This window comes from Triticum urartu, chromosome 2A, assembly GCF_056163025.1.
Source record: "Triticum urartu cultivar PI428250 chromosome 2A, HENAU_Tu73, whole genome shotgun sequence".
Taxonomy (NCBI): Eukaryota; Viridiplantae; Streptophyta; class Magnoliopsida; order Poales; family Poaceae; genus Triticum; species Triticum urartu.
Genome location: NC_141874.1, coordinates 696,981,288 through 697,053,021, shown reverse-complemented (window position 1 = coordinate 697,053,021; position 71,734 = coordinate 696,981,288). Strand labels below are relative to the sequence as shown.

The 71,734-nt window shown below is 47.8% G+C and overlaps 2 protein-coding genes and 1 long non-coding RNA gene across 15 annotated transcripts; 2 read left to right on the top strand and 1 right to left on the bottom strand.

Annotated features, from left to right (window-relative positions):
* Positions 1 to 22,826: 22,826 nt before the first annotated feature.
* Positions 22,827 to 29,640, bottom strand: LOC147986880 (uncharacterized). Of its 13 annotated transcripts, XR_015617434.1 has the most exons (14): positions 29,192 to 29,640; positions 28,491 to 28,603; positions 27,896 to 28,138; positions 27,717 to 27,803; positions 27,364 to 27,559; positions 26,665 to 26,871; positions 26,381 to 26,502; positions 25,914 to 26,170; positions 25,464 to 25,738; positions 25,241 to 25,339; positions 24,836 to 24,938; positions 24,062 to 24,555; positions 23,727 to 23,968; positions 22,829 to 23,271 (listed from the first exon to the last, which is right to left on the bottom strand). It is a non-coding gene; the product is annotated as an uncharacterized LOC147986880 (long non-coding RNA). The 13 variants fall into 13 exon arrangements; XR_015617438.1 differs by having other exon boundaries at positions 22,827 to 23,264; positions 26,665 to 27,559; XR_015617433.1 differs by having other exon boundaries at positions 22,828 to 23,271; positions 25,464 to 25,743; positions 26,665 to 27,559.
* Positions 29,641 to 46,512: 16,872 nt separating this feature from the next.
* On the top strand, positions 46,513 to 47,591 carry LOC125534177 (uncharacterized protein Os04g0629400). The gene has a single exon (XM_048697458.2). It carries the CDS (start codon positions 46,756 to 46,758, stop codon positions 47,326 to 47,328), a length of 573 nt encoding a protein of 190 aa, XP_048553415.2. The 5' UTR covers positions 46,513 to 46,755; the 3' UTR covers positions 47,329 to 47,591.
* Positions 47,592 to 56,439: 8,848 nt separating this feature from the next.
* On the top strand, positions 56,440 to 63,030 carry LOC125539820 (helicase-like transcription factor CHR28). The gene is made up of 13 exons (XM_048703338.2): positions 56,440 to 56,674; positions 57,245 to 57,659; positions 57,778 to 57,972; positions 58,074 to 58,255; positions 58,361 to 58,432; positions 58,524 to 58,598; positions 58,688 to 59,660; positions 60,438 to 60,568; positions 61,099 to 61,323; positions 61,426 to 61,467; positions 61,555 to 62,160; positions 62,281 to 62,490; positions 62,599 to 63,030. Exons 2-13 carry the CDS (start codon positions 57,332 to 57,334, stop codon positions 62,701 to 62,703), a joined length of 3,144 nt encoding a protein of 1,047 aa, XP_048559295.1. The 5' UTR covers positions 56,440 to 56,674; positions 57,245 to 57,331; the 3' UTR covers positions 62,704 to 63,030.
* Positions 63,031 to 71,734: the final 8,704 nt, after the last annotated feature.

Below are 71,734 nucleotides of genomic sequence, written 5' to 3'. Positions count from 1 at the left end.
GCTCAACAGTCGGCCCGAATCTCGAGGGCTACACCCAGTGGGTGCGCTGGCGCGCCCCCACAGAAGATTGCAGACAAGAGAAGAGTTTTGTCCAGCTCCCAGTAGCCGGCAAAAAAAAGAATAAAGGGCATTGCAAGACGCCTCGCCGCCTGGCCGGTCGAGCCTGACCGGCCGGGACCCCCCCCCCTTCGAGCACCCGGGGGCTCGAAGGCTACACCCAGCGGGTGCGCCGACACGCTCCGCGAGCGCCGAGTCGCGCCGGCTGTTTTCGACGACCGTGACTACACAAAAATCAATGTGAGCTCCTCGCCCGCATATTTTTTGCATCACGCAAGCACGGATAACCCCGAGCGATGCTCAGGTGCTATCTCCACATTTTTTTTATTACAGTTGCATCACTATTTGCCCCGGTGCCAGCCAGAGTTGGCCCGGGGGCTGGCCGCTTGGCCTGAGACGTCAGTTCCCGCAGACGGCTTAGTAGTGTGCACGGTACCAAAGGCCCACTCTTAGTCACAGATCGCAGAGCGGCTGTCCGACTAGCAAGAGTGAACGCTGGAGGCCACCCACGCGAAAAACGTCCAGGAAGGAAAACGGTTCGGGCGACCCGGTCGTTTCCTTTACAAGTATTTACTCGGTTGAATCTGCTCCTAGACTCTGAGTACTGTACACTCCACTTCGCGGCTCACTCTTAGCCACAGACCGCAGAGCGGCTATTCGGCAAGCAAGAGCACAAGCCAAAAAGCGGAGGGAACACGAAAAAGATTAAGGGGGCTCGGACGAAACCGAGTCGCCACCCTCCGCATAAAACTTGCAATGCTAAAAGCAAACATGTGATATATCTGCATGGACTAACTTTGTCTTTTTTTGACAATTTCCATGAACACTCGCCAAAAAACCTCCGCCCAACTTTGCCAAGTTGCCCGGAGGCTTGGGGGCTACTGTCGAAGTAATCGACCACGGGTACCCCGAGGACGGCAAGACGATATTTCAAGACATCGGGGCTAGCAAAGCCCCTCAGTCCGACTGTCCGGCCGCTCCTGTCGGCTCCCCGTCCGACTGCTCTGCCCAGCCGGCTGCCGGCTGCCGACTACGCCAACCAGCCGGCTGCCGACTGCAGCCCGAAGCGACATCGACAAGACACCAACGAGACGGCCATACCTTGGACGAGACAACCGTACAGCGACGATATCATCTATAGTGTATCTGTCCCTGGGCACTGTTTTATAAAGTGCACCAGGGACAAAGAGGCATGCACATCATGTACATGGGCATGGTGCCCCATGCCCACTTGTCCCCCACGCCACTACCTAGCTTAGGTAGTAAGCTACCACCATGCCTATATAAGGCACCCATCCATCCATTCACCAAGGAGGCCACACCACATGCACGAGGCCGGCCACAATGGCTCCCTGGGCATTCTCACACACTCCACGCATGCATGCATACTAGCTAGCAAGCAAGCTAGCTAGCGCACACATATCCATTCAGCCTAGCACACACTTGTGCTCATATGCATATACGGGATCAGATGCACCTAGCACTGATCCCAGATACAGCTCCAGGAGCACTTTGTACTGCCCGATGTACACCCCAGATAGATACACTCAGACATGCAGCAGTAGGAGTATTATCTCTCCGGAGAGCTCCGAAGCTGGGTAAACCACCGCGTGCTACTCGCATACCCGCTCCCGGGCCTATCAGCAGCAGTCTTACCCTCACACTAAGCCCTTGTGGCATCTGTCGACTCGCAAGCCCCCCGTGAGAAACACCACGACAAGATCCATATTGGGTAATTTGATTATGGATCTTTTTATCTAGATTTTCAATTAATTCAATGGTAGCAACTTTATTTTCAATAATTTCAAGTCTTTGCATAACATGCTCCAAAGTTAACATAGTTCCATTAACCAAAAGAGGTGGTGAGCCAAATAAATCTAACATAGAATTATAAGAATAAAAAGTATGGCTACCCAAGAAATTCCCTCTGGTAATGGTATCGAGGATATATCTATACCAAGGACTAGCACCTACATAAAAATTGCGGAGAAGAACTGAAGTAGATTGCTTCCTCGTAGATCTATTTTGAGCATTGCAAATTCTATACCAAGCATCTTTTAGATTTTCTCCCTCCCTTTGTTTAAAATTTAGAACTTCATTCTCGGGAGAAAATAGAGAAGATATGAGACTAGCCATAACGACAAGCAAACAAACTAACACACAAGCAAACAAAAAGGCAAACGGGCAAAAGAGACAAATAGAGAGGGAGGATCGAGAGAGGGGGCGAATAAAACGGCAAGGGTGAATTGGGGGGAGAAGAAAACGAGAGGAAAATGGCAAATAATGTAATGCGGGAGATAGGGATTGTGATGGGTACTTGGTATGTTGACTTTTGCGCAGACTCCCCGGCAACGGCGCCAGAAATTCTTCTTGCTACCTCTTGAGCACTGCGTTGGAATTCCCCGAAGAGGACAGGATGATGCAGCAAAGTAGCGTAAGTATTTCCCTCAGTTTTGAGAACCAAGGTATGAATCCAGTAGGCGGCCACGCACAAGTCCCTCATACCTACACAAAAACAATAGCTCGATGCAACCAAGGCGCTTAGGGGTTGTCAATTCCTTCACAGTCACTTACGAAAGTGAGATCTGATAGAGGTGATAAATAATATTTTTTTGGTACTTTTGGTATAGAGATGCAAAGTAAAAAGTAAAAGCAAAGTAAAAGCAAAGCAATAATAAAGTGATGGAGATTGATATGATGATAAAGAGACCCCGGGGCCATAGGTTTCACTAGTGGCTTCTCTCAGGAGCATAAGTATTCTACGGTGGGTGAACAAATTACTGTTGAGCAATTGACAGAATTGAGCATAGTTATGAGAATATCTAGGTATGATCATGTATATAGGCATCATGTCCAAGACAAGTAGACCGAAACGATTCTGCATCTACTACTATTAGTCCACTCATCGACCGCTATCCAGCATGCATCTAGAGTATTAAGTTAAAAACAGAGTAACGCCTTAAGCAACATGACATGATGTAGAGGGATAGTTTCATGCAATATGATAAAAAAACATCTTGTTATCCTCGATGGCAACGATACAATACGTGCCTTGCTGCCCCTTCTTTCACTGGGAAAGGATACCGCAAGATCGAACCCAAAGCTAAGCACTTCTCCCATGGCAAGAAAAACCAATCTAGTTGTCGGGGGTTGGGTGCGACATATGCCAAAGGATGGCTTATCATGGTGGGGGCGAGTAGAATGTCGCCGGTGCCTGGAAACGGGGTGAGGTGTAGACATGCACGCCGGCGAATCTTACCTAGCTTCAGGGCTCTCCGGGGAGATAATACGCCTACTGCTGCTCTGCGGGGTCTCCGCATGATCACTATGGCAAAGTGTTTACATGATTGCTCCTTCAGTTGTTTCCTAGAGGTAGGAGAGGGCAAGGCTAGCTCTCTCCCCCCTATATGATCTGGTCTAGATCTAATAGGTTCCAACCCTTTGCATGGGTGCCCTGGGGGGTTTATATAGGCCTACCCCCAAGGGGTACAATGGAAATTCAGCTAGACATGGGCCCAGCTGTCAGTGCCTCCGGCCTTTGTCTTCTCCGCCGACTGCTGGGGCCCACCGACTGGTGGGCCCCGCTGACTGGCTAGGTACGGAGCCGACAGGTCGCGTCCGCCGCGGGCGGGTCTTGCCGGCTGCTGATTACTGTAGTCCTGCTTCTAATGACACGGGCTTCGTCATGGAGTCGTGGCAACAGCCCCGCCGCCTGGCGGGCGATCACTATTGCCACTCTCCGTCACATCTGGTTAATGGCACGTGGGCCCCGGGGGAGGAGCTGGCCGACTCCCGGGGGCCAACTTCCAACGAGTCCGGCTGGTGGCGCACTTGCTGTCTTCTGGGGTCCCACTGGCTGGTGGGACCCACTGCCCCAAGGCCGTGCGGACAAGCCGTCGTGGGCACAAGATTTGGTCCACCGGTGCTGATGGCAGGGCTGGCATGGCAACAGTGCCACGCCGCACGGAGATCTCCGCGAGTACGGCGTACTGTAGCCATGCCTGCCTTGGGAAAGGGGTGGGGCAGTCTTCACTGTAGCCACTTCCCTATCCTGTCCCTCTTGATGAGGACATGGGGTTTTGCTGGAGTCGTAGGACGACTCCCCAAGGCCGACTTCTCTGGAAGTCACCAGTCAGGAGTCGGCTTACCCTGAAGTCGTCCCCGGGACTCGGCCGCGAGTGGGCAGTCGGCCGCCTTGTCGCCTTCTTCTCAGAAGGCGGCTCTTTGCCCTGTGATCTTGAGGGGCGCAGCCTGCCCCGATGTCTTGAAAGGTTCTGGGGCTCGGGTTAGCCTACCCGTGGCCCATTACTCTGACAGTAGTCCCTGAAGCTGGTGAGGCGCCACGGACGATCGACCGAGAAGCCTCAGCAGTTTCTCTTTCCGGGTACTCGACACATGGCTCTTGGTTGACTTCTGCAGGGCCGGCTAGAAGGAGTCAGACTCGCCCAACTCTGACTCGCACAATATTTCGAACTTCGCGGCGGGATCCAAGTAGCGTGCTGGCTAAGCCTCCAGGCTGCCGCCCGCTCCAGGCCTGTCACGTGAAAACACGTGGCCGGGTCATTCTGCCAGCCTACGCACGCGATAGGACAGGCCCAGAGGCGGGGCCCGCCACTACCGCGCCTCGGCGCCCGAGCGGATCCACTGTGGCCCAGCGGACGGTTGGGATTGCCGTGGAGTTACTGCGCGCAGTAACTTTGTCATGGAAACGTGGGGGTCGTGGGGTCGTGGGCGCAGTAAATCCCACGACCGCCCCTCGGCTTCGCAGCCCATGAGGCTATAAGTAGGGGGAGGAGGGGCGCGGCAGAGCACGCGCGCCCCTCCTTCTCACTACTCCTTGCTCTTCTCCTTCTTCTTCTTCTTTGCTCCACCGCGCGCCCAAGCTTCGACGAACGCCGCGGGGATCGGCTCGCGATGAGCTCTTCTTCTGACACCGCGCCTCCCCCGGTGCGCTCCGGCACCTGGGATAACTCAGAAGTTCACGACGACCACATCGAGTTCCTCCGCAAGACTCGTCGGCTCCCCGGCGAATATTACGTGCGGGTGCATCTTGCACCGAGGGGGGAGATTTCCCCCGCGCCGCAGGAGGGCGAGCGGGTCATCTTCCGCTCGCACTGCCTGCGCGGGTTGGGGCTGCCGGCGAGCAGCTTCTTCCGCTCTTTTCTGGAGTTCTACGGCCTCCAGCCGCACCACCTCACGCCCAACATGGTGGTGCTGTTGTCCGCCTTCGTGGCCTTGTGCGAAGGCTTCCTCGGAGTCCTCCCCACCCTCGAGCTCTGTGGGAGTTCTTCTTCTCCAAGCTCGGCACCCAGGCTGCAGGCGTGCCGGCTCAATGCGGCACTTTCATCGTCGTGCGAAGGTTGGGAGCCGACAACCCCTTCCCCACCATCTCACTGATAAAGTCGGTGAAGATGTGGCAGCGCTCGTACTTCTCCGTCAGGAGCGTCTCCGCGAGGGGTGACTGGGTCAACCTGCTGGCTTTCGAAGCCGGCCCATCGGCTGGGAGACTGCCCAACTGGTCGTACTGGGCCAAGTCGCTGACGCCTGCGGGAGCCGGCGCTGTCACGCGACTCCGAGTGCTGACGCAGTCGGAGGGCTTGACTGGTCCAGACCTGCTGGCCGCCTTCGTGGCGCGCCGAGTTCTCCCGCTCCATGGTCGCCCCCACATGATATGCCAGATGAGCGGGCACCATGACCCGAGTCGGATGTGCACCAAGGACATGCCTCACGAGGAGGTGGCCTACATGGTGAACTACCTCTCGGACAGCAAGCTCCTGGAGGACTGGCGGTTCGGTAAGGAGCCGTACTCCCGCGCCAACCCCCCGCCCGTAGTGAGTTGCCTTTTCTTTCTTTCTTTGGATTGTCTTCTTTCTTGCCGAGTTTGTTTTGTGCGACCTAACCAGTCGGCCTTGGTCAGAATCCCCTCCTCCATCCACCAGCCATCACCTCGGGGCCGGCCTGCGAGTTCCTTGCCGACCGAGCAGAGAGCGACGTCGACGACCCCGATCTGGGAGCGGCGGCTTTGGAAGACGACGCGGAGGGAGGAGGAGGAGCAGCAGGCGGCTCCAGGCCTTCGGCCACTTTCGCCGACTGGCCTGACGACGAGGCCGAGGGAGAAGTCGCCCCCCGCCAACGGCCAGGAGCCAGCCAGCCTGGCGCAGGCTCTTCTGCCGCGCCGGGTGCTCCAGGCGGCGGGAAGAAGCGTAGGGCCGTGCCGACCTTGTTCGGCAGTCGGCCGAAGAAGCCCAAGGGTTCGGCTGCGGCGACCCGGCGGGACAAGGCGGCTGCGAAGGCCATCCACTTCCGTAAGGAAGTGAAGAAGCCGCCACTGGTCTCCGCATGAGTATTCCGTCCCAACGCTTTATTCTTTCTCTATAGCTTTGTCTGAGTCTTTTACTTTCTTCCTTTGCTTCAGGGCTCCCCTTACTCTTGAGAGGGTTGCCGCCGCCTCCGTCATGGGGTCAGCGGAGACGTCCGCCACCACTCGGCGGATTGACCCCGCTGCTGACCTCCGGGAGGCGACGGAGCGGAATGCGCAGGAGAAGCGCAACGAGGAAGAGGCCGCCCGCCTGGAGAAGGCGGAGGCCGATAAGGCGGAGGCCTCCGCCAAGAAGAAACTGGCGGAGGCCGAAGCCGTCGCCGCGATGAAGCGGCAGGCTGAGGAGGCCGCACGCCGCCAATCGATGGTGTTTGTCCCCCTGCTGAACTCTGCGCCGCCGCCTCCGGAGTTCACGGGGCAGACTGGGGGAGCAGGCGGCGAGAACCCCATCATGGAGAGGGAAGGCGGCGACTCCTCTACGCCGGACGTGATCGTTCTGCCGCCGCCTCCGCCGCCGTTTGGGAGCGCGCAGGGCAAACAGCCAGCGGACCCTCCGGTGCCGCCGACTGAAGATGAGGCCGTGGCGAGGCTACTCCTTCAAGTCGGCTCGCCAATGCGCCGCCGTCTTGAGAAGGCGACCTCGGCACCCCGCCCCCTGGAGTCCTGCACCGCCAGCTCGGCGATCCTAGACGCCGAAGCGACGAGCGCCGCGCCCATTGGGTGGGTGCGAGGAGGCGGCACAGGGCCGCTGAACCAGGCGCTTCTGGACGTCCAGGCGAAGCTTCGAGCTGAGGGCGACGCCCTCCAGAACTGCACCAAGGCGTACCTGGCATCGCGGGCAGCCGTCCGGGTATGTTTTTTCTTTGGTCCTTGTTTTCTTGTTCCTCTCTGTGGGGGCGCGCCAGCGCACCCACTGGGTGTAGTCCCTGAGTTTTGGGTCGGCTGCTGAGCAGGCGGCCCGGAACTCCAATTGGTGAGCTCCGGGTACTAATTTTTGTCTGAAACACTTGTCGCAGGACTACCACAACCTCCGTGTTACTGCCTTCAACCGTAACATTGAAGAGCTTGGCAAGCGGACCGCCAACTTGTTGGAGAGCCGGAGTAAGTCCTATTTCTTCTTTGCGGGGGCGCGCTGGCGCACCCGCGGGCTGTAGTCCCCAAGATTCGGGCCGACTGCTGAGCAGTCGGGCTGGATCTCCCTGGCGACCTTCTTTATTGATGACTTAACGCCTTCTTTCTTCCTTCTCTTCAGGAGCCAACGCTGCTCTTCAACAGCAGCTGAGCGAAGCCAACTCCGCATTGCGCGCCAAGGGGGAGGAGTGCAGCAAGCTCTCCATAGAGCGCGATCTGCTGGCCACTCAATTGGCAGAGTAGGGAGAGCTGCTTGCGAAGATGCAGAAGGAGGCGGAGGAGACGGAAACCGCCCTCCTGGCCGAGTTCGCGAGCAAGCGCTCCTCCTAGACTAATAAGGAGGCAATGCTGGCCTCCGGCTTCCATGAGATTGAAGACATCGTTGATGGTGAGTTTCTTTACTTTCTTTCTTCGAACTGCCGATTATAAGTCGTGCCGACTCCTGGTTTTTGACTTGCTTCTTCGTTTTTTCCATCTTGGCAGACTTCTTTCCTGGGTACTCGCATGCCACCATCCAAGCCATCGAGGCTGACCGTGAAGGTCGGAGGGCGGAAGGTGCAGAGATCGCCGCCGACGCCCCCGAACCCTTGATGAGCATATCCTGAGCATCGAGGCTCGCCTTCGGCCGACTCACCAGATGTTGCGCCGGCTTCAACGTGTCGGCGCCCAGGCGATTGCCGCCCTGTGGCCAGACATGCAGGCTCCGCGCACCCCTAGCCTGACTGCCGACTGGCTAGAGGTCGCGGCTGGTCGTCTTGAGGCCTGGAAGGGTTCCTCGGCCCGAGCTGGAGTGCGTCGGGCCTTGGAGTTCGTCAAGGCGTGGTATCCGGGGCTGGATCTAGACCGGCTGGCCACCCTCCGGTCAGAGGCCCAGCCGGAGCTGGCAGCCACGGAAGACGCCCTCGTCAAGCGTGCCGCGGCGATCGCTGAGTACACCGACACCAGCATCTTCGTCCCTGAGCGGTCTGAAGACGGTGAGGAGGTACCACCGGAGTGGTTTGGGATGAACCCAGACTACGGCGAGGACTCGGCGGAGGTGATCGGCTCTAGCGTCGAGGAGGAAGGCGAGGCGGAGGACGGAGGCGAGACGGAGGCACCAGAAGACGGAGCAGACGGCCAGCCTCAGCTCGACCGCGCCTCCAGCAACGAGCCGCGTGCGACCGAGCCGTCTGCCGCTGGAGGCGATCAAGCCGAGACTACCCAGCCGGCGGCCCCAACGCCTGACGCTGCCGCCTCCTCCGACCCTCCGAATCCGTCTGCTACTTCCTAAGCTGCCGCCTTATCTTATTCTATCTGCTTTAGTAGTCTTTGAAGAACTTGTTAATTTGCACAATTCCACCCGCGGGGTGTATTTTGAACTTCTGCATGAAGATTCGGCCAAGGGCCTATGTTATGTAAATATTTATCCAAATTCTATCTTTTCTTGCTCATTACTCTTTTGGCTTTTTTCCTTTGCCGCTTTCCCTTAATTGCCTGCTTTGCCAATCGGACAGCCGCTCTGCGGACTGCCGTTGGATCAAATGTTTGGCTACTTTGGGAAGGCAAGTACTTAGCCGTTTTTAAGAGTTGTTGAGCAAGTTGAATAGAAGGCGGCAATCCGACTACTCAAGAGTCGGTTTGCGAAAAAAGGCTGGAAGCCGTCTTGAGCTATGTTTTATGCTTTGAGTCCTTAGCCATTTTTCATGCGAACGCCCATTCTACCTTACTCCTGCCCACCATACAGTCGCTCTGCGAGCTGCGGCTTTTGACAGGAGACGGCTTAGGCATTACACACTACTTGTCCGGCTGCAGGAAGCATTTCATAGTACAAGGCGGCAAGTCCCCGAGCCGACTTGTCGAGCCCAGTGCCAAGTGGCATAACAAAGAGTAACATACTTGTAGGCATAATTTTTATCATACAGACAAAAGAGGGCAGTCCCCGAGCTCGTCTCGGGGGGGCAAAGTCTTTATACTTTAATACAAAAGGTAACATGGTACATACTGCATCAACTGTAAAATCTTCGGAGGAGATTTGCATTCCATGGCCGCTCTGTCTCTTTGCCGGAGTCGTCCCTCTTGCGTGCTCGGGGCTTCTGAGCGTCAATCAGGTAGTAGGAGTCGTTGCCCAGCACTTTGCTGATGATGAAAGGGCCTTCCCAAGGTGCCGACAGCTTGTGTTGGCCGGCTGTTCGCTGGATCAGCCGGAGCACAAGGTCGCCTTCTTGGAAAGATCTTGGCTTAACCTTCCTGTTGTGGTATCGGCGCAGGTTCTGCTGGTAGATGCTGGACCGGCTGAGTGCCAACAGTCGGCCCTCTTCCAGCAGATCGACGCCGTCTTGACGTGCTTCTTCTGCTTCCTCCTCGGTGTACATGGTGACTCGTGGGGAGTCGAACTCTATGTCCGTTAGGATGACGGCTTCGGCACCGTAGACGAGGAAGAAAGGCGTGAAGCCGGTTGACTTGTTTGGAGTCATGCGTGGACTCCAGAGGACGGCTGGCAACTCGTCAAGCCAGCAGCTAGCCGACCGCTCCAGAGGCTCGACCAGTCGAGGCTTGATGCCGGACAGGATGAGGCCGTTTGCTCGCTCCACCAGGCCGTTTGACTGTGGATGGGCGACGGACGCTAGGTCCAATCGGATGCCCTGTGTTGCGCAGAAACGGGCCAAGGCGCCTTTGGCAAAATTTGTGCCGTTGTCGGTGATGATGCTGTGTGGTATGCCGTACCGAATTGTGATATCAGAGATGAAAGTCACGGCAGTCAGACCGTTCCGTTTCTTGATTAGCTTCGCTTCTATCCACTTGGTGAACTTGTCCACTGCGACAAGTAAGTGAGTTAAGCCACCTCATGTTGTCTTGAATGATCCCACCATGTCTAGACCCCAAACTGCGAAAGGCCAGGAAATGGGGATGGTCTTGAGTGCAGAAGCCGGCTGGTGCGGCTTGGAGCTGAACTTCTGGCACCCTTTGCATTTTTGGACCAATTCCTTGGCCTCTTCTAAGGTAGTCGGCTAGAAGAAACCGTGTCGAAAGGCTTTTGCAACGAGTGGTCTTGAAGCTGCATGGTGGCCGCACTCACCTTGATGGATGTCTTTGAGAATTGCTTGGCCTTGCTCTGGCTCTACGCAGCGCTGGTAGACACCAGTGACGCTGCGCCTGACCAGCTCTCTGTTGACTATGGTGTAGGCTGCCGCTCGGCGTTGTACTTGCCGAGCTAAGGTCTCATCAGTCGGCAGCTCTTTGCTCACCAGGAATTTGAGGATGGGCTGGGCCCATGAGGGTGCTGCTATTTCTTCGACTGCCAGGACTGCGACTTGGACGAGGGCGGTTGGGCTGGGAGGCGGTGGGTTGGAGTCAACAACCGCTTGCTGGGTTAATGAAGTCCCCGGGCCGACTGGCGCGGCTCTTGGGCCGAGTTCTAGAGTCTTTGAGCCCGCCACCGCAGTCCCCGGGCCGGGTACTGCGGTCCCTGGGCCGGCCTCGACTGTGCCGACTTTGGAGCCATCTGCCAAAATCCCCGTACCATCTGCCGGGGCTCTGGAGTCGGATCCGACTTCTTCGGGAGGAGCCGGCACAAAGATGGAGTCTGATTCTGGTGAAGGCTTGACAGACGGCTTGAGGAGGCGTTGAAGGGTGATACCGGATGGTATTGCTTGGCGGGTAGAGCCGATTCGTGCCAAGGCGTCTGCTTGGTCATTGTCGTTTCTTGGCACATGGAGGAACTCGCACCCCTCGAAATACCCACTGAGTTGCTGCACGAGGAAACGATAGCTCGCCATGTTTGCATCTTTGGCGTCCCAGTCGCCAGATGACTGTTGGACCACTAAGTCTGAGTCACCATAACACAGAATCTGGCGAATGCCAAGTTCTTTGGCAAGCCGGAGCCCGTGAATGAGCGCCTCGTACTCGGCGACATTGTTGGAGGCGGCAAAATGGATTTGAAGTGCGTATTTGAGCTTGTCTCCTTTAGGAGGGGTGAGGACGACACCGGCTCCCAAGCCGGTGCGCATCTTGGAGCCATCGAAATGCATCCGCCAATGGGTGGAGTCGGGCGCTGGAGGTAGGTACTGGGTCTCGGCCCAGTCGACGAGAAAGTCGGCCAGTGCTTGTGACTTGATGGCGGTGCGTGGCTGGTAGTGGATGGTGTAGGGAGCCAGCTCTATGGCCTACTTGGCCACTCGGCCAGAAGCATCTCGGCTTCCAATGATCTCGGCAAGTGGGGCCGTGCAGACCACAGTGATTGGATGCTCTTGAAAGTAAGGCTTCAATTTCTTGGCGGTAAAGTGCATGCCATAGCACATCTTCTGGTAGTGACGGTAGTTCTGCTTGGAGGTCGACAGTACTTCGCTCAGGTAATATACTGGTCTCTGGACAGGTAGTGCCTTGCCTTCCTCCTTGCGTTCCACTACAATGACCGTGCTGACTACCCGGCTGGTGGCGGCGATGTACAGGAGCATAGGTTCCCTCGGAGTCGGAGCCGCCAGAACGGGTGGAGTAGTCAGCATCTTCTTCAACTAGAGAAAAGCTTCGTCCGCCTTGTGGTTCCACTCGAAAAAAGTGGTCTTCTTCATGAGTTGGTATAAGGGGAGAGCTTTCTCGCCCAGCCGGCTGATGAATCGGCTGATGGATGCCAAGCAGCCGGTGAATTTTTACATGTCCAGCAGTCGGCTGGGTACCTCCATCCTCTCAATGGCCTTGATCTTTACAGGGTTGCATTCTATGCCGCGTTCAGAGACCAGGAAGCCAAGGAGTTGGCCGGCTGGTACTCCGAAGACGCACTTCTCGGGGTTGAGCTTGATCTGGAATTGGCGCAGGTTCTCAAAGGTCTCCTTGAGGTCTTCCAGTAGTGTTCCACGCTTTTCCGTCTTCACCACCACGTCGTCCACGTAGACGTGGGCGTTCCTGCCGAGCTGCTTGAGGAGGCACTTCTGCATGCAACGCTGAAAGGTGGCGCCGGCATTCCTTAAGCCGAACGTCATGGTGAGGTAGCAGAAGGCTCCAAACGGCGTGATGAAGGCGGTCTTCAGTCTGTCAGCCGGGTTCAGCTTGATCTGGTGATATCCTGAGTATGCATCCAAAAAACTCAACAGCTCGCATCCGGCTGTGGAGTCTATTACCTGATCAATTCTTGGTAGAGCAAACAGGTCCTTGGGGCAGGCCTTGTTGAGGCTCGTGTAGTCAATACACATTCGCCACTGCTTGTTCTTCTTCAGTACCAGGACCGGATTTGCTAGCCATTCTGGAAATAACACTTCCATAATGAAGCCGGTTGCTAGGAGTCGGGCTATCTCTTCTCCGACAACTCTTCTCTTCTCTTCTGATAGGCGGCGCAGGGGCTGCCTGACCGGCTTTGCATCAGATCGGACATGTAACTTGTGCTCGGCGAATTCCGTCGGTACACCTGGCATGTCTTTGGGGGACCATGCAAAGATGTCCCGATTCTCACGGAGGAAATCGATGAGCTCGCCTTCCTATTTGCTGTCAAGGTTTGCGCCTACGACAGCGTACCTCTCCGGGTGCTCCGGATCCAAGGGTATCTTCTTTGTCTCTTTGGCCGGCTTGAACGAACCCTCAGGCTCCGACTCCTTTGGGTCGGGCGACACCTCTGGCTGCTTGCCGGCCATCGCCACAACCCGCTCCAGGAGCCGCTTCTCGGCTGCGATCACCAGGGACTCGGCTAGCCGACTGCTCTCTGCCGCACAGGCAGACGACTTCCGGTAGTCGCCAGCTACAGTCAGAATTCCCCTGGAACTGGGCATCTTCATTTTGAGGTAGGCGTAGTGGGGGACTGCCATGAACTTGGCCAAGGCGGGTCAGCCGAGTAGCGCATGGTATGGGCTCTCAAGGTCCACTACCTCAAACCAAACTGACTCTTGACGGAAGTGATCTTTGTCTCCAAAGAGGACGTCCATTAGGATCTTGCCGATTGGTGAGCAGGAAAGCCCAGGAACAATGCCGTGGAACACGGTCCGGCTGTTCTGAAACTGTCTTTGCTTGATTCCTAACTTCTCCATGGTGTCTTTGTACAGGATGTTGATGCTGCTGCCTCCGTCTATCAGAACTCGCGAGAAACGCGCGGCTCGTCTATCCGTAGCAAAGGTGGCATCCAAGACCAAGGCATAGGAGCCCGGACTTGGCATCACCTCTGGGTGATCAGCCCTGCTCCAGCTGATTGGCTTCTCGGACCAGTGCATGAACTCTGGTGACTCCGATGCTACTGCATTCACCTCTTGTCGCTGCAGCCGCCTGCTGCGTCGATCATCAGCCATACTGGTAAACACCACGTAGGCTCCGTGTTCTTCAGGGTATTCGTCTTGTACTGTGCCGACTGGCCTGACAGCCGGCTGCTGGGGTGGAGGCGGTGGTGGCTGCCCAGCAGGCGGGGAAGGTAGGAGGTCGTCTCCCTTGGCGATCCTGGTGAGCCAGTGGCACTTCCGGGTGGTGTGATTCGACGGCTTCGCGCCACTATGGAACTTACGAGGTCCATCCAGAGTCTGCTCGTAGGAGAAGGCCGGCAACCAGTTGGGCTTGCTGCCTTTCTGCCGCTTGGGCGGAGGCTGCCCATCCGGCTGCTGGGCTTCAACTGTCGCGACCTGCTGGCTGCTGGAAGCCGGTTGCGGGGCCTTGCGCTTGTGGTCGCTCTGCTGTTGCCGCCGACTGGCATCTCCCGCTGGAGTTCTTGGAGCTTGAGGGGCCACTTTGCCAGTTGCGCTGACTTGAATCTCCGCCTTCATGGAGGAGTCGGCCGTGGCGTACTTGTCTGCTATGATCAGCAGCTCGTCGAGGGTTTCTGGCTCGTCGTAGAGGAGCTTGTGCTTGAGGAGGGTACCTTCTCTGCACCCGGCTGTGAATTACTCGATAGCCTGCACCTCGTGCACGCCTTCGCAGGAGTTCCGAAGCTCGGCCCAACGCGTGAGGTAGTCGCGAGTCGACTCGTCAGGACCTTGCATGCACAAGGAGAGCTGATGTGGCTTGGGAGGACGCTTGTACGTGCTGGTGAAGTTGCGGACGAATGCTTCTGTGAAGTCGACCCAGCTGTTGATGCTGCGGAGCTTCAGGCTATTCAGCCATGTCCGAGCCGTGCCCTGGAGCATGAGCGGAACGTACTTTACGGCGACACGCTTGTTGCCGTTCGCTATGCTGACAGTCGTGGAGTAGTCGACTAGCCAGTCTTCCGGCTTCACGGAGCCGGTATATTTGGGCGTGTCTCTTGGGAGCGTGAACCCTTTGGGAAAGGGCTCATCTCGAATGCGGGGCCCGAAACAAGGCGGACCCAACTCATCTTCTTCTTCCAGCGCCAGGGATCGGTGAAGTCGGTCGATCCGGTGGCGGGCGTCATTTTCTCCGACTCCCTCTCGGCGGCCAAGGCGGTCGCCGAGAGTCGGATGGTCAACAGGCGGCGGGGAGACTCGCCTCTCCTTGCGAGGAGGAGGAGGCGGACAGTCGTCATGTCGTTCCACTGCTCTCGGGCAGCCGTCTCGGTCGCGCTCTATGGTAATATGAGTCCGACTGTGGCTGACAGCCGGATCCTTGTCTCTTCTTCCTCGGGCACCGCCAGTCGGCGTCTGAGACGTCGCGCCTTGATCTCGGCAAAGGTCGTCGTTTTGCTGCTGCGGCGCCTCCGTGCGGCAGCCGGCCTCGTTCTGCGCGGCAGCCGCGTCGAGGAGCCGCTGGACTCGCTCCATCATCAGGCAGCGCTCTTCACCCTCGAAATTGTCCAGCTCGTCCGCCGCCGCCTGGGCGGCTCGGATGTTCTCCGCTGGTGTAGCGTACACAGAGCGGCTTGCCCCGAACAGGTCGGCGATGGCTACGCTGCGTTGCTGGACCACGCCAAGGCGGCTGGGCCCGCTGGGGCTGGCGAGCCGCCAACAGCGCGATCCATCTCTCGTTGGTAGGCTTCCGACAAGCGTCTCATGCTAGTTAGCCTCTTCGCGCCTTCGATGAGCTGAAGGCGGCGCGCCTCCAACGTCTCCGCGTCAGCGTCTTCCGGAATGGGCGCAGTCAGGTCTTGTAGCACCGTGCCGAGCGGGTCATGCGCTCCTCGCCGAGGAGCTCATCATGACTGATGACGAGCACCTCGGTGACGGTGCTTCCGTCGCTCTCCGCGCGAGGGAGAGTTTCGTCATAGACCACCACATTAGTGGGGAACGTGTCAAGCGACGCGGTGTCGGAGTCGACCAGCATCGGGTCGGTGGAGCCTACAGACTCCAAGTCCACGACAGGCTCGCCGGAGACGTGGAGTTGATCGAGGAGGCCCGTGAGGAGGCTCTCGGAGCCGCCCATGCCTGCGTTAGACGCAGGTTCGTCGGAGAGGCAAACCTCGCCGACAAGTTCGGCGAGGCAGCTGGCTGCGCAGGCGACTCAACGTCGTGCAGTGCGTCGGCGCAAACTCCGTCTGGCATGCCTGGCTGGCTGCGCTCGCCAGGGAGGAAAAGGGTTCCCGTCGAGAACAGGTCTCCGGACGGCGGTGCACCAGGCCCCACGGTGGGCGCCAAATGTCGGGGGTTGGGTGCGACATATGCCAAAGGATGGCTTATCATGGTGGGGGCGAGTAGAACGTCGCCAGTGCCTGGAAATGGGATGAGGCGTAGACATGCACGCCGGCGAATCTTACCCAGCTTCAGGGCTCTCCGGGGAGATAATACCCCTACTGCTGCTCTACAGGGTCTCCGCATGATCACTATGGCAAAGTGTTTACACGATTGCTCCTTGAGCTGTTTCCTAGAGGTAGGAGAGGGCAAGGCTAGCTCTCTCCCCCCTATATGATCTGGTCTAGAGCTAATAGGTTCCAACCCTTTGCATGGGTGCCCTGTGGGGTTTATATAGGCCTACCCCCCAGGGGTACAATGGTAATCCGGCTGGACATGGGCCCAGCTGTCAGTGCCTCCGGCCTCCGTCTTCTCCGCCGACTGCTGGGGCCCGCCGACTGGTGGCCCCGCCGACTGGCTAGGTACGGAGCTGACAGGCCGCGTCCGCCGCGGCGGGTCTTGCCGGCTGCTGATTACTGTAGCCGTGCTTCTAATGACGCGGGCTTCGTCATGGAGTCATGGCAACAGCCCCGCCGCCTGGCGGGGGATCACTATTGCCACTCTCCGTCACATCTGGTTAATGGCGCGTGGGCCCCGGGGGAGGAGCTGGCCGACTCCCGGGGGCCGACTTCCAACGAGTCCGACTGGTGGCGCACTTGCCATCTTGTAGGGTCCCGCTGGCTGGTGGGACCCGCTACCCCAAGGCCGTGCGGAAAAGCCGTCGTGGGTCCAAGATTCGGTCCACCGGTGCGGATGGCAGGGCTGGCATGGCAACAGTGCCACGCCGCACGGAGATCTTCGCGAGTACGGCATACTATAGCCATGCATGCCTTGGGAAAGGGGCGGGGCAGTCTTCACTGTAGCCACTCCCTTGTCCTGTCCCTCTTGATGAGGAAATGGGGTTTTGCTGGAGTCGTAGACCGACTCCCCAAGGCCGGCTTCTCTGGAAGTCACCAGTCAGGAGTCGGCTTACCCTGAAGTCATCCCCGGGACTCGGCCGCGAGTGGGCAGTCGGCCGCCTTGCCGCCATCTTCTCAGAAGGCGGCTCTTCGCCCTGGGATCTTGAGGGGCGCAGCCTGCCCCGGTGTCTTGAAAGGTTCTGGGGCTCGGGTTAGCCTACCCATGGCCCATTACTCCGACACTAGTAGGCCAAACCAAACTGATAATTCGAAGAGACTTGGAAAGATAACCAATCATACATAAAAGAATTCAGAGAAGATTCAAATATTATTCATAGATAGACTTGATCATAAACCCACAATTCATCGGTCTCAACAAACACACTACAAAAGAAGATTACATCGAATAGATCTCCATGAGAGAGGGGGAGAGCATTGTATTGAGATCCAAAAAGAGAGAAGAAGCCATCTAGCTACTAGCTATGGATCCGTAGGTCTGAAGTAAACTACTCACACTTCATCGGAGAGGCTTGTATGATGATGTAGAAGCCCTCTGTGATCGATGCCCCCTCCGGCGGAGCTCCGGAACAGGCCCCAAGATGGGATCTCGTGGATACAGAAAGTTGCGGCAGTGGAATTAGGTTTTTGGCTCTGTATCTGATCGTTTGGGGGTACGTGGATATATATAGGAGGAAGAAGTACGTCGGTGGAGCTTCGAGGGGCCCACGAGGCAGGGGGCGCGCCCTAGGGGGGCGCCCTCCACCCTCGTGATTGCCTCGTGGCTTTCTTGACGGAGGGTCCAAGTCTCCTGGATCTTATCTGATGAGAAAATCACGTTTCCGAAGGTTTCATTCCGTTTGGACTCCGTTTGATATTCCTTTTCTTCAAAACCCTAAAACAGGCAAAAAACAACAATTCTGGGCTGGGCCTCCGGTTAATAGGTTAGTCCCAAAAATAATATAAAAGTGGATAATAAAGCCCAATAATGTCCAAAACAGTAGATAATATAGCATGGAGCAATCAAAAAGTATAGATACGTTGGAGACGTATCAATGACCCACATCTTTATAAAGAAGGAGTAGATGGTGTTATTAGACGTTGTGTACCTAAGCATGAATAGGAACAGATCCTACGCAAGTGTCACTCCGAAGCTTATGGAGGACACCATGCTGGAGATAGGACTGCACATAAGGTATTGCAATCTGGTTTTTATTGGCCTACTCTCTTCAAGGATGCCCGTAAGTTTGTCTTATCTTGTGATGAATGTCAAAGAATTGGTAATATTAGTAGACGTCAAGAAATTACTATGAACTATTCACTCGTTATTGAACCATTTGATGTTTGGGGCTTTGACTATATGGGGCCTTTTCCTTCCTCTAATGGATATACACATATTTTAGTTGTTGTTGATTATGTTACTAAGTGGGTAGAAGCTATTCCAACTAGTAGTGCTGATCATAACACTTCTATTAAAATGCTTAAAGAAGTTATTTTCCCAAGGTTTGGAGTCCCTACATATTTAATGACTCATGGTGGTTCACATTTTATTCATGGTGCTTTCCGTAAAATGCTTGCTAAGTATGATGTTAATCATAGAATTGCATCCTCTTATCACCCTCAGTCTAGTGGTCAAGTAGAATTGAGTAATAGAGAGCTCAAATTAATTTTGCAAAAGACTGTCAATAGGTCTAGAAAGAATTGGTCCAACAAACTTGATGATGCATTATGGGCCTATAGAACTGCATATAAAAATCCTATGGGTATGTCTCCGTATAAAATGGTTTATGTAAAAGCATGTCACTTACCTCTCGAACTAGAACACAAGGCATATTGGGCTATTAAAGAGCTCAATTATGATTTTAAACTTGCCGGTGAGAAGAGGTTATTTGATATTAGCTCACTCGATGAATGGAGAACCCAAGCCTACGAAAAAGCCAAGTTGTTTAAAGAAAAAGTTAAAAGATGGCATGATAAAAGGATACAAAAGCGTGAGTTTAACGTAGGTGATTATGTATTGCTATACAACTCTCGTTTAAGATTTTTTGCAGGAAAACTTCTCTCTAAATGGGAAGGTCCTTACGTTATCGAGGAGGTCTATCATTCCGGTGCCATAAAAATCAACAACTTCGAAGGAACAAATCCAAAGGTGGTGAAAACGGTCAAAGAATCAAACATTATATCTCAGTTAATCCTATAAATGTTGAAACCAATGTTATTGAAACCGTAAGCCCGGAGGTATACATAAGGGACACTTTCCGGAACGTTTCAGACTCCGAAAAGGAATAGGTATGTGGTATGGTAAGTAAACCGACTCCAAAACAATTTTTATGGCAATATTTCTCTGTTTTGGAATATTTAGAAAAATAGAAAAATAAGAAGCAGTCCGGGAATGACACGAGGGCCCCACGAGGGTGGAGGGCGCGCCCTACCCTACTGGGCGTGCCCCCTACCTCGTGGGCACCTCGTGCGCTTTCCGGACTCTGTTTTCTTACACGACACGTATTTTGGTCGGTAAAAATTCATTATATAACCTCCCGAAGGTTTTGACCACCGTATCATGCAAAAATCTCATGTCTTTGTTTCGAGCTGTTTTTCTGACAGATCCAGGTCGTCATGTCGTCTTGAAGTGCCCCCAAGGACCAGTTCTTTGAGAAGGTCATCAACCCCTACCTCCCAGAAGTGCTGCAACACCCTCAAACCATTGAGATGCGTGAGGGGTTGTTGCACATCCGCGATGCTGAGGGACCAAGGAAGACCGGGAGCACGGAGGCAAGGCTCGATGCATTGGAGCAGGAAGTTTTCAAATGTCAGGAGATGGTAGAGCGTGGACTTGATTCCAATCACATTATGATCATGGAGTTCACCAACAACCACAAGATGGACGTCAAGGACATTGGGGAGGCCATCTTCAAGCTTCATGAGAAAATCGAGCACCTCCAAGCCCAGATTTATGACCTGCAAAATCAAAACTGTGAGTATCAATATAGATTCAAGAGGATGAGTTTGGCTGCGGATTTGAGGTTTCAGGAGACTCGATCATCCTTCTATGATGGTGAGCCTATGCCCTAGAAGAAGGATGACAAGCCTACGCCATCAACAAAATCGTCAACTTCTTCACCAACAAAGGAGACATAATCACATGGGTATGGGCACTCCCCTTGGCAACTGCCAAGCTTGGGGGAGTGCCCCGGTATCGTATCACCATCACTTTTCTCTTTACCATTTTTCTTAGTTCGATCCTTTTGATAATATCTTGATCTAGTAGAATAAAGTTTTAGTATGATCTAGTTGTGAGTTTTGCTTTATGATTCCTCTATGTAATCGAGTCCGTCAGCTATATATAATAAAGATTAGTGTTGAGTCAAGGGCTTGATTATTTTGCCATGATCCTAAGTGAATAAAAGAAAAGAAAAAGAATAAAAACAAGGAAACAAAGAGATCATATGGATCTTATGGAGAGTAATGAGCTCACATAGAAACAGTATGATGAATAAAAGTTGTTGAGAGTTGACAAGCATAGTTTTGGTCATCGTTGCAATTAATAGGAAGTAATAAATAAAGAGAGGTCTTCACATATAAATATACTATCTTGGACATCTTTTATGATTGTGAGCACTCATTAAAATATGACATGCTAAAGAGTTGACGTTGGACAAGGAAGACAACGTAATGGGTTATGTTTTCTTACATCTGAGATAAATTATATTGTCATGGATCATCCAACATGGTTGAGCTTGCCTTTCCCCCTCATGCTAGCCAAATTCATCGCACCACGTAGAGATACTACTTGTGCTTCCAAATACCCTTAAACCAGTTTTGCCATGAGAGTCCACCATACCTACCTATGGATTGAGTAAGATCCTCCAAGCAAGTTGTCATCGGTGCAAGCAATACAAATTACTCTCTAAATATGTGTGACTTATTAGTGTGGGAGAAAATAAGCTTTATACGATCGTGTGATATGGAAGAAATAAAAGTGGCAGACTACATAATAAAGGTCCATATCACACGTGGCAATATAAAGTGGCGTTCTTTCACATTAAGATTTTGTGCATCCAACCATAAAAGCGCATGACAACCTCTGCTTCCCTCTGCGAAGGGCCTATCTTTTACTTTTATCTCCTACCTTGCATAAGAGTCATGGTGATCTTCACCCTTCCTTTTTACATTTTATCCTTTGGCGAGCACAGTATGTTGGAACGATCCTAGTATATATGGCTAATTGGATGTGAGTTTTCATGAACTATTATTGTTGACATTACCCTTGAGGTAAAACGTTGGGAGGCAAAACTATAAGCCCCTATCTTTCTTTGTGTCCGATTAAAACTCCATACCCATAAGTATTGCGTGAGTGTCAACAATTGTGAAAGACTATATGATAGTTGAGTATGTGGACTTGCTGAAAAGCTCTTATACATTGACTCTTTCCTATGTTATGATAAATTGCAATTGCTCCAATGACTGAGATTATAGTTTGTTAGTTTTCAATGAAGTTTACGGTTCATACTTGAAATTGTGATTGAATTATTACTCTAGCATAAGAAATCATATGACAAGAATTATATAAGTTGATGTTCTAAGAATGATCATGATGCCCTCATGTCCGTATTTTATTTTTATCGACACCTCTATCTCTAAACATGTGGACATATTTTTCGATTTCGGCTTTCGCTTGAGGACAAGCGAGGTCTAAGCTTGGGGGAGTTGATACATCCATTTTGCATCATGCTTTTATATCGATATTTATTGCATTATGGGCTGTTATTACACATTATGTCACAATACTTATGCCTATTCTCTCTTATTTTATAAGGTTTACATAAAGAGGGAGAATGCCGGCAGATGGGATTCTGGGCTGGAAAAGGAGCAAATATTAGAGACCTATTCTGCACTGCTCCAAAAGTCCTGAAACTTCACGGAAGACGTTTTCAGAATATATAAAAAATACCGAGCGCAAGAAGTTCACCAGGGGGGCCACACCCTGCCCACGAGGGTGGGGGGCACGCCCGACCCCCCTGGGCGCGCCCCCTACCCCGTGGGCCCCCTGTGGCCCTCTGATGTCCATCTTCTGCTATATGAAGTATTTCGATGAGAAAAAATCATAAGCCATCTTCTCAGACGAAACTCCGCCACCACGAGGCAGAACCTTGGCGAAACCAATCGAGGGCTCCGGCACAGCTGTTCTGCCGGGGAAAGTTGTTGGGGAACGTAGTAATTTCAAAAAAATTCCTACGCACACGCAAGATCATGGTGATGCATAGCAACGAGAGGGGAGAGTGTTGTCTACGTACCTTCGTAGACCGACAGCGGAAGCGTTATGACAACACGGTTGATGTAGACGCACGTCTTCACGGCCCAACCGATCAAGCACCGAAACTACGGCACCTCCGAGTTCTAGCACACGTTCAGCTCGATGACGATCCCCGGACTCCGATCCAGCAAAGTATCGGGGAAGAGTTCCGTCAGCACGACGGCGTGGTGACGATCTTGATGTTCTACTGTCGCAGGGCTTCGCCTAAGCACCACTATAATATTATCGAGGACTATGATGGAGGGGGGCACCGCACACGGCTAAGAGAACGATCTTGAAGATCAACTTGTGTGTCTAGAGGTGCCCCCTTGCCCTCGTATATAAAGGAGCAAGGGGGAAGGAGGCCGGCCCTAGGAGAGGCGCGCCAGGGGAGTAGGATTCCTACTCCTAGTTGGAGTAGGTTTCCTCCTTTCCTAGTCCAACTAGTAGAAGGCCCGTGCGTTGCTACGGGCAAAAGCCGAATAACCATGAGTTGTCATCGAATAATAAAAATAAGAACAGATTGATCAAATTATTATTTTTATTTAGAAATCCACGTTAAGCATGGTGGCATCCAGTTTTAATCATAAGATGTCATCCAGTTTTCATCATACAACGGCAAATACGAACTCTCTTCCACTCAGCCTGTAGGTGGGACAACCTGCAGTTGCCCACTTCCTGCCACATATGTCCACTTATTTAAGTGGGATTAAGTGGGCTGCCCACATACTATATGTGGTATTATGTGGGCTGCCACATACCCACATAATTCATGAAACATGAAAATACAAAACTTGAGATGTAAGACAACTTAACACAAAGGCACGTAAGTCTAGATTGAAGTAAAGAACATGCCCACATATGATACAACACAAACTACAATCTTCAGCAGTACAAGACCGGAGGTTAACATAGACGGCAAACATTTCCTCAGATTACAAACTATACATGAATGAGCAGGCTAGTACACATGAATCAGCAAGATTGTTTGTTCATATCTTCAAGATTTTTAAATGTCAATCTGTCCATTTATTCAGGCTTACTTGCTTCTTCAACTCAGCTGACTAAAAGCTAACAAAAAAAGAACATGAATAAGCACTCTGAGTCAGAATTCGAAACTTGGCAAATTTTAGAAGTACAATACAGAGAAAAATGAGCTGAGTTAAATAAAAGTACATTACAAAGATGCCATTTTTTACACAATTACAGAACACAAGGATGCATTCAGTAAATCATAGGAGAAAAGAACTTAAGGAAATTTCGGTAACACTTGTAAACTTGTTTTGTTATCTTCTGCACATCATTCAGGTCCTACTGGAAGGTGTGTGTGATGCTTGTAGGCAAAAGAAACAACACTGTGTAGTACATGATCCGGATTTGAGAAGGTTAAAGGACTGCATTATTTTTTGATTCAGGCCAAAAAATAATACATTGTGTAGTACATGTACGCACAACATAATAGATGATCCAGGCCAAAAAAGCATAAGAAATTTACCATTGTGTCTAATCAAGCTATATATACATACCTTGATCTTCTTCCTCTGGCATGCATAAAATTGGATACATAAATAAGAAAGCCCTCCTGACAAATCTGATCAGTCGAGTCTTTCAGTTACTCTTTGCAGACTCTGCACAAATATGCACTCTGCTCCATCAGTACAACCAGTAAGTCGTTGTAAACCTGTGGCCAGTGCCCTTGTTATAAATGCATTCTTCTTCCATCTTCCATCGGCCCAGCATGCTAATGCATAGCTCGAAAGATGAAACCCTGGAGAGGGATATGATGCCAAAGCACCGTCATCGTCTGATCACATGAATCTAGAGTTTCCTCCGAAGCAGCATAAATTGCGGATGAGAATACCTCGGCGATGCCCATAGGAAGGAAACGACACTCGAAAGCTTCGCCATCACCGGCTCTTGGAAACTCCGGAGACAAGCTTTCGCCTGGATCAACCTCTCGAGCTCCGCACAACATGCACCAGCAAGTCCAACATCGAGCCACGATGGCCAAATCCGTCCGGATCTAACCACCTGCTCACCAGGGCATCGCACTGGCCACCCGCGTCCTCTTCATGCACCGCTGAAGCACACGCACACACGCAGCCGCCCACACATCCACCTGTCCAGGACGCCGCCGAGGAGCACACCAGCCTGAACCGCGCATCGTAGATACACCCAACCCCTCCCCCCTTCTTGATTAGTCCACCAACGAGCCCTCGTGGATAGATGTGGCCCAATCAAGCCCTCCCTCCAACTCCTCGGTAGGCTGCTGCCCAGCCATCCCTCTACCGCCGGACTACCACGCCAGCGCTCCCCATGTTGTTGTTGAACTTGTAACCATATGATTTGTATTGCCTGACAGATGAATATTTACCAGATAAACACGTAAAGAAGATAAGCCACTCTTCATTCCTATAAGCCCTTAGTAGACCATCAGATCCTTCTTTTTGTACATGCATGCCATATTATTGCAGAGATGATGGGGGAAGCAAAGAAGTTATGCCTCTCTGTGCGTGCATTGCGAGGAACCCCCAACAAGTATTGAACTCTTGATATGAATCCTTATCGGGAGGGGCAAAGCAAGGATGATAAATCATCTAGGGTAACATGAAAAGGTTAAGTGATGTTGCTGCACCTCAAGTGTTCTTAGGAATCCTCGTGGTTCCTCTTGATTATGCATCTTCATGAACAAAACAAAATCTTGAGCTCTTCGTTCCTAACACAAGAAAACTGAGTATCTTGACAAAAAAATAGTAAAAGTCAAATTTCACTAAAACGAGATATTTTATTAGCTCTAGAAAAATTGAGTGCAAGGGTAAATTTTAGTATCCTGAGAAAAGTTTTATTATGAATATGAAACAAAAGTAGTCCTAAATAAAGAAAGTTAATGACAAGGTACATCATGTAATAATCCACACTGAAGGTATAAAACAAGAAACATGCATTTTATGTCATGATTCAGCAGTAATAAAGAAGTGAAAACTACCCATGTTTATCACCATTTGTAACACTATTTAGTTTATTCAGGAAAAGAATGTACCTTTGCAATCTTATTTTCGTCTATCCTAAACATGATAATATATCACAAGCCATCAAGGTTGAACATCTTTGGTTGCCAGCCCGAATCTCTAGGAAAAATCTGAACAGTAAAATAGGATATACAAGCAGAGAATTTACAAATTAATCCTTTGACTGAAAATATTTCTTCACACATGGAGATTTGGAATACCAAGATATAAGATACAACGGACTAAAATGAATACCTAATTCGGTTCAGATTATAGAGCTGCAGATCTACATCATTCTTTTTCATATCCAGCTCATCGCACGCAGAAGGATCACAAGTTCCCATTTTCAGCAGGTAAATCATGAGCACATTAATCTTCTCGGAAGGTTTAATTTGGTGTGCACCCATATAGAAACAACAAAAGTGGCTCTCAACTATTTCAAATATAGGCCTGCTAAAATACAACACCCACTCAAGAGGGAAGTCACACAACTTGATGTTTTGAGATGCTGTCATTGAAGCTATTCTTGTCTGTACTAAAATACAAAGATCAAAGCAATTAGACAGGTGACTCGAGGAGTGGATCGGTGGCATCACATCCCCGCAAAGGGAGTATTCGTGACAAATATTAGACAGGTGACTCGGAATAAATATAAAAGGTTCATTGTTTTCAGAATACACTGAATTACAAGAGATTAAAACTGACCTCAACGTGAACCTCAAAGAGCCATGGTATGCAAAATAGCCTTGATGATTTTCTTTTGCATTTATCCTCAGCAACTAAGGTTGAACATTGTATGTCTAAGAGCTCCCCAGTGCCTCATCTTCTGCTGTCCTTTTAGCTTCTCCTTGTTCCTCCAGCTCTCTCGAGCTTCTCAGCTCTTCCTTTCATCTTCAAATCACCACATCTGGGCTATATGCATATTTTCCTGCTATATATATCTCTCATTTATCTTTATAAACCTAACATATTGGTGCCAGAAAACACAACCGTGAGCTATTCCTAAAAGAACACCCAGATGAACTGAGATCAACTTACAGAACATACATCTACAGAAAGGTAATAACAGAGATGACTATTGATTGTAATCATTTGTTGCAATCTTGTATCATAAGCAGGCATTGGCACAATTGAAACATGATGGAAGTGGAAAGGATACCATGCGATCCTACCTGTCGTACAGCCAGAACCATGCATGGACCAGCTTGTTCATGCCTTCATCGTGGTGGCGTCTCCCGAGCAACGCACGTCACCCGACGTCATTCGCGTGCAAGCCCAGAAGCACTCTCAAGCCCTGTTTCAGTGAACTCAAATCAATGTATAAAGTTTTGGACATAATTTCTTTTAGTACGTGATAACTTGATATGTTATCCTCCTATTTAATAACACCAAGAGTTCCCTATTCAGCATTCTAACAATGGAAAACTGAGAATGGTGGAAACGGCTAGACAATTACCCGAGGAATAATCTCATAGCTCTGCCCCTCATAGTATGTCACATTGTCGGCATGGTCGATGATGACATGGCACATCTCTCCCAAAGCGTTATGACCTATTGCCTGCTCTACCGAGACAGTGGTGGTTGTGTAAGGTCCCTTGGGCTTGTAGGTGTTGAGAGGCGGCTCTTTGGCGCTCTCGGGGGTTGAGTGGCGCGATCCTGCAGGCTAGAAGAGGAACAATAATTAGATGAATACAAATATTTCATGTCACAACACATCAATACCATGCGTCAAAAGAAATCACAAAACACAAAGATGAGAAGAATGAGTGTTCATCAGGTCCGCCAAAGTAACTGCATCAAGGAATTACAATTGTTTGAATAGTTGGGTCAATGTTTTGGCTGTCAGGTTAAATCTCTCTTGTGTTTACTACATGAGACAAATTAAGACACTTGAGTAAATGAACCATGCATTTCTCATCGTGAGAGCATGAGCAAGTATCGCTTCTGATCCATAAAACATATGGTCTCTCGTTTTCTAATCATTATATAGCAGTCTATATCTATAAAGGATGTAAAATTTCAACCAAATTACAATCTAAACTCTACATATAAAGTGAAATCAAATCATGATATCTCACTGAATTCAATATTACATATGTTGTCCAACTCGAGTTGAAGACTTCAACTAGTCACTGAATTCAAGAAAACATTTTACCTCTAGATGTAGGCCAAAGAACAACAAATGAGTGGAAAGTTCCAATCCAGAAAGCCATATCGGGGAAATTGTACGGCAATTGGAACTGATTTTTTGTAAAGGGGGAAAGAGAAGAGGAGCACTCATCTGCCTTGTTCCATTATGTTCATCGAACCAACAGGAAATCTGTAGTACAAATCATGAAACATCGAGTATCCTGCATATAGAACAAAACCAAGATCAATACATGCTTGTAAAATCGAGAACTACCATAGCACAAACATGAGATGCACCTTTAGACCTACTGCTACACATGTTGAGTCTGATTTTTTTGTACCACAACACAAGATGAGTAGAGAGGGAGGAGGACGGACCTGAGTTGCTGGTGAAGTGACGAAGCTCGACGATGGCTGCACTTGCTCAACTTGTTCCCCAGAGCCACGACTCGAATTTGCTTGCCACTGCTAGATAGAACATGACACCGTTAAATTCAGTTCATCATCGGGAAAGCAAGAAGAAATCGACCAATCTGGGACAATTCGAAGCAACAAACCTTGATGGGGTTGAAGGAAATTAAAGAGGAGAAGAGTAGCAGCGCCCCCCTCGTGTATCTTGCAGGGCATCCAGGTCCCTAGTAACTTAGTTGATCTTAGCTTAATTGGAGCAATTTCCTATAGACTCGAAAATCACCTATTCTGATATGTTTGCTCTGTATTAACAGTCAAACAATTTGCTTGATGGATGCACTTCATCGTAAATTAGGTGCTATACTTGATGGATGCACTTCATCTAAAGGCTACAATAATAATCCAGAATTAGACCGGGAACTTGCATTGGGCGGTAAGGGAAGACTGCAGTTTTAGCCCCTCACAGATTTTCCTACCAACTATGTATCATCAATTTTTGCACGGAGAGGATTCAGTCATGTGCAAACTAGCCGGAAATTTTCTGTGTACACCTACATCCTAGTGTATCATCCTTATCAGATTAAATCATCAAAGCAATGCTATCTAACAAGTAAGCAGAGAGAATGTTGATTGCCTAAGATCAGCAAGACTGTCACTGAAGGCGAGTATATATAGGTCACAAAGAAAAAATTGTGGCAGATGGTTGCATAAGTTTAGTGTCGAGGAAGCCGCAATGCTGACCTGGATACATTGCGATAGAAGGTGGAGGTGACTACCGGCCGACCACCATGCATCCGAGAAAATGGAATCAATAGGGGGCGGCTGCACTAAACTTGACCAAGCACATCAGACTCCTGAAAAATAACATTTTATTAGGAATTCATCAGAAGTAGCATAAACCTATTGTTATGAAATACAGACCACTATTGAGACTGGACACCTTAAATATTACTAATTCATGAAATGGACTATTAAACACGGTGTCTGTAATCTATGAATTAGTGCTTATTCACATCAAAAATTGAAAGCATGGCAGACTATCTAGCAAGGATTGAAGAGTTAGCAGCTTATAAGAACATTTTTTTCAGAAGTTTTTATGGTCCATTGACATCTTCCAGCAAATACTAATTGCACAGAATAGTAGTTGGTGCATGAATCAGAACCAGTGGAGATCCCACTTGTGTTCATGAATGAATTGCATTGCATAAGGACAGCTGCAATAGCATCGGGGCATCAACGACAGAAGGGCCAAGTTCAGAGAGAGACCGGAGCGCTACCAAGGTCAAAATCATATATGTGCACGCACAGCGGTGAAGAGGACGGCGGCAACAGCAAGCCTACAAAGCCCTCGGGCTAGAGCGGCGCGAATCCTGAAGGTGTGGCCGGAGGAAAAGACACGGGCGGGGGACGCGCCGAGCAGCGCAAGCCTCCGAAGTGCGTACCGAAGCCGGAGTTGCTGGAGTTGGAGGCGACCGAAGCCCTTGCCACCGAGGAGCGGCGAATCCAACCCGATGGGTGGACGCAGCGGCGCGAGGCGAGCACAGGAGGAGTGTTCTTAGCGCCGCCGGAATCGGCTGGCCTAGATCCAGATGGCGGCGACGGAGAGAGAGTTGGGTCAGTGCGAGGGCCGGATCTGGCCGCTGGCTGAGCGCTCTCTCTCTCTCTCTCTCGTCCTTGGGTGCGGGTGCGGGGAGAGGCGGCGGTGGTTGGGTGGCACCCGCGGAGGAGTGGAGTGGAGTGGAGGACTCCCGGGGTTGGGGAGAGGATGGAGGTGGGAAGCGGCGGCCGGAGGCAAGGCCAGTCGACGAACACCCATGCAACGGCGACGTGAGGAACCCTAGCACGCGCGACGGGCTAGGGACAGAGCGACTCGTTTTCCTGCAGGCTGGTTTTTTTCTGCGGTGCGTGTGTGGGGTGGGGAGGGGGTGGGAGGGGACGAAAAAAAACTGGCGAAAAAAACCAACGAAAAAAATTGGACGAAAATGGTGGGACGAAAATCAAACCCGGAACGCGACCTACCAACTGAGATATTAGGAGTAGAGACTACGAGAAGGGGGGAAAGGGGGAAAGAGGGGAAGGAAGGGAGAGAGGGACCGTGCCCCAAACCCCTTGTCCAATTTGGACTGGGCTTGGGAGGGGGGCGCGCCACCTCCTGGTCCTTCCCACTAAGGCCCATTAAGGCCCATTGCTTCTTCCTCGTATTCCCGTAACTCCCCGGTACCTCCGAAAATACCCGAATCACTCGGAACTTTCCGATGTCCGAATATAGTCGTCCAATATATCGATCTTTACGTCTCGACCATTTCGAGACTCCTCGTCATGTCCCCGATCTCATCCGGGACTCCGAACTCCTTCAGTACATCAAAACTTATAAACTCATAATATAACTATCATCGAAACCTTAAGCGTGCAGACCCTACGGGTTCGAGAACAATGTAGACATGACCGAGACATGTCTCCGGTCAATAACCAATAGCGGAACCTGGATGCTCATATTGGCTCCCACATATTCTACGAAGATCTTTATCGGTCAGACCGTATAACAACATACTTTGTTCCCTTTGTCATTAGTATGTTACTTGCCCGAGATTCGATCGTCGGTATCTCAATACCTAGTTCAATCTCGTTACCGGCAAGTCTCTTTACTCATTTCGTAATACATCTCGCAACTAACTCATTAGTTGCAATGCTTGCAAGGCTTATCTGATGTGCATTACCGAGAGGGCCCAGAGATACCTCTCCGACAATCGGAGTGACAAATCCTAATCTCGAAATACGCCAACCCAACATGTACCTTTGGAGACACCTGTAGAGCTCCTTTATAATCACCCAGTTACGTTGTGACATTTGGTAGCACACAAAGTGTTCCTCCGGCAAACGGGAGTTGCATAATCTCATAGTCATAGGAACATGTATAAGTCATGAAGAAAGCAATAGCAACATACTAAACGATCGGGTGCTAAGCTAATGGAATGGCTCATGTCAATCACATCATTCTTCTAATGATGTGATCCCGTTAATCAAATAACAACTCTTTTGTTCATGGTTAGGAAACATAACCATCTTCGATTAACGAGCTAGTCAAGTAGAGGCATACTAGTGACACTCTGTTTGTCTATGTATTCACACATGTATCATGTTTCCGGTTAATACAATTCTAGCATGAATAATAAACATTTATCATGATATAAGGAAATAAATAATAACTTTATTATTGCCTCTAGGGCATATTTCCTTCAGTCTCCCACTTGCACTAGAGTCAATAATCTAGTTCACATCGCCATGTGATTCAACACTAATAGTTCACATCACCATGTGATTAACACCCATAGTTCACATCGTCATGTGACCTATACCCAAAGGGTTTACTAGAGTCAGTAATCTAGTTCACATCGTTTATGTGATTAACACCCAAAGAGTACTAAGGTGTGATCATGTTTTGCTTGTGAGATTATTTTAGTCACCGGGTCTGTCACATACAGATCCATAAGTATTTTGCGAATTCTATGTCTACAATGCTCTGCACGGAGCTACTCTAGCTAATTGCTCCCACTTTCAATATGTATCTAGATCGAGACTTAGAGTCATCCAGATCTGTGTCAAAACTTGCATCGACGTAACTTTTTACGACGAACCTTTTTTTCACCTCCATAATTGAGAAATATTTCCTTATTCCACTAAGGATAATTTTGACCGCTGTCCAGTGATCTACTCTTAGATCACTATTGTACTCCCTTGCTTAACACAGTGTAGGGTATACAATAGATCTGGTACACAGCATGGCATACTTCATAGAACCTATGGCTGAGGCATAGGGAATGACTTTCATTCTCTTTCTATCTTCTGCCGTGGTCGGGCTTTGAGTCTTACTCAATTTCACACCTTGTAACACATCCAAGAACTCTTTCTTTGACTGTTCTATTTTGAACTACTTAAAAATATTGTCAAGGTATGTACTCATTGAAAAAACTTATCAAGCGTCTTGATCTATCTCTATAGATCTTGATGCTTAATATGTAAGCAGCTTCACCGGGGTCTTTCTTTGAAAAACTTCTTTCAAAACACTCCTTTATGCTTTGCAGAATAATTCTACATTATTTCTGATCAACAATATGTCATTCACATATACTTATCAGAAATGCTATAGTGCTCCCACTCACTTTCTTGTAAATATAGGCTTCACCGCAAGTCTGTATAAAACTATATGCTTTGATCATCTCATCAAAGCGCATATTCCAACTCCGAGATGCTTGCACCAGTCCATAGATGGATCGCTGGAGCTTGCACATTTTGTTAGCACCTTTAGGATTGACAAAACCTTCTGGTTGTATCATATACAATTCTTCTTTAATAAATCCATTAAGGAATGCAGTTTTGTTTATCTATTTGCCAGATTTCATAAAATGCGGCAATTGCTAACATGATTCGGACAGACTTAAGCATAGATATGAGTGAGGAACTCTCATCGTAGTCAACACCTTGAACTTTTCGAAAACCTTTTTGCGACAATTCTAACTTTGTAGATAGTAACACTACTATCGGCGTCCGTCTTCCTCTTGAAGATCCATTTAATATCAATGGCTCGCCGATCATTGGGCAAGTCAATCAAAGTCCATACTTTGTTCTCATACATGGATCTCATCTCAGATTTCATGGCCTCAAGCCATTTCACGGAATCTGGGCTCATCATCGCTTCCTCATAGTTCGTAGGCTCGTCATGGTCAAGTAACATGACCTCCAGAGGTGGATTGCCGTACCACTCTGGTGTGGATCTCACTCTGGTTTACCTACGAGGTTCGGTAGTAACTTGATCTGAAGTTACATGATCATCATCATTAGCTTCCTCACTAATCGGTCTAGTAGTCACAGGAACAGATTTCTGTGATGAACTACTTTCCAATAAGGGAGCAGGTACAGTTACCTCATCAAGTTCTACTTTCCTCCCACTCACTTCTTTCGAGAGAAACTCCTTCTCTAGAAAGGATCCATTCTCAGCAATGAATAACTTGCCTTCGGATCTGTGATAGAAGGTGTACCCAACAGTCTCCTTTGGGTATCCTATGAAGACATATTTCTCCGATTTGGGCTTGAGCTTATCAGGATGAAACTTTTTCATATAAGCATCACAACCCCAAACTTTAAGAAACGACAACTTTGGTTTCTTGCCAAACCACAGTTCAGATTGTGTCGTCTCAACAGATTTAGATGGTGCCCTATTTAACGTGAATGCAGCTGTCTCTAATGCATAACCCCAAAACGATAGTGGTAGATCGATAAGAGACATCATAGATCGCACCATATCTAATAAAGTACGGTTATGACATTCGGACACACCATTACACTGTGGTGTTCCAGGTGGCATGAGTTTGTGAAACTATTCCACATTGTTTTAATTGAAGGCCAAACTCGTAACTCAAATATTCGCCTCTGCGATCAGATCGTAGAAACTTTATTTTCTTGTTACGATGATTTTCCACTTCACTCTGAAATTCTTTGAACTTTTTAAATGTTTCAGACTTATGTTTCATCAAGTAGATATACTCATATCTGCTCAAATCATCTGTGAAGATTAGAAAATAATGATACCTGCCACGAGCCTCAATATTCATCGGACCACATACATCAGTATGTATGATTTCCAACAAAACTGTTACTCTCTCCCTAGTACTGGAGAATGGCGTTTTAGTCATCTTGCCCATGAGGCACGGTTCGCAAGTACCAAGTGATTCATAATCAAGTGGTTCCAAAAGTCCATTAGTATGGAGTTTCTTCATGCGCTTTACACCGATATGACCTAAACGGCAGTGCCACAAATAAGTCGCACTATCATTATCAACTCTGCATCTTTTGGCTTCAACATTATGAATATGTGTATCACTACTATCGAGATCCAACGAACCATTTTCATTGGGTGTGTAACCATATAAGGTTTTATTCATGTAAACAGAACAACAATTTATTTTCTTACTTAAATGAATAACCGTATTGCAATAAACATGATCAAATCATATTCATGCTCAACGCAAACACCAAATAACACTTATTTAGGTTCAACACTAATCCCCAAAGTATAGGGAGTGTCCGATGATGATCATATCAATCTTGGAACTACTTCCAACACACATCGTCACCTCACCCTTAACTAGTCTCTGTTCATTCTGCAACTCCCGTTTCGAGTTACTACTCTTAGCAACTGAACCAGTATCAAATACTGAGGAGTTGCTATAAACACTAGTAAAGTACACATCAATTACATGTATATCAAATATACCTATGTTCACTTTGTCATCCTTCTTATCCGCCAATTACTTGGGGTAGTTCCGCTTCCAGTGACCAGTCCCTTTGCAGTAGAAGCACTCAGTTTCAGGCTTAGGTCCAGACTTGGGTTTTTCACTTGAGCAGCAACTTGCTTGCCATTCTTCTTGAAGTTCCCCTTTCTTCCCTTTGTCCCTTTACTTGAAACTAGTGGTTTTGTTTACCATCAACACTTGATGCTTTTCTTGATTTCTACCTTCGTTGATTTCAGCATCACGAAGAGCTTGGAATCGTTTCCGTTATCCCTTGCATATTATAGTTCATCACGAAGTTCTACTAACTTGGTGGTGGTGACTAGAGAATTCTGTCAATCACTATCTTATCTGGAAGATTAACTCCCACTTGATTCAAGCGATTGTAGTATCCAGACAATCTGAGTACATGCTCACTGCTTGAGCTATTCTCCTCCATCTTTTTAGCTATAGAACTTGTTGGAGACTTCATATCTCTCAACTCGGGTATTTTCTTGAAATATTAACTTCAACTCCTGGAACATCTCATATGGTCCATGACATTCAAAACGTCTTTGAAGTCCCGATTCTAAGTCGTTAAGCATGGTGCACTAAACTATCAAGTAGTCATCATATTGAGCTAGCCAAACGTTCATAACGTCTCCATCTACTCCTGCAATAGGTCTGTCACCTAGAGGTGCATCAAAGACATAATTCTTCTGTGCAGCAATGAGGATAATCCTTAGATCACGGACCCAATCCGCATCATTGCTACTAACATCTTTCAACTTAGTTTTCTCTAGGAACATATCAAAAATAAAACAGGGGAGCTAAACGCGAGCTATTGATCTACAACATAGATATGCTAATACTACCAGGACTAAGTTCATGATAAATTAAAGTTCAATTAACCATATTACTTAAGAACTCCCACTTAGAAAGACATCCCTCTAATCTTCTAAGTGATCACGTGATCCAAATCAACTAAACCATGTCCGATCATCACGTGAGATGGAGTAGCTTCATTGGTGAACATCACTATGTTGATCATATCTACTATATGATTCACGCTCGACCTTTCGGTCTCCGTGTTCCGAGGCCATATCTGTATATGCTTGGCTCGTCAAGTATAACCTGAGTATTCCGCGTGTGCAACTGTTTAGCACCCGTTGTATTTGAACGTAGAGCCTATCACACCCGATCATCACGTGGTGTCTCAGCACGAAGAACTTTCGTAATGGTGCATACTCAGGGAGAACACTTCTTGATAATTAGCGAGAGATCATCTTAAAATGCTACCATCAATCAAAGCAAGATAAGATGCATAAAAGATAAACATCACATGCAATCAAAATATGTGACATGATATGGCCATCATCATCTTGTGCCTTTGATCTCTATCTCCAAAGTATCGTCATGATTTCCATCGTCACCGGCTTGACACCATGATCTTCATCATCTTGATCTATATCAATGTGTCGTCACATGGTCGTCTCGCCAACTACTGCTCTTGCAACTATTGCTATCGCATAGCGATAAAGTAAAGCAATTATTTGGTGCTTGCATCTTATGCAATAAAGAGACAACCATAAGGCTTCTGCCAGTTGCCGATAACTTCAACAAAACATGATCATCTTATACAACAACTTATATCTCATCACGTCTTGACCATATCACATCACAACATGCCCTGCAAAAACAAGTTAGACGTCCTCTACTTTGTTGTTGCAAGTTTTACGTGGCTGCTACGGGCTGAGCAAGAACCGTTCTTACCTACGCATCAAAACCACAACGATAGTTTGTCAAGTTGGTGCTGTTTTAACCTTCGCAAGGACCGGGCGTAGCCACACTTGGTTCAACTAAAGTTGGAGAAACTGACACCCGCCAGCCACCTGTGTGCAAAGCACGTCGGTAGAACCAGTCTCGCGTAAGCGTACGCGTAATGTCGGTCCGGGACGCTTCATCCAACAATACCGCCGAACCAAAGTATGACATGCTGGTAAGCAGTATGACTTATATCGCCCACAACTCACTTGTGTTCTACTCGTGCACAACATCAACGCATAAAACCTAGGCTCGGATGCCACTGTTGGGGAACGTAGTAATTTCAAAAAAATTCCTACGCACACGCAAGATCATGGTGATGCATAGCAACGAGAGGGGAGAGTGTTGTCTACGTACCTTTGTAGACCGACAACGGAAGCGTTATGACGACGCGGTTGATGTAGACGTACGTCTTCACGGCCCGACCGATCAAGCACCGAAACTACGGCACCTCCGAGTTCTAGCACACGTTCAGCTCGATGACGATCCCCGGACTCCGATCCAGCAAAGTATCGGGGAAGTGTTCCGTCAGCACGACAGTGTGGTGACGATCTTGATGTTCTACTGTCGCAGGGCTTCACCTAAGCACCACTACAATATTATCGAGGACTATGGTGGAGGGGGGCACCGCACATGGCTAAGAGAACGATCTTGAAGATCAACTTGTGTGTCTAGAGGTGCCCCCTTGCCCCCGTATATAAAGGAGCAAGGGGGAAGGAGGCCGGCCCTAGGAGAGGCGTGCCAGGGGAGTAGGATTCCTACTCCTAGTTGGAGTAGGTTTCCTCCTTTCCTAGTCCAACTAGGAGAAGGGGGGAAAGGGGGGAAGAGGGGAAGGAAGGGAGAGAGGGACCGCGCCCCAAACCCCTTGTCCAATTCTGACTGGGCTTGGGAGGGGCGCGCGCCACCTCCTGGTCCTTCCCACTAAGGCCCATTGCTTCTTCCTCGTATTCCCGTAACTCCCCGGTACCTCCGAAAATACCCGAATCACTCGGAACCTTTCCGATGTCCGAATATAGTCGTCCAATATATCGATCTTTACGTCTTGACCATTTCGAGACTCCTCGTCATGTCCCCGATCTCATCCGGGACTTCGAACTCCTTCGGTACATCAAAACTTATAAACTCATAATATAACTATCATCGAAACCTTAAGCGTGCGGACCCTACGGGTTCGAGAATAATGTAGACATGACCGAGACATGTCTCCGGTCAATAACCAATAGCGGAACCTGGATGCTCATATTGGCTCCCACATATTCTACGAAGATCTTTATCGGTCAGACCGCATAACAACATACTTTGTTCCCTTTGTCATCGGTATGTTACTTGCCCGAGATTCGATCGTCGGTATCTCAATACCTAGTTCAATCTCGTTACCGGAAAGTCTCTTTACTCGTTTCGTAATACATCATCTCGCAACTAACTCATTAGTTGCAATGCTTGCAAGGCTTATCTGATGTGCATTACCGAGAGGGCCCAGAGATACCTCTCCGACAATCGGAGTGACAAATCCTAATCTCGAAATACGCCAACCCAACATGTACCTTTGGAGACACCTGTAGAGCTCCTTTATAATCACCCAGTTACGTGGTGACATTTGGTATCACACAAAGTGTTCCTCCGGCAAACGGGAGTTGCATAATCTCATAGTCATAGGAACATGTATAAGTCATGAAGAAAGCAATAGCAACATACTAAACGATCGGGTTCTAAGCTAATGGAATGGCTCATGTCACTCACATCATTCTTCTAATGATGTGATCCCGTTAATCAAATAACAACTCTTTTGTTCATGGTTAGGAAACATAACCATCTTCGATTAACGAGCTAGTCAAGTAGAGGCATACTAGTGACACTCTGTTTGTCTATGTATTCACACATGCATCATGTTTCCATTTAATACAATTCTAGCATGAACAATAAACATTTATCATGATATAAGGAAAATAAATAATAACTTTATTATTGCCTCTAGGGCATATTTCCTTCAAAACTTCCCTCCGGGAGGGGGAAATCATCGCCATCATCATCACCAACGCTCCTCTCATCGGGAGAGGGCAATCTCCATCAACATCTTCATCAGGACCATCTCGTTTCAAAACCCTAGTTTGTCTCTTGTATCCAATTCTTGTCTCCAAGTCTGGGATTGGTGCTAGTAGGTTGCTAGTAGTGTTAATTACTCCTTGTAGTTGATGCTAGTTGGTTTATTTGGTGGAAAATCATATGTTCAGATCTTATATGCATATTAATACCCCTCTGATTATGAACATGATTATGCTTTATGAGTAGTTACATTTGTTCCTGAGGACATGGGAGAAGTCTTGCTATTAGTAGTCATGTGAATTTGGTATTCGTTTGATATTTTGATGAGATGTATGTTGTCTCTCCTCTAGTGGTGTTATGTGAACGTCGACTACATGGCACTTCACCATTATTTGGGCCTAGAGGAAGGCATTGGGAAGTAATAAGTAGATGATGGGTTGCTAGAGTGATAGAAGCTTAAACCCTAGTTTATGTGTTGCTTCGTAAGGGGCTGATTTGGATCCATATGTTTCATGCTATGGTTAGGTTTATCTTAATACTTTTGTTGTAGTTGCGGATGCTTTCAATAGAGGTTAATCATAAGTGGGATGCTTGTCCAAGTAAGGACAGTACCCAAGCACCGGTCCACCCACATACCAAATTATCAAAGTACCGAACGCGAATCATATGAACGCGATGAAAACTAGCTTGACGATATTCCCATGTGTCCTCGGGAGCGCTTTTCTCTATATAAGAGTTTGTCCAGGCTTGTCCTTTGCTACAAAAAGGATTGGGACACCTTGCTGCACTTTATTTACTTTTGTTACTTGTTGCTCGTTACAAATTATCCTATCACAAAACTATATGTTACCACTTATTTCAGTACTTGTAGAGAATACCTTGCTGGAAACCGCTTATCATTTCCTTCTGCTCCTCGTTGGGTTTGACACTCTTACTTATCGAAAGGACTACGATAGATCCCCTATACTTGTGGGTCATCAGGGTGATGAGATCTGAATCAACACGACGGTGTGGTGGTGGTGGTGGCAGCGAAACTCCGACAGGGCTTCGCCAAGCGCGTACCGGTGAAACATGGGAGGAGTTGGGAGAGATAACGGCCAAGGGTCGAAGGGGGCTGCCCCCAACGGCTCCCCACATTTATATAGGCGTGGATGAAGGAAATATGCCCTAGAGGCAATAATAATGTTGTTATTTATATTTCCTTATATCATGACAAATGTTTATTATTCATGCTAGAATTGTATTAACCGGAAACTTGATACATGTGTGAATACATAGACAAACAGAGTGTCCCTAGTATGCCTCTACTTGACTAGCTCGTTAATCAAAGATGGTTAAGTTTCCTAGCCATAGACATGTGTTGTCATTTGATGAACGGAATGACATCATTACAGAATGATGTGATGGACAAGACCCATCCGTTACCTTAGCATTATGATCGTTTAGTTTGTTGCTATTGCTTTCTTCATGACTTATACATGTTCCTATGACTATGAGATTATGCAACTCCCGAATACCGGAGGAACACTTAGTGTGCTATCAAACGTCACAACATAACTGGGTGATTATAAAGATGCTCTACAGGTGTCTTCGATAGTATTTGTTGAGTTGGCATAGATCGAGATTAGGATTTGTCACTCCGATTGTCGGAAAGGTATCTCTCGGCCCTCTCGGTGATGCTCATCACTATAAGCCTTGCAAGCAACATGACTAAAGAGTTAGTTACGGGATGATGCATTACGGAACGAGTAAATAGATTTGCCGGTAACGAGATTGAACTAGGTATGAGGATACCGACGATCGAATCTCGGGCAAGTAACATACCGATGACAAAGGGAACAAAGTATGTTGTTATGCGGTTTGACCGATAAAGATCATTGTGGAATATGTAGGAGCCACTATGAGCATCCAGGTTCCGCTAGTGGTTATTGACCGGAGATGTGTCTCGATCATGTCTACATAGTTCTCGAACTCGTAGGGTCCGCACGCTTAACGGTCGATGACGATTTGTATTATGAGTTATGTGATTTGATGATCGAAGGTTGTTCGGAGTCTCGGATGAGATCACGGACATGACGAGGAGTCTTGAAATGGTTGAGACGTAAAGATCAATATATTGGAAGGCTATATTCGGACATCGGAAAGGTTCCGAGTGATTCAGGTATTTTTCGGAGTACCGGAGAGTTACGGGAATTCGCCGGGGGAAGTAGTGGGCCTTAATGGGCCATACGGGAAAGGAGAGAAGGGCCTCAAGGGGTGCCCCCCCATGGCAAGTCCGAATTGGACTAGGGAGGGGGCGGCGCCCCCCTCTCTTTCCTTCTCCCTCTCCTACTCCTTCCCTCTCTCCCCTCTTGGAAAAGGAAGGGGACTCCAACTAGGATTGGGAATCCTAGTTGGACTCTCCCTATAGGCGCACCCCTCCTAGGCCGGCCTCCTCTTCCCCCCTCCATTATATATGTGGGCAGGGGGCACCCCAAAGGCACTTCAAGATTTGTCTTAGCCGTGTGCGGTGCCCCCCTCCACAGTTTTTCACCTCGGTCATATTGTCGTAGTGCTTAGGCGAAGCCCTATGACGGTAACTTCATCATCACCATCATCACGCCGTCGTGCTGACAAAACTCTCCCTCGGCCTCAGCTGGATCAAGAGTACGAGGGACATCACCGAGCTGAACGTGTGCAGATCATGGAGGTGCCGTGCGTTCGGTACTTGATCGGTTGGATCGCGAAGACGTTCGACTACATCAACCGCGTTACTTAACGCTTCCGCTTTTGGTCTACGAGGGTACGTAGACACACTCTCCCCTCTCGTTGCTATGCATCTCCTAGATAGATCTTGCGTGATCGTAGGAATTTTTTTGAAATACTGCGTTCCCCATCAGTGGAGGGGGCTGGTGGCTTGCCCTCCAAGGGAGGAAGGAAATCCCTCTGATTTCCTTCCTCACAGATCGCTGTCCCTTTTTTTATGGATCGTGATCTTATCCCTTCGGGATATGATACTATTCCTTTTAAGGTAGGATTTTGGTACGCCTAGACCAGTATTGTGGGGACTTTCCCCACTACCCACATTCATGTGGGTCCCCCAAAGTAGGTGGGCCCCACTCTGAAACCTTCTAGAACCTTCCCGATACAATACCGAAAAAACTCAAACTTTTTTCGGAACCCCGATAACAACTTTACATATATGAATCTTTACCTCCGAACCATTCCAGAGCTCCTCAATGTCCCGGATCCCATCCGGGACTCCGAACAACCTTCTGACTTTCCACTATTAATATCTCAACGCTACCCTAGCGCTACCAAACGTTAAGCGTGCGACCCTACAGGTTCGAGAATCATGCAGACATGACTGAGACTTCTCTCTGGTCAATAACCAATAGCGGGACCTAGATGCCCATATTGATTCCTACATATTCAATGAAGATCTTTATCTGATGAACCACGATGTCAAGGATTTAGTCAATCCTGTATGCAATTCCCTTTGTCCGGTGATATGTTACTTGTTCGAGATTCGATCGTCGGTATCTCCATACCTAGTACAATCTCGTTACCGACAAGTCTCTTTACTCGTTCCATAATACAATATCCCATGACTAAACTCATCAGTCGCATGCTTGCAAGCTTCTTGTGATGTTGTGTTACCGAGAGGGCCCAGAGATATCTCTCTATCACACGGAGCGATAAATCCTAGTCTTGATCCGTGCCAACCCAACAAACACCTTCAGAGATACCTATAGAGCACCTTTATGATCACCCAGTTACAAAGTGATGTTTGGATACACACTAAGTATTCCTCCGGTCTCAGGGAGTTGCACGATCTCATGGTCTAAGGAATAGATACTTGGCATGACGGAAGCTGTAGCAAATAGCTAAAACGATATGATGCTAAGCTTACGGTTGGGTCTAGTCCATCACCTCATTCTCCTAAAGATGTGATCCCGTTCAAATGACAATTTATGTCTATGGTCAAAACAATTTATGTTCAAATGACAATTTATGTCTATGGAAGCTGTAGCAAATAGCTGAAACTTAACCATCTTTGATCAACGAGCTAGTTTAGTATAGGCTTACTAGGGACATGGTATTTGTTTATGTATTCACACATGTATTTAAGTTTCCAGTCAATACAATTCTAGCATGAATAATAAACCTTTATCATGAACAAGGAAATATGATAATAACCAATTTATTATTGCCTCTAGGGAATATTTCCAACATTTTTCAATAAGTTTAATCCAGAAAAATGGATAAACCATGAATAACATAATAGCGATGATAGGCAATACAAGTAACAGATTGTTGAAGCTAGTTGTGCAATCGAGTTCATAAGAAATGAGTATCATATTCGACTGCTACTAGTTGTAAACCAAATGTTAAGTCTAACAAAGAGAATAAGAGAACATATGAACCGGCGGAAGAGGATAAAGGTGTGTCGTTTGTCATGCCGTCGAGGAGGTGATCGACGTCAGGGAAGTAGTTGTTAGGGAACTCTTCATTGGGAATGTCATTGTTCGCAACCACGATGAATAAGGACCCAGTAGTCGCGCAAGAGTGCTCCCCAAAGACTTGATCACCCCTCTCATACCGGATCCCAAGAGGTAGAGTTTCGGATGTCTGTTGTATGATACGTCGACTACTTTTCAAAACACTTTTGCTCTTGTTTTGGACCATTATTTGGATGATTTGAATGAAACTAATCCGAACTGACGTTGTTTTCAGCATAACTACGTTGGTGTTATTTTTGTGTAGAAATAAAAGTTATTGGAATTGAACGAAACTTTATGGAGATTGTTTATAGAATAAATAAAACATACATAAGCAAAGAAGTACCAGAGAGGAGTCACCGTGGCCCAACAAGCCAGGGGCGTGCCTACACCCAGGGCGTGCCCAGGTGGCTTGTGGGGCCCATAGACCTCCGGCTGTCCTAATCTCAAGCCTATACACTACAAAATTTAGTTTATGCGGTGACAAAAAACCTAGCGATGAAATAGGAACCGTCGCCTAAAAGCAGTTTCTATGATGTCACCATCACTAGCTGATTTCGCCCTAGCGTGGCTCTCTGTGGCAACTTTGGTGACGTTCTGGACCAATTGCCCATGGAACCCACCTCAATTAAACATATGAAACAACGATTCAAACAATTTGACCTAGTCCGAAACTGGGTAATCAAAAGTAGACGTGGCGTTGCCTTGTCAGCAATCAACGTAGTCTACCGGTCAATGCGGCTAATACCAATAAAAATCATGTGGGGGTTGATTCTTGAACCGAGTGACAAGTTTTTTTGAAAGATCCAGAAAAATGCTGGCTTGATTCGATTTAGCAGGAAGCAGCGGAAGAACAACATGATGAAGATCCGAAGATCAAAAGAAAAAGAAACGACAGCTCTATTAGCTGCCGAGCAACCCACCACAGACAACACGACTACAAAGAAAAAAAAGGGCATGTCCTAGGCTAAGCATCACCGCCGCGTCTCTTGACCAACGCCGGTATCCTCCGAAGACAGCAGCAGCTCCAACTGAGACTTTCTTTGTCAACGCACCATCCATCCTTGAAGCAGAGTGCAGGTAGATGGCGGAACTCGGTCGGTCCCAGCAAAAGCTTCGTCTTAGACTTATCAGCGATGGCGTACATTGTGCCAGGAGCTTCACCAAAAACAGCGGCGAGCACCGAAAGAGTGCCACATAGAACCTCCAAGCAGTGTCTCAAAAAACGTGATGCTCCCAGCAGAGGAACGATGTCGGAGACGCCGCCATCACGCCGATCCAACTCCGGACCTAGGCTTTCGTCCGGAGACACTACCAACCAAGCCCTAGGAAGATGTCGACACACCTCGGTGGCGCCTCCAAGGAGGAAAATGACACCCTCAGGCGCCATCGGCACCGACTCTTGTTGTGCAGTACTTTCATCCGTATCGCCGCACACCTCCGCTCAAGCCCTTCGGAGCTCGTCCATGTCGTCTCACACCGCCACCGCCACAGCACCTTGTTGTTGAAGCCGTGAAGGCATGGTCCACCTCCCCACGGCGAACATGCAGAGGCCAGATCCGCCCTGCATCCCACATCTACCACGGCTGGAGCCTCCCTGCTCCAGCAAGTGCAGCCCTCCCAGATCCAGCGCGACCCGTCAGTGCCCTCGACGCCCTCGACGCGCCGCCCGGTGCAGTGCAGACGTCGCCCACCTCCACGCCAGGCCAGGAGCAGCACGGGGCGGAACTGGGGCCCCCGTGGCGGCAGCACGCCAGATCCGCGCCACTGCCATCGCCGGACCGCTTCCCAGCCCTTCGTCGGCCAGATCCGCACTGGCCCTCCTCCCGGCGCCCTCCTCCTTTACCGCGTCACCTCTCTGCGCCCTCCTCCTCCACCTCGCCATCTCCCGGGCGCCGCACCAGATCCGCTCGCATGGTCGCGCCGCGCGTCGCCGCATGCCGTGGAACAGCCGCCCATCGCCCGATGATGCCTCCCCCAGCAGCCAACCATAGATCGCCTCCGACACGAGGAGATCCGCGGTCAGGCCGCGCCCCGCCGCGAAGCCGGCCGTCCCGTGCCGTCCTGGCGCCTCGCGGGGAGGGGAAGGACCCCGTCGCCGCCGACATACATGCGGGCTTTGCCCGGCGCCATCCCCTGGCGGCAGCGAGGGTGGAGGGGGCTGCGGCGGCGGGCTGGGTTTTTCACCCGGCCGCTCGCGGGAGCGGACGAGCGAACCCTGTGGCCTGTGTTTGACCCGCTAACCGAGTGACAAGTTAAGTGTGTGTGTGTGTGTGTGTGTGTGTGTGTGTGTGTGTGTGTGTGTGTGTGTTGGGGGAGAGACTTGTATAAGATCTCACATTTAGGTGCGAGGTCGTGAGAGCAACCTGAAAAATTCATATTTAGACATTTCAAAAAATCTCAAATTATTTGACAACATTCATGCGAGGTATGTCTACAACTTCAAAAAAATCAGCTCAAACCAAGATGTACATTTACAGATTTAAAATAAACAAATTTGAATGTGAATAGTGCCAGCTTTGAGTGAATACCACTTTGACACTGTTCACATCCGATTTTGTCTCTCTTTTTTCTATTAATGTAAGTCGAATTAGGAGCTGAATTTTTTTAAGATTGTACATCAAACATTGATGTGTGTCTATAAAAATTCTAAGAACATTTCGACATGTATCTTTTTTTCATAAAATCGATCTCATTGATCTCACCTTATGTGAGATTTCACACAAATCTCCCCCATTTAAGGGTGTGAAACAACTGGTTTTGGAGTTGAGTGTTGAAAATTAAACTGAGTGGTTAGTTTGAGATTGTGATGTAGACTTCTCTCTGTTTAGGGAGGTGCTTTGTAAAATAAACTAAGTTATCCCACGGGCCACGGCAAATGTGATTGCAGCAAAATAAATTAAGCTTTTTTTAAGCATCGATGCTTATCTAAAAAAGATGTCTACCTTCCATAAATAATCACCGGTGCTTGCATCTCTTCTCACCAACTTTCATATAAGGCCGAACGGTGCCTGTGTACTAAACTTTACATGTGAGAGTTCCCATGCGCACTCTGACGATGAACATAGAAAAAAACGGTGTGATCTCTGCAGCGCCACAAAAGTGCGAATCCCCGGTTAAATTTAGTCATTGTGCTCGACTTTCCCGGATCATGTCAGTAGATTAGCGTCACGTCAATCAAAATAATTAGCGTTGGTACAAGCGCATCTCCCTGAATAAATAACCCTACCTAACCGCCTTGAAGTGAACAAAACCGCAAGCTGTTCTGTTGGCCCAGCGCAGCACGTGACTAGCTACTGAGGGCATGGCCATATATAGCCCCAGGGTGATGCCTCACATGCCATGTAGGATTGGATAACAAAAAAAATAGGTTCGGATGGGGAAACGGGATCCTCTTCAGGAGGCGGGTGTTTAGAGACAAAAAATGTGGTTCAGTGCATAAAGTTGAAAAACTTGAAATGAAGAGGAGAGATGCATATGTAGTGAAAGTCACTTTCATTTTTTTTATAAGGTCACTAGTAGTAGCTTGCATTGGGAGAAAAAATCAACACATATGCTTCAAATTATTTTTTATCATGAGGCATATGTATCTATATGTCATCATTGTACATGCCCTGACGCTCACAACACACAGGTTGGCTTCAGGCTTCAGCTCTGTGCTCCGGATCTTCTGGCATGCAAAAGAAATACTAGTAAAAGCTTGGGAGAAAGGCAGATGATGTGGAAATAAAAGGTGCAGCATTATTGGGGAACTTTATCAGCTGTGGTGCACAGTGACAGTGTAGCTTCCACTATCAAATATTCCCTCAACTTTCTCATGGTGCGCAGTGTCTGTCGGCGGAGGAAGTCCTGTCAGGCTCTCAGTAACTGGTAACTAACAAACTCATGTCAGTTTCTAACTGATTACTGATAGAGTATCAAATATTCCCTGAACTTTACGAATAGTAGAATTTACTTGAGAGCTGAACTGTAGCATGAGGCCATGCCTGCTGCAGGTGTTCAGAGCAGACTGATTTGCACTTAGGTGTGCTTATATGTAGAGATTAGTAGCGTTGTAATTTAACTTGTATTCACCGCCATTAGTGCAAAATCATACCCCCCCCCCCCCCCCCCCCCCCCACGATCTCTCTCTCGCTAGTGTGCACGTGAAGCCATGCACGGGTGCTGGAGCGGTGGAGCCGACAAGCAGCACCAGCACTGAAAACAGAGCGACGAGGCCGAGCCAAGCTCCCCCTGCTCTCCTCTCGTCTCGACCCCTTCTCCTTTCTCTCTCTCTCCCCACGCGTGCGCCATTGCTGCATGTTCATGTGAGAGAGTGGTAGCTGGAGAGTAGCAGTCACACACTGACACAGAGGAAGAAGAGCAGAGCTAGCTCTGCCGTTTTCCAGTCCGATGTGCTGCTACGTGGGCAAGGCCACCAAGATCTTCCTCTGCCTCGTCACGGCGGTGCTGCTCGCCGGCCTCGTCCTCGGCTTCGGCCTCGCCCACCGGACGCTCTGGGGAGGCCAGAAGGCTGAGCCAGCCTGCCGGTGGCCGCGCTGCCAGCAGCAGCAGCCGGGCATCGACGGCGGCGGCGGCCCGCTCCCGGTCGCGGGCACCACCACCAACGCGCCGCCGTCCAACCCGCTCACGGAGCCGGCCGTCGCCGTGTTCCCCGGGGTCGCCTCCTCCACCGCCGCGGAGCCGCCGGCGACGGCGAGCGTGCCCTACTACGGGCCGCCCAGGCCCTTCCCCGGGGTCGCCTCCTCCACCGCCGTGCCGCCAGCGGTGACAAGCGTGCCGTACTTCGCGCCACCCAGCCCGTTCCCCGGGGCGGCCTCCTCCACCGCCGTGCCGCCCGCACCGAACTTCGGGCCGCCCAGCCCGTTCCCCGGGGTCGCCTCCTCTGCCGCCGTGCCGCCCGCGCCGCACTTCGGGCCGCCCAGCCCGTTCACCGTCGGCCTCGGCCCCTCCTCTCATCCATGATATTAACAGGTTATTTTGGTTGAATTTTCTCTCCGGAAGATTAGATTTTTTTGTGTTTTTTATTCTTTTTACTGCTGGTGATGACTTTTGACACGTTTTGGTGTACACTTCAGTAGGAGTAGTACTCCTAGCTTTTTGCTGTTTTCTGAAGCCTGAATAACGAGTATAGCTAGCAAACGGTGCACTGTAATTATCTTGTTACTTAAGTACTAGAGACTTTATTGTTTCTCTCTCAATAAATTTATCTTGATACTTTATTTTTATTTATTATTTGTTTGCGGTGGAGGCTTTAATTTTGCCACTTACTACGTTCACTAGGTGACTGACATGTGAGCTTCTCATTTGTCGGTAGTAGGGTGAATTAAATGGACACGCAGTTTCTTAGCCCAAGCTCAGATGAGCTCTGGTGAACAGTAAAATTAGACGAAAAATCTGAAACTTTTTAGTGACAAGCATTGACGAAAGTTTTACACGCTTGAAACTTTTCATCGTGAAACGACATTTGTAGAACCCATGACGAAAAAACAAAATCATCACTCTAGAAATTCAGATTTTCTGGGTTTTTTCAATATTTTTGGATGTTACTGTTCATTGAGCTCATTTGAGCTCGGGACTAGAATTAAATGAGTTACTTCCTCCTGTCTATTTTGATTGTTGTTGATTTAGAGGGTGTTTGTTTTCAGGAATTTATTGGTTTAGAGACTTAAAAAAGTCTCTATAAATTCTATCTAAACCAAACAAGAGAGATTTATAGGAACTTAAAGTGGGCATTTGGAATTTATGAAATAAGACTCTCAATGAGGGACTTATATGGACTTATAGTTGTAATATGTTTTTTTAATTTATTTTAAGTCCCAAGAACCAAACAGGTAGAGACTTTTTAGGACTTGGGACTTATAAGTTGAGACTAAAAAAGTCCTAGGACTTTTTTTTTGAACATCAGTACAGACACAAGCGTTCATATACACGCGCATACACTCACCCCTATGAACGCACACACGCACAACCTACCCCTATGAGCACCTCCGAAAGGCTGAGCCGGCATATCATCTTGAAATTTACGAAGTCACCGTAGGCATCTCGTCGTCGACGAAAACGTCTCCTCCCAATGAACGCGCATCGCCAGAAATTTTAAAATAAATTCAGAAATAAATGCGAGCACCGGGATTTGAATCCTGGTGGGCTGGGATACCACAGTGCCTCTAACCATCCAACCACAGGTTGGTTCGCAAGTCCTAGGACTTATGAATCAAACAGGGCCTTAGTAGAGACAATTGATATGGATTAAGAGAATAACATTCTTCTGCATGTTTGACCATGTTGACGACCGCTTGCTGACAAATAAAATGCCTGAGACGATGGAATCATCATAATTGAGAAAAACAAAACATTTCCTCTGTATGTGTTGATTTTGAAATCGTAGACTCAAACTTGCGCGTTGAGGAGCCAGAAAAGACTGCGACCAATTGAAGCAAATTTGGATATTGTGACAATAATCCGACATTTGGTGCCCCCCCCCCCCCCCCGCGGGCGACAGGCAAAGCCTAGTCCCCATTTTTCCCGGGCACGCGGCAGGGGCAAGGGTGCTCCTTTTGGCGGCGGTGTGGCTCAACCGCCGGCGATCTAGCTCAGCGGGGTGGTTCCCGCGGGGGCTCCTTCTGGCGGCGACGTTGCCAGCCGGCGTGCTGCGGCGTGGCGGGGGGCTTCTTGGGCCCATCTAGGCCCGATCGAGCAAGTAGGGGCCCGATTTGTCCCGGCTGTGGTGTCCGATCGGCTTCCGCGTCAGTGTTGGAGGTAGTCTCCTCCCGCTTGGTTGCGTAGTTGGTGCCCCTGGGCCTGTTCTTCCTTCTTTCTTCCTCTAGGCCCCGTGTCGATGGCCTCAATTTGGTGACAAGGTTAATTCCAAGGTCGTGGTGGCGCATACTGGTGGATGATAGGGTTGGTAAAGCACTCAGATCGTCCGAGGGTGGTAGGGATTTTTGGGTCGGGAGAAATCCCTGTCAGCTCGTCCGACACCGAGGTGGTGATGCCTGCGCGGGCACCGTCGTTCCTGCTTGAAGGGCTTCGGGTATACCCCACGACCCTCTGTGTACCGGGCGAAACCCTAGGATTCGTCCGGGCAGCGGCGGCGGCGGCGGCGCCTCCCTTCTTGAAAGTGTTGCTTGGTACGCGGCGTTTTCGGTGTGCTTGGAGCGCGGTGGGACATCTCCAGAGGGCGTAGCGGTTGCCGAACTTCTTTGTTTTGTCAAGCTGCCAATGTCGACATTTGTTTCTCTTTTTTTCTCTCATTTTATCTTTTCGGCTAGGTTGTGCTGCGCCCAACAATGTTTGTTGTATCGGTTGGCTGCTTTGTAATATAAAGGAGATCCTTTATCATCATATCACAATGATCCGTTGAAATTGTTTTATGATGGTAAAGATATATAGTTTTATTCATGTACAATGAGTGAAATGTGAGTCTTCTGCAACAACTTGCGCAGTGGCGGAGACAGGCCTAGGGCAGTTAGGGCTATAGCGCCAGGCCTAGAAACAACTTCCTTTATAATTTCTTCATGCAAAGCATAGAAAATCATAAAGGTTTATCACTCAACATAGCACAGCCCCAGACATAGTTTACATCTAACTCCGCCACTGAACTTGCGGCCCAACCCTATGATGAGGATATACATCTCGAACCACAAAATGTAAAAAAAAAGGTATATACCACATTTGATAACATGAACACTCGTGAATGAATTGTGCAAGAAGAATGATAATATGAATGAGGTTAAAAATAATAATCAGGTAACACACATTCAATATAGCAACTATCGACAAAAATCTGTACGGTTCATAAAAAGACCAAAAGTTTGTATCCTAGAAGTCACAGAACTTGCACGCAATGTTCAGTTTAGTGCATAAACTTGTAAAATACGTGTTTCTGGTCATCTAACTCGTCATCTCGTGCATATACGGTGCTTCCAACCGTATCCCTACGAGTGCCAACGTGGCAGGGCCACCATCAGTGGCTGAGGCTGTTTTTTTTAAGAAAGGACCCATACATTCTATTTATTTTTACACAAACAATCCTCAAATAAAATGAAAGAAGCTGCAGCGCATGATGGGATTCAAACCGATGAGCTAGTACGATCCGCCTAGCGTAGAGAGCAACTAGACCAACTAACAGTTGACGCTTCCTCAAAAAAGAAAATCTAACAGTTGACGCTAAAATGCACAGTTAAAGCTATTTAACACGTACTGCATAAAAAAATAGAAATTAAAATGACAAAAGGGTTTGCTGAAAAGGGAAAGCCCCAGTTTGATACTATGGCATCGTGTACAAGTGCCAACCATCAGGCCACACCGACACTTAGTAACACAAACAAATTTTATCTTGTATATTGTTTTTCTATGTAAGATAGATTTGATTTTAGTTTATCAGTGATAAATAGAGATAAAAATGATAAAAGTGTTATGTATTGTATAGTATAAAATTTATGTATTCCAATGGCAGTGAGCTATGTTTAATTTTTTTACGCAAAGATAGATCTTTTTTTGCACATAGTACCTAACTTTAAATATATATTCCCGCAAAAAATAGTGCAGAATGAATGAATGCAAATTCTTTTGGACAAACCAACGAAAATTTTGGTTGAATTTGATTTTTTAAAATTATAAAATCTGGATAAAGGAAATAAAATGTAGAATGAATATACGTAAATTCTTTTGAACAAATCAACAAAAAATTTGTTTGAATTCGAATAATTCTAAATTTAAATATTTATATAAAAGGAAATATAGTGCACAGTGAATGTACGTATGTTTTCGGACAAATAAACTCAATTTATGTTTGAATTCGAATAAATGTAAATTTAAAAATCTAGATAAAAGAACGTACAGTGCAGAATGGATGTACATAAATTATTCTGGACAAATCAAATATTTTTTGTTTGAATTTGAAAAAAATTAAATTAAAATCTAGATAAAAGAAAATATAGTGTAGAATGAATGTACATCCTCGAGCCCGAGGTCTGAACTTTTTCATAATAGTAGTCCAAGTAACTTTGGTTTTAGTAATGAAAAAATTCGGACAAATCAACGGAAATTTTGTTTGAATTCAAATAATTTTAAATTAATAATCTAGATAAGAGAAAACATAGTTCAGAATGTGTACTTTTACTCTTTGATATATATCTTAGGAGTCTCAAATAGGGTGCTATCTAAAAAAGTGCATGCGGATTACCATCATCTCAGCCAGTGACAGTGGGCCCCTCCATGTGGCATGCATAGGGATACGACTGAATACCGTAGAAAGCATCGTATATGAACAAGAGGACAAGTTAGATGACCAGAAACACGTATTTTACAAGTTTATGCACTAAACTGAACGTTGCGTGCAAGTTCTTTGACTTCTAGTGTATTTACCTCTTTCCTTGGATGCTCACACTACAACACATCGTGCATTTAAGGTTGTTTTCATAAACTTCTTTTTTTGCAAATGTTTTCATATAATAATAAAAAAGCCCGTAAAATGTTTGGCGATGGTTTCCAGCTGCAACTAGTTGGACAACGGCAGCATGTACGACCCCGAGAGACATGAAGACAGTGTTATATTCACAGCTTTTGCCTGTCATTGTCCGTTGAGACTCTTCACAGGCTTTGGCGACATTATCTGGCACTGGCTTAGAGCAATTCTAATAGACCCCGCATCCGGCGCAAACCCGCATAATTCCGATGATTATACGGGCTCGGTCCATTTTTCTGACCAGACCAAAAGCTGCATCGGTGTCCGGCCCGTAAATTTTTTGCCGCAGCACGCAAACGCAAACCCCGAGCCACTATAACTTCGGGTTTTGCATGGCAGATGCGGGTCGAAACCCTATCCTCCCGCCGCCGCATTCCCCTCCAATTCCCCACCGCGCCGCTCGATTTCTTGCCGCCGGCGAGCCTTGTACCACCATGGCCGACTCGGGAGATGAGGCGGAGCGCCGCCGCCGCGCCAGATCTGACGCCACGCGCAAGCGGGGGGCGCGTTGGTGGCTCAACCAGGGTGCGCGGCCGCCACTGACATTCAACCGGCGCGAGCTCAAGCGCGCTCGTCGCCGCCGCGCCTCCTCCGGCAACTGGTCCGCGGGGAGCTCATCCGGCCACGGGTCCGCGGGGTGCTCATCCGCGGGCGCATCGAGCTCGCGGCTCGTTCCGGTAAAGAGGGAGCCGGAGGAGGCCGTGCCCGATGCGCCGCCGCGCCGAGGCGTCATCGGACCCGAGGACTACCTCCCACCGGGGCAGGAGGAGCTCCTCGAGCGCGTCGTCCTCGACCGGTCGGCGAGGGATCAGGAGGAGATGGAAGAGCGCATCCGGCGCGAGCTCGAGTACGAGCGGCTCTTCCTCAAGACGGGCCTCACGGCATCGCAGGCGCACGCATCGAAGGAGGCCGACCTGCGCGTGATGAAGGAGGAGCAGGCGAAGCTCTTCGTCGACCTCGACTCCGACTCCGACTGATCGCCGCCGGTGGGCAGCTACCGCAGGAGCTCCGGTGAGCTCAATTTTGTTGCAGTGATGCGGTAGCGTAAGCCCTGTCTAGCATATCTAACCTTTATGTATGTATGTGGCGTGTATGAACTTATTATGCGAAGAAGAACCATTTATGCAAGCGAACTCCGGCGAGCTGTTGCTTAAATTTCTCGCGCGAAACAACTTTTTTACAAATTTAGGGATTTGTTTGCGGTTTCTAGTCTGCCGCCGCAAATTTCAGCCTGCATAACCGCCCCGTGCGACCTGCAAACACATTTTACAGGTCGGCAAAATGCGGGGTCTGCTAGAATTGCTCTGCTCGCTCAACTTGTGACTGGAGTTGTATAGTTGAACTCAGCGTAGCACTGCTATATGGCTACTGAGAGGGCCACCTTGTATTGGGAAACACTTTTGAGTACAACCTTGTAATTTTGCAATACAACTTTTTTTACCCCGCAAAAAAACTAAATCAAACATTCGAGGTTAGTTATTTCGTGCAGCTTTGCTCTTTTGCAAGTTTTTCTCTCTCTCCAGAAACTGGAGAGAAAATCAAGAACCCAGTGTTGAATATAGAGACGATGATGACTTCAAAGTATCTTGATTTACTTCTGGTTTGAGGATGAAGTTTTTTTTTAATTGTTCATGGTCACTTAAGTGTCCTCGACCTCATGTCATGTTTTGAGTATTAAAAGAAATCAACTCGTTTGGAAATGTCACCCATGTTTGATCCCGGTTCGATGATGCGTCAAGCGTCGTCGAAAGGCGTGTCGAGGTATGTCTTTGTCTAATCTCGTAGGATTTGGTCAGTGCTGGTCTTCGATGGATATGTTTGGATCCAGTCTTGTTCGTCTATGTTTGTGTGTTTAGGCGTTGTACAATCCAGGGGGTGCTTAGAGAAATAAATTCATTTCTTTAAGCATCGGTGTTTATTTGTGGAGGATAGACACTTAATTAGGCGTCGCTCCAGTAAAAATGGACACCGATGTTTCAGGAAAAAAAACCTTTTATTTTTCTAACCACCTTCTTAAGTATCTAGCATTGTACAAGGCCTTATAGGTTTGATCCTTCTGATCTATGACTCTATTTCATGGTACTAAACCATATACCATACCGGTGACTTCACCAATCGAAACCAACTCAAATAAGTTCAGGAAGGAAAAGAAGACGGTCATGATAGATTGGTGAATGAGGAAGGAAAAGAAAGTGTAAACACCAGGCAATGCTTACTCTTCTCGATCAAGATTTTTGAGACTTTGAAGCTCAAGGACACGACAACGCTTGAAACAAATGCTTTGTTTCGGTTGTTCGTATTTCATTTTCTTCTTCCAAGCCGACGCTCTTCTTATAAAAGAAAGCACTCAGTGAATTACTTACTGAATCTCGTCTTTCTCTCGGCGCCGAGAATTTTTGACGTGTCCGGGTCTATCAGAGGTTCGGCTTGCTTCTCCCCCACCCTCGTCTATGAAATGGATAACCCTTGCTGCCATAGCAGCAGGCCCCCTTCTTTTTCTAGTTAGTTGAAAGAAAAGCAATGGGGAAGGTTGGCTTACCTGCTGTTTCTGTGACTATTAGTACTTCGCTCTGACCACATCAAGAGAAGTAGTTTGTTTTTCTTTTGTCTGCATCAAGCTCCATCCATGATTTTACACTCTAGAGGAGAGAACTGCTGTGAGCCAGCTTCGTGGAGATATACAACATCATATAAGTTATCATGCTTGCATATCCATCATTTGAGTCTCCAACAATTATTCCAATAATTACATATCTGATTTGCCCTATGGACGAATATGCAAGCATACGACGTTCCTGATACGAAAGTGAAAGTGGAGTGAAATCTGGATATGAAGGTTCAAGTCCAGTTCCAATCTGGATATAAAAGTGATGTTCAATCATCGAAAGTGATCCCTCTTTTGTTGTTCTCTTTTAGTCTGCTTTTCTTTTTTCTTTCTAGCCTTTGACGTAGTCACAGATTCGACTGCCCTTTCACTATTATTATTATTTTGAGTAATAGCGGTAGGAGTGCCAAAGCCGATTTTAGTAGAAAGCTGCTGGCCTTTTCTAGTAATCGGCATAGATAAGTAGTTGATAGGCTGCTTTATCTTTCTATCTACTAGCAGGCTCCTGAAGGGTGAAAGAAGAATCTCAAGTTGATACTCTGCCAAAGGATCTGTCCACAACTGGTACTTCACATGCCTTAGAAGTAGAGGCCATCTTGAAATGCCAAGGGAAGCCCACAGACTCCGTAGCGTCTCTACTCGACCTAAAATGTGATCTCGAGGACCCTGAAAAACTCGAGACCGCGAGCTCCGCATCGAAAAGCGAAGCGAGCCGCGCTAGCGCGCTACTCTTCCTTTATGAGCGAGCTCGAGGATGCGGATAAGAAGCTATCAAAAAGGGATGATAGCAACCACCCATATGGGCAGCTAGAAAGAGAACGAGGAAATGTGAATCATGACCCTGGTAGTCCATGCTGTAAACAAATGAGCGTTCGCCCTTGGTCTACGCGGATCAGGGGCCCAACTAACGCGTGAAACACTCCGCCTGGGTCTCCCTTTTCCCGATTCACATATTCTTCGACTTTTGCTACGGTCTGTTCCTTCCTTCAGTCAGTCATTCCTTTAAGATTTTTGCCCGCGGATCTCTCTCTTCAAAACACATATATCTTTCGGCGCTGGTCTTTCCTGCCTACGGACGACGTGGAAAAAACCCAGGTTTATGTACGACATGCTCTTTCCTTCTTTCATTCGGTGACGCACAGAGGTGGCAGAGTCTTGTTCCTCGAGTCGCTCACAACTTTTGGGAGCACCGAGATCCTGAATAAGATGCTGCACGAATTGGCTGGATTTCACCTAACGCAAGAGCTAGTACTACGATGAAAATCACTTTTACGAGTGATACCTTTGTCTTTGGTGCTTGAGTTGCGATGATGATTGCTACTCAGGTGGTTGGTCACAAGATACCTTAGCATGACGACTTTACTACAATCTACTACAATAAGATTTGACCGACTCCGAGGCGGGACAACTATGACATCGGCACGCCATCGCTCGCTCCGGCGCTTGTAGTCGTCGCTTGTTGTTCCATGGACCTGGTTGTGTTGCAATTATTGATTATGAATGGATCGAAAAATTCTCTCTGAAAAAAGTCAATTTGTTTGCTCAAAAGAAGAAAATGTACCACCTTACTCTGCTCATCACATCCGTTCAATCGCCGGAAAGCTTATTCCTCCTATTTTCCTCCCATGTCCACCGATCTCCTTCCTCCTCAATACGACGACGCATGCCGTTTCTCTCTTTGGCCAGAGGGCGAACGGTCACACATTAGATTTTCCACAAAAGCAAAAAAATTCATCAGCAACGAGTCACACGCGTCAATCAACCAACGGTAAGTACAACGTCACGGCACGTCGCGAGCATTCACCGCCGCGTTTCCTTCCGCCACAAGCCTTTCCGAAATCCAACCCCCCCCCCCCCCCCCCCAGCCAATCCGAACGTTCCCTTTCCCGCTCCACGAGCGCCCGCTGACACGCGGGCCCCCACGCACCGGCCTCACCCGACAGGGACCCGAGGGGGCGACGACCACGACCATCGCTCGCCCGTAAGTCCCAGGCCGCGCCCCCACCCTGCTCGGTCTGCCTCGCCCGCCCGCCGCCACCAACGAACCGCTCGCCCGCCCCTCCTAAATCCCCTCGCCCACGATCCGATTGGCGCAGCTGGCCAGGTTTCCGTTGGCCCCGCCCCCTCCGCCCCGCCGCGCCCCCGGCGATCTCCGCCCGCCGCCCGCGCGGCCCGGTCTACGGGGCGGCCCGGCGCGGGCTCCGGCCTGGCCTCTCCCCGCCGTCGCTTTCTTGGGGGTGAGTTTTTGAATCTTGGTTCGGACGGAATGGCGTCGTGAGCCGTTCTTGAATTCTTTTCGATGGAAGGGTTTGATTGGAATTGGTCCGTATGTAGAGCGGTATTGAATCCGCGGCCTTTAGCCGATTTCGCCTAGGTCGGGCGCTGGGAATCGGTCGCATCGGCGGCCGGGGGAGTTCTTGGCGATCGTGGGCGAGGCCGACTGGGATTGCGCGTCCCGTAGATTTGTGCGCGACTCGGTTCTCTTGATTGCTCCATCGTTTTCTTTATATAAATTATAAGTCGGCTGCGACCTGTAGTTTCAGTCGGTGCTTGTCTGACGACACTGTTCTGTTCCTGTACTGCCTTTGGTTTGAAAAAAAAAGGTTAAGGTTTCAGTGTACTTCTTCGTTGAATTTGCGGCTGCAATTACCTAGCAGCAATCCCGGTCGCCGTTGTGCCTTTAGAACGCATTGTTGTTGGAGAGGTTTATCCACCTGCTTCCTGCACATGTTTATCTTGCCCACATTTGTTTGTTATTTACTCCAGGTGTTATTATTGCCAGCTAACGTCTGCTTGGCTTCTTGCAGGATTTAGACACTTGAATCGACAAGACCCCTCTGGACCGTTGCGCAAGATAGTTGGCAAGTTTGCATAGTCACGAGTTCGCCACCAACATGGAGATTATTGACTTGTGTTCAGATAGTGAGGACGATGTTAAATTGTGTTCAAAAGGCAAAGACATCACGCATCTGTGCTCAGAGGACAGAAAAGACAATCTTGTTCCTATTGACGGCGTTGACTCCCCTCTTCTTTTACTCAACACGCCGTTTGCCAAGAACAATGCAGAACAGCCAATCACTTTGGATGATGATGATTGGTTAAGTAGCAATCACGCTTCATGCTCTTATAGATCTCCAGCTGGTTCATCACACAGGATCTATCCTCTCTCAAGTTCTTCGCTGATGCTATCATACGGTAAAACCAAGCAGGAAATTGATGATGGTGAGTACGCTGCATTTATCCTTGATTGACTCTGACAATTAACAGTTTTTAAAAGGGCACCGCTGCAGCCTGTGACCAGTAGCAAGATTAATGTTTCTTCACTGTTCAAATTTGTCAGATGATGATGTCTATATGTATTCGGCTCCGCCTCCATCATTTCCAACCAGTCATCCAAGTTTGAGTGACGAGGAGGATCTTACTGCAAGGTTTAATTATGCTGATGGTGGAACTGGGATGTTTTCATCTACATCGTCAATGGATTGGAAACTTCCTTTTGGTACCAGCCAGAACGTCAAAACTGATAGCGATAGCGGTGTGTAGTATGTACCTTATTCATTTAGTTTGAACAAAAATATTCATGCTGGTGCAAACTGTGATTAATTAAGATGCTTTTTCGCCATTCGTAATTGTCAGATGATGTCTACGCTTATGAAGGCCTGCATTCACAGAGGATGTTTCCTCCATCAATGCCTTCCTTTAATCCAGTTAATAATGACCCTGAAGTTTCCAATGGCTTTGGCATGCAAGGCCAACCAAACGCAGAAAAAAGGCCTCTTGCTTGTGATGAGAGAGCTATATATGAAGAAGCCCTACAGGTATATAATTTTACAAGTCACTGTGGAGATCATATATGCTTTAATTGCCGGGTGACTTTGATCGGATTCTAGTTACTATGGATTGTAAACAAAACTTTTATGCAGCATATCAGTCAGGAAACAAAGGAAGAAGATCTTCCTGAAGGTGTTTTGTCCATATCACTCCTTAAGCACCAGGTAAACTTTATCTTCCAAAACCTCAGCTGTTGTTATTGGTATGTTTACTCTGGATATCCTGTTCACTGCTATGTTCTTGTATGTTTGACAGAGAATAGCATTAGCTTGGATGCTCTCCAAAGAGAATAGTTCGCATTGTCCAGGTGGAATTTTGGCAGATGATCAGGTTATTTTCATTTCCTAGCTTATTGCACTTGCTGTTAATTATTTTACCACTTCTCCTTTCTTAGTGCCAGATAATTTCCCATGATGTAGGGTCTTGGGAAGACAATATCAACAATTGCCCTAATACAAAAGGAGAGGGTTCAACAGTTTAACTTCATGTCTGCTGATTCCGACAGTAAAAATTCTGTGCCATTAGATCTTGATGATGATGATATAGTGATGGCAATGGACAAGAACAAACCCAAGGGTGAACCCTCAGATAGGCTTGATCATGAGCTCTGTGCTAGTTCGTCGGGGAGTGCTTTTAATAGAATGGCCAATACTGTTAAAGTTGAGCCCAAGAAGAAGGGCCGAGTGAATCTACCATCCTCTGCATCAACCTCCAGGTCTGCTACTAGACCATCTGCAGGAACACTGGTGGTTTGCCCGGCTAGCATTCTTAAGCAGTGGGCTAGTGAGATCAAAGCCAAGGTTGCTGAAAGTTCCAGATTATCTGTTTTGGTTTATCATGGAGGTTCAAGGACTTCAAAACCAACTGAGTTGGCAAAATATGATGTTGTTGTCACCACATATACTATTGTAGGCCAAGAAGTGCCCAAACAAGACTCTGATGACGATATGGAGCCAAATAACGATGAAAAGTATGGGTTATGTCCAGATTTTGCTGCTCGTAAAAGAAAACTGTCAAAACAGACCAAGAAAAAGGCAATAAAGAAAAAGAAGGTTAACAGTTCAGCTGCTGACCTGGATGGTGGTCCACTTGCCAGGGTACGATGGTTTAGAGTTGTGCTGGATGAAGCTCAAACAATAAAAAATCACCGGACTAAATCTGCTAGAGCCTGTTGTGGACTGAAAGCAAAAAGGAGATGGTGCTTATCGGGTACACCTATGCAAAATACAATTGACGACCTGTACAGTTATTTCCGCTTTTTAAAATATGAGCCATATTCTTCATTTAGTTTGTTCCGCTCGATGATAAAGGGTCCAATATCTAGAGGCTCAAGTCAGGGGTATAAGAAACTTCAAACTGTCTTGAAGATAATTCTGTTGCGGCGCACAAAAGGTGAAATAAAATGCTTTGACAGTTTGTCTATATCTATCTATCTGCAATTGTTTGTTATCTACTCCCTCTGTCCCAAAATATAAGAACGTTTTTAACACTACACTAGTGTCAAAAACGTTCTTATATTATGGGACGGAGGAAGTACTATATGCCGTAAAGGCGTAAATCCACACGCCTTTGCCTATAGAATTGTTTGTTATCTATGATAACTATTGAAATTAATTTTATATCATCTGTAGATGTATACGTATTTGACTTACATTCTATATAAAATTCTTTGACAGTTTGTCTATATCTATCTATCTATCTGTATTTGACTTACATGCCGTAAAGGCGTAAATCCACACGCCTTTGCCTATAGAATTGTTTGTTATCTATGATAACTATTGATATTAATTTTATATCATCTGTAGATGTATACGTATTTGACTTACATTCTATATATGGCAACATGAATTTATCACCTTTGTCTTGGAAAATGCATTTTTTCATATGTATATTTATTAGCATAATTTACTCTCATTCCACCAGCCATGAAATACATAACAAAACTAGAAACTGAAGGAGAGGGGGAACAAAGTACAAAAATATAGGGAACTATCTAGACAGTAAGCACCTTTTGATTTTATTTAGATAATAATGTTTGTGTATATTACTTCCTTTACTCGGAAAGTAGTTCCATCATGTTTTGTGTCTTAAAGTGCGCATAGCTGTAACTTGGTTCTTCATTGGTTGTGATATTCTGGCATTGATTCACTTACGAACTGTTTCCATTAGAAACACTACTTGATGGAGAACCTATTATAAAAGTACCTCCAAAGACAATTGAACTGAAGAAAATAAATTTCACACAAGAGGAACGGTATTTCTATTTGGCTCTTGAAGAAGGTTCTCGGGAAAAGTTCAAGGTAGGTTCAAGTTTACAAACTTAATTTTATTCAGTTTTTATATCCTTGGTCACTCAGTTGGATGTTGTGTTTAGATCATATCTAAACTTTTGGCAATTGTGGTGCATTAATGTTGTATAATCTCAAAAGCAGTATCTCCTGCACATTCGTTGAAGTCGAAAAACAGCTCAGTTTTGAGTTATCACAACTCAGTTGTGGCTTTCAAGAATATCTCTTAGAATAGCATGATTATATATTGTCTATTGATACTTCCCAAACTATTTGTTATCCCGGTTGTCTTATATTAACTGATAGAACCTTTTGATCTGATGAGCTTTTTATGCTGTATTGGTCTCAGAGGGATTGTTCGATGCCTTCGCTATTTTCTCTTCCTGAACATAATCAAAATATTTGCATTAATATTATAGCTATTATGTTTAGCAGTCTGAATTTAACATTCAATGCTCTTAATAATTTATACCATTTTTATTTTTTCCCCACAAAAAATCCTTTTGTTTGTGATGCTCATATGTTTCCTGTTTATAACGCAGGAATTTGCTGCTGCTGGAACAATAAAACAAAACTATGCAAACATTCTTGTATTGCTGCTGCGGCTTCGGCAAGCTTGTGATCACCCTTATCTTCTGAAGGATGACAATCAAGCAAATTATACTGACCCGGCTTCCATAGAAATGGCAAAACAACTTCCTAGGAAAATAGTGATGAATTTGCTCGAAAAGCTGGAGGTACGGCGACCAATTTGTATGATATGTGCGGTAAGCAGCTTGGTCACTTAACATTTGTACGTGTAAAATTTAGTCAACATCTGTATGTGTAAAAATTGTTACCTTGCCTCTGAAATATTCATTTGTTTGCAGGAGCAGAGAAAGAACGACATGGACTCTCGCACAGGACCAAAGGTTTGTTTTTATTTAGCTGAAGTATTTGTTCTTTCACAACTATTTTAATGAGTATAGAATAATTTACTCTGTTCGCTCATTTTGCAGGAACCACCTGAGAATGCTGTAATAACAACATGCTGCCATATTTTCTGCTATGAATGTGCACAAGAGAGCTTAAGTGAAGAGGAAGTCTGCCCTGTTTGCAAACAGAAATTAAGTTCTGAATTGCTTTTTTCACGCCCAGTATTAAGGCTCTGTATCTCTGATGAGTTGGAGTCATATGCAATAACTAGTTCTGCAGCAGCAGCAGCAGGAAATAGTTCTGCAGCGTCAGCATCAGCATCATCGGCAGCAGTAGTAGCAGCAGCAGGAGCAGATAATTCTGCATCATCGGCAGCTGCAGCAGCAGCAGCAGGAGCAGATAGTTCTGCTGCTGCAGCAGCAGCAGATGAATCATCCTCGATTTGCGAAGCCAGTTACATCTCATCGAAGATCAAGGCGGCCGTTGACACGCTTAAATCAATCTTCAACACACATGGCCCTACTGATAGTGATGCTCCTAAGGCTATTGTCTTCTCCCAGTGGACTGGCATGCTGAACGTCCTGGAGCTTTCACTGAATAGCAATTTCATAAACTTCAGAAGGCTTGATGGGTCAATGTCCCTCGACGATAGAGAAGAAGCAGTGCAAGAGTTTAAGGCTGACCCAGCGGTACGTTCTACTCCTTTCTTTTTCAGCGTTGTTACATTTACCATTTAGAAATTAATAATTCATCTCCACCATTCAAACAACAAATAATCAGAAAAAACTGTTCTTGTTCCTTATATTCAGGTAAGAGTGATGCTCATGTCACTGAAGGCTGGTAATCTTGGTCTAAACATGATAGCTGCTAGCCATGTGATCATGCTCGATCCCTGGTGGAACCCTTACGCTGAGGACCAGGCGGTTGACAGAGCACACAGAATCGGCCAGACCCGTCCTGTGACTGTCACTCGATTCACAGTCAATGACACAGTGGAAGATCGCATCTTAGCTCTGCAGGTAATAACTTTGTCCGAACTTGTTGGCACTCTGCTTGTGTTTATTGCCCCCTTCATATTTTTTCCCCTGTTTTTTGTTGTGACAAAATGTGCATGTTTCTGTTGGCAGGCAAAAAAGAGGGAGATGGTGGCATCAGCATTTGGCGACGAGAAAACAGGAGGCATCGCAACTCGGCTCACCGTGGAAGATCTCGGATATCTCTTCAACGTATAGGGAGCTGATCGCAGGCCTTTGGCGTCAACAATCGTGCAAAGCTCTTTTTGCACAGGTTTTTTGGAGCACCTGTAGCTTAGGACTATTCTGCGGGTCACCGCCATGTTCTGATGCCTTGACCAAGTTTTGCAGCGGTGTTATTGTGGGCCCGGTTGGCTCATGTAATTATCTTACGCCCGTGGGCCGCTGACGTTAGAAGTCTCGAATATCTAGATAAGAAATCCGTGTCTCTTCCCATGTGGGCATGATAATTCGTTTGATTTGGATGCTCCCATATGTACATACTCTTTCTACTTCAGAAAACATGATGTTATTGGCGTACCTTTAGTCGAACTTGAGAACTTAGATACTTGTGTCTCGAAACTCGTGAGATAATGGTCTGCAGTTTTTATTGTGGTATTTGTTGCTATGATGCTGCACTTTTTATTGTAGATTTTGAAAACTCGTAAGATGTTGAACTCTTGCATCATAAAAAAAGATAACAAGAATCCTCAGGGAACATTTTCCTAGGGTTAGCTCTACAAGAGGCAATCAAGGCGGCGGCCACTCACTCCCTCAAACTTCTGGCGCCATCACGGGTCTCCTGGCCATGATCGGGGAACCCTGGATCTGAGTCTCCGGCAGAATGTGTCAACGAGGTGAACTATTTCAAGGGTTTATGTGTCTTGAGATCATCTCTGGCCAATAAATCTTTTACAGTGGCCCAGAAACCGCCCCTCTCTTGCAGTATAATTAAGGTTCGCGGCTGATATACGGGGCCTAACCATATCCCTGCGCCGCCGCAATCCCTCCTCTCCCCTCTTGATTTCTCATTGCTGGCGACTCCAATACGCCGCCCAACTCCACCATGTGGCGCAGGATTTGGTCCATGGGCCGCAGCGCCCGCGGTACCCCGAGCAGAAGCGGTGCATTGCCGCTGACGCCGTGAGGAAACAGAGTGCCTGGAGGTACCTCAACCAAGGCCTTCAGCCGTCGCCATCGCTCCTCCGCCGCGAGACGGAGGAGTACGACCGCAGGCAGGTGCTGCCGTCCTTCGGCGTGGACGGCTCCTCCGGCGCAGGCAGCTCCTCCACTGGTGCGTCGAGCTCCCGTATGGCGTTCACGCCGGTGAAAAAAGAGTCGGAGGAGCTCTCACTGCTCCGCACGGTGAAAAGGGAGCCGGAGCGACGAGACGGTGGCGTTGTCGGGCCGGAGGATTTCCTCCCCCCGGCGGAGGCGGACGCCTTGGAGGCCGCCATCCTCTTGCGCGGTGCGCGGGAGGAGGAGGAGGCAGAGCAGCGCCGTCGACGGGAAGCCGACCTCGACAAACTCCTCCTCGAGCAAGGGCTCGTGAAGGCGTGTGAGTTCGACGACAACTTGGCAGCATGACACCACGAATCCAAGGCGCTTGACGACATCTACATCGACCTCGGCTCCAACGACGAGGACTGAGCTCCTCCGCCGCAACAGCGTCGCCGCCGCACCTAGATGGCTCCGCTGAGCCAAATTTTGGCATTAGGGTTAGGATGGCCGTTGCTCCTCCCATCTAGTTTGTAAAAAATCGACTATGTATGACTCTGTATCATGATCAAGTAACTATGCCGCTAGTAGTTCTACTTGAGTAGTTTGATTTCTCACGCGAATTTTGATTTTAGAATTTACAGGTTCATTTTAAAGTTTCTGTTCTGCCACGGCTGTTTTTGGTTTATATGCGAGGCATGCCGCGAATTATAAACACACTTTTAAGGGGCGCGATATAAGAGGTCTGCTAGAGATGCTATGAGAGTGGGTGGTTTTTTCCGAAAAAGGATTTCGCCTCGCTTTATATATAAAGCACCGATCCAGTTACAACCAACCTCATACAACTCCACACCAACACACACAGGGCAAGATACAAGAATGTTGAGAACAGCTACACCACCCCACACAACTCCAAGCCATCTACAGGAAGAGAGAGGGCCGCTTGAAGTTGTCGGAGGCCTCAACCGTGAACGAATCACAATGAAGAGTCGAAGCTGTGCACAACGAACCGATTACTCCAAGATGGAGCCTTCAACAAGGTCATGGCACCTAAGTACCACCACCGCCCGATCAAGGGATCGTGGTTTCCCTCGGAGCAACACGGAAGCGGAAGAGGAACCACAACGATGCCTTCAAGAAGGATACGGCACCCGTAGGCGCCGCCGACCTGGCAAAGCTAGAAAGGGTTTTCACCCGGCAAGCCCTCTTCGCCTCTGGGACGGAGTGCCGCAAGCACGCTGCAGAACCATCGCCACCGACCGTCGTACCCAAGCTACCACGCGCGCCCGCACGACCATGGCAACCGGCCAACATCCAAGCTGCGAGCTCCGCCCACGAGCATATCGCCTCCCACCACTGAGGTCGTCGCCTTGACAACCGAGACCACCCCTCGACCGCCACCGCCGCACACCAAAATCGTCAACCGATGAAGGGGCAACAAAGACCCCTCTTTCCGCCCCAAACAAGCTCCTTTGGCACGAGCGACCGACAACCAGATCTGGGCAGGGAAAATGCCGACGGCCAGCTGTGCTGCAGCCACCCGAGACGCCCGATCTGGCACCTCCAAATCCCGGCGACGGTGAGTTCGGAGGCACCCCTGCCATCCCCCTCACGGCGCCCATGCCACGTGCCAGCCAGCCGAGCCAAACCAGAGCACAAGAGGAGCCGCCACAAGCAGCTGGTTCATGCGCCACGACGGCCGTAGAGGAGGGGGTCGAGCATACCACTGTTGCATCGTCACCTCCGCCAGCCCGCACCGAAGAAGAGGCAGCCGCCTGCGACCTGTGCCGACCGCAACCCTTGCCGCTGGAGGAGAAGGATGGCCGACCGCCGCTGCCGCCCCAGGCACACACCGCCACCGTGCCGCCCGTCGCACCATCGCTGTAGACGAACCGCCGTGGCGCCCGGCGTCAGCGCCATGCCCTGGCCCGGGATGTTAGCCCGCGCCAACCCCACCGCGCGGGAGGACGAGGATGCCCTGCCGCCGTCGTCGCCGACCGGCCTTTGCCCGGCCAGGCCCCCTGACGATGGCGAGGGAGGAGGAGGAAGGAGGGGAGGGAAGACTGGCGGCGCGATCTAGGGTTCCCTCCCCGTCGCCATGTGGGGCGACACAGAAGGGAGGGGGGTTGTGGTGGTGGTGTGCTATCACTCCTCAGTGGGTGGTTTTTCATGCGAGTGAACTTGGCTGGAGCCCAAACTTAGCCATGGTTTCTGATGGACGCAGCTCCTCTAACGTACGGCGCACACACTGACGCGTGGACCCGAACCCATGCGTCAGTGGCACAACGTCAAGAGATCCGGCTTCGGTTTCTAATACCCTTCTCTCACATCCAGTAGAAAGAGATTAAGGCAAACTATCATTGATTTTCATATGGTTAGGCCTCGTTTGGTTTACAAGACTATGGTATTTCCTTTATCCAAACACCTCAAAAAAATTTAAACTACTTCTGACCCCTTTTGTAAAAGCTGGGTGAGGAACGCTTGGTATCCTCCCTTTTTTAAAAGCTGGGTGAGGAACGCTTGGTATCCTCTCAACCTCTTCGTCTATTTTGGTCGATCTATATCGTGCTTATTAGTGTATAAATGTATATGTACAGATTTTGTTGTATCAGCGGCTGGCAGCATTGGCTCACGTTGTGTAGGATATCAACAATATCCGATTTAGCCTAGCCTTGTCATTGTGACACCCAAAATCGAGTTGTTGCGGATGGGCTCCTAGCCCAGGGGTCAGAGCACAGTGGCTCCGGCAAAATGTAACATCCTAAATTTTCAATTTGAAATGTTATATATGGGCCATCATATGCATATCATATTTTGTTTGTATTTTGGTTGTGGATCCTAGAAATTCTAAGCAACTCAAGGACCTATGGAGAAAGTTGGGGATTTCATTTATTTTCATATTTGAATTTTCTCAAATATTGAAAAGAGGTTCATTTGGTTTTAATTATTTTCTCTCTGAAAATATTTCAATAATATAAGAGAGAAGATAATATGACTTCTCCAAAATAAAATAAATATTGAAGGAAAATGTTAAAATCAAATAAATAATTTTATTTGTATTTTATTGCTGTTTTATTTGAATTAAAAAAATATGCATTTTTCAAAACTACATTTTTAGGTCAAGAAAATGTTCACTAAGTTCTAAATATTTTATGTAGACGGTGAAAATTGTTTTTGACATTTATAGAATTTCTTTGTATTTATTTAGAATTTTTATTCTATAGAATCTATTAAAAAAAAGAGAAAAAACTCCCGGACCGAACTGGGCCGAAGCCTAGCCGGCCCGTCACGCGCCACCGCCTTCCCCGCTCGCCCGCGTGCCCGAGCAGGACTCCAGTCGGAGTCCGGGATGCCCCCGCCGCCGCGGTTTGCCTCCCCCCCAAGTCGGACCCCTCCCCCTTTATATGCCGCCGCCGCCCCCTCCTCTCCTCGTCCTGAACCCCGCCGCCGCGCCGCAACCACCGCCGCCTCGCCCCGCCGCGCCTGCTGCCGCCGCCGCCCCGCGCCGCCCGCTGCCCCGTCGCCACCTGCCCCGCCGCGTCGCGCAGCCGCCGCTCGTCTCGCGCCGTCGCCCGCCTCGCCGAGCCGCCGCCTCGTCGGACTCGCGCGACTGCCGCCGTTATTTTTTTGGTTTAGGTAAAAACCGATCGGGTTTTTTTAAAACCCTAGATTTGGTTTTTTTATAGATCGGTTCGGTTTTCTCGGTTTAGTTCGTTTGCAAATGTTCGTTCATTCGATCGTTTTAGCGAACGAATTCGCCCGTTTGTTTTTGTTAGCGAACGTTCGTCCGATAGATTTTTCTTTTTCTGTTTATTTTCAGCCAGGGACCTATCTGCGATTATTTTTATCGTAGATTAGCCCCTGATCTTCAAACCCTCGCCGTTTCTAAACCGTTTGTTCAAATCCAGTGAAACCAACGCCAAAATCTTCGTCTCAAGCCCCTCTTTTTGTTTAATCAACTTGAACAAGGTTTTTACAATTTAAAATTTGGTTTCAAGCAGATCTGAATATGAAGTTCTTTTGATCGTAGTTTCAGTTCCGTAGCTCTGATTCGATTGATTCTTTTTGCAGATCGAATCTCTTCAGTTGGACTTTCAGATTTGATCTTCTTGTTTGAGTTTTACCCGTGCATTTATGCTTGAGTGCTTATGTATGCTATTGTTTGTTTGCGATAGAATACCCGGAGTGCGCAGCGTGCTACTACGAGTCTCTAGGTTTTGCGGATCATTAGCAAGGCAAGTAACACATCAATCATACTCCTTTATTACCCAGTTTTTATGCATTAGTTACAACCCTCAAACACTGCATGATTAGGTTGTGTTTAACATGTGGGTATTTTGAAGTAGTTGATGAGGTAGATCCCATTGCCCTTTTATTATCAAACCTTTGGGAGTTACTTCTACGTTATGTTTATATTGTCATGCTATGCTCGTAGACGTGGATTGGGTTTGAGTGTATCCATGACAGATGTGAGATGTTAATTAATGGTTAACTTAAGGTGGCTACTTAAACACACATCTGGGTGGATTGGTTGCGGGCACCTGGAGAATTCAGTGTTGTCCTAGGATATCCCGGAGTACCCGTGTGATCATCCTATGGTTCACCACCCAGGCTCAAAGGGATCATACGATTATTCATGTTAGAAACTTCCGTGTGCAGCCACAAGCTATTATGGTCTCTAGCATAGTTGAGTAGGTTGCATGACCTCTTCCAGTGGTAGGCTAGCAGATGTAGGGGGTGTAGGTTGGTACTGTCTACCCAGGGTTAGAGTTAATACTTATGAAAGACTGTGTCTCAGTCATCCGTTTCTCAAACACCATGTAGTGCGAGAAATCTAACGGAGGAGATCGAGTCTTGTGGGGAAAAGTGCTCAGACCTCTACAGAGTGTACAAACTAATCATGGTTAGCTGTTGATAACCCACAAGTATAGGGGATCGCAACAGTTTTCGAGTGTTGAGTATTCAACCCAAATTTATTGATTCGACACAAGGGGAGCCAAAAAATATTCTCAAGTATTAGCAGCTGAGTTGTCAATTCAACCACACCTGGAAACTTAATATCTGCAGCAAGGTATTTAGTAGCAAAGTAATATGATAGTAGTGGTAACGATAACAAAAGTAACAATAGAAAAAGTAATATTTTGGTGTTTTATAGTGATGATAACAATAGCAACGGAATAGTAAATAAGCGAAGAACAGTATATGGAAAGCTCGTAGGCAATGGATCGGTAATGGAGAATTATGCCGGATGCGGTTCATCATGTAACAGTCATAACCTAGGATGACACAGAACTAGCTCCAGTTCATTAATGTAATGTAGGCATGTATTCCGAATATAGTCATACGTGCTTATGGAAAAGAACTTGCATGACATATTTTTTCCTACCCTCCCGTGGCAGCGGGGTCCTATTGGAAACTAAGGGATATTAAGGCCTCCTTTTAATAGAGTACCGGACCAAAGGATTAACACATAGTGAATAATATTTTGAGCGGTATACTTTCATTGTCAACATAACAACCAAGAGATGGCGATATCTTCCATGCTACACACATTATAGGCGGTTCCCAAACAGAATGGTAAAGTTTATACTCCCCCTCCACCAACAAGCATCAATCCATGGCTTGCTCGAAACAACGAGTGCCTCCAACTAACAAGAGTCCCAGGGGAGTTTTGTTTGCAATTATTTTGATTTGATTTGCATAAAGCATGGGACTGGGCATCCCGGTGATCAGTCATTTTCTCGTGAGTGAGGAGCGGAGTCCACTCCTCTTGAGAATAACCCGCCTAACATGGAAGATACAGACAACCCTAGTTGATACATGAGCTATTCGAGCATACAAAACAGAATGTTTATTTGAAGGTTTAGAGGTTGGCACATACAAATTTACTTGGAACGCCAGGTAGATACCGTATATAGGTAGGTATGGTGGACTCATATGGAATAACTTTGGGGTTTATGGAATTGGATGCACAAGCAGTATTCTCGCTTAGTACAGGTGAAGGCTAGCAAAAGACTGGGAAGCGACCAGCTAGAGAGCGACAACAGTCATGAACATGCATTAAAATTAATCAACACCGAATGCAAGCATGAGTAGGATATAATGCACCATGAACGTAAATATCATAGAGGCTATGTTGATTTTGTTTCAACTACATGCGTGAACATGTGCCAAGTCAAGCCACTCGAATCATTCAAAAGAGGACACCACCCTATCATACCACATCACAACCATTTTAATAGCATGTTGGCACGCAAGGTAAACCATTATAAGCTCCTAGCTAATTAAGCATGGCATAAGCAACTATAATCTCTAATTGTCATTGCAAACATGTTTATTCATAATAGGCCGAATCAGGAATGATGAACTAATCATTTTTACAAAAACAAGAGAGGTCGAGTTCATACCAGCTTTTCTCATCTCAATAAGGTCATCATATAATCATCATTATTGCCTTTCACTTGCACGACCGAATAGTGTGGATAATAATAATAGTGCATGTGCATTGGACTATGCTGGAATCTTCAAGCATTCAATTCAAGAGAGAAAACAAGGTAATATGGGCTCTTTTGTCAGATCAACAATAATACATATAAGAGCCACTTAACATTTTAATTATGATCTTCTTCTCTCGACCCCTAAAGAACAACAAAAGAAATAAAACTATTTACACGGGAAAGCTCCCAACAAGCAAAAGAAGAACGAGAAATCTTTTTGGGTTTTCTTTTTAATTACTACTACAAGTATGGAAAGTAAACTAATTAAGAGCTATAACTATTTTTTTTGTTTTTCTTAAGGTTTATTGTCGGTGTCAAAACCGGCAGATCTCGAGTAGGGGGTCCCGAACTATGCGTATAAGGATCGATGGTAACAGGAGACAGGGGACACGATGTTTACCCAGGTTCGGGCCCTCTTGATGGAGGTAATACCCTACTTCCTGCTTGATTGACTTTGATGAGTATAGGGGTTACAAGAGTTGATCTACCTCGAGATCGTATGTTGTGGTCTAAACCCTACAGGTATGATGAGTAATGTCATAATCCTCTATTGACTAGCCTGGCCTCGGCTTATATAACATACCAGAGGCCTAGGATAACAAGAGTCCTAGTCGAATACGTCGGTGGAGAGGAGTCCTTGTCTTGATCACCAAGTCTTGTGGAATCTTCCTCATATATGTCTTCGGCTGTCCGAACTGGCCCATGAGTAACCGGCCATGGGGGTCCTCGGCCCAATCCAACTGATCGGGAGACGATGTGGTGAGTACCCCCTAGTCCAGGACACCGTCAGTAGCCCCCTGAACCGGTCTTCAAGTTGGGGACTCTCCTTGGTTCTTCCGAACTGTTCTTCATCTTCGGTTGTCGGTCCTGAAAACTGGTTCAACAAATCTTCCCATCTTCTATCTTGAGGATTGCCGAGCTAAATCTGAAGATCTCACACGTCGGGTATCCGAGGAGGCTTTAAGTCTTCGGACTTTATCAATGCCTTGCTATTTTTATGCCACACCTCGGGTTTGAAGTTGTTCCCGGGCGACAGCGTCCTCTTGCGTCCGAGCTCCAACGCCAGACTACATTCGAGGTATCTTTTGCAGCCGAGCACCAACGCCGGACCGCTTTCCGAGCTCCAACGCCGGAATGTATCCGAGCTCCAACGCCGGACTATGTCCAAACTCCAACGCCGGACTGTATCCGAGGTGTCATAAATCACCTTGGTTCAAAAAAGTTGAAGGAGTTCAGTCGAGCTTAATGCCGGAAATGCCCTCTATGGAGCCAGCCACTCGCGCCTGAGATTTATGCCGGACTTCTTCCGAGGTGGTGCACCACCCTGACCGTGGGCCGATTTTTTGTCAATATTTTCGATTGGTGTAATTTATTCTCTGCCGAGATATATAGCCAGTAGCCCTCAAGGTGTGTATCGGTCTAAAACCCGAGATGCACCTGAAGGATGACGTAAGACCGCTGATCCCAGTAGCCGCTGAGACTCAGGTTGATTTGAAAAATCGGCCTGAGGATCAAGTCCTAGCTCGGCAGAATAC

Excerpts from the sequence above, each read along its gene's own strand:
- LOC125534177 (XM_048697458.2), top strand. The coding sequence starts at position 46,756 with ATGTGCTGCTACGTGGGCAAGGCCACCAAGATCTTCCTCTGCCTCGTC.
- LOC125539820 (XM_048703338.2), top strand. The coding sequence starts at position 57,332 with ATGGAGATTATTGACTTGTGTTCAGATAGTGAGGACGATGTTAAATTG. Across the intron at positions 59,661-60,437 it reads TCTGTTGCGGCGCACAAAAG|AAACACTACTTGATGGAGAA; the intron begins GTGAAATAAAAT and ends TGTTTCCATTAG. Across the intron at positions 61,468-61,554 it reads ACTCTCGCACAGGACCAAAG|GAACCACCTGAGAATGCTGT; the intron begins GTTTGTTTTTAT and ends CTCATTTTGCAG.